Source organism: Grampus griseus (assembly GCF_964374135.1).
Source record: "Grampus griseus genome assembly, chromosome: 21".
Classification (NCBI taxonomy): Eukaryota; Metazoa; Chordata; class Mammalia; order Artiodactyla; family Delphinidae; genus Grampus; species Grampus griseus.
The window spans coordinates 14,070,537-14,128,118 of NC_139015.1; the positions used below are offsets into that span (position 1 = coordinate 14,070,537).

A 57,582-nucleotide genomic window follows, 5' to 3' on the forward strand; every position below is an offset into this window, starting at 1 on the left:
ACTGCTTTCAAGGCTGGGATTTGCAAGAGGAGGAGCTTTTCTGTAAGCCTTCTTGACAGTATCTGCCTACTTAAAGAAAATCCTGTGCATAGAGGGAAGTGGTTAGTAATGAAAGCATAGAAATATCTAAAGTTAGAGAGCTGAAGACAGGTGGGTGAATCCCGCACTGTTCATGTAGGGTTGCTCTTCCAAGGTGGAGGAGGGTGATTTGCTCCTCTGGTTACTGCCCTCTGTATATGGAATATATATCATATATATGACTCACTCCCCTTGCTTTGATTCTGTGCTCACCTAACAATCTTCCAACTTAATTTGACCTCAACAGGAATTCCTCCCCTAGGGAAAGAGCAGAGGACAACACTGCAGTTATTAGTTACCACATTTGAGTTGGGGCTTACGCATCAGTATTTTTGAGTCATGTTGGTGGGGCTCCATCCTAAGAGGCTGGTCAGCTATGAAGGTCCTGGGCCTGTAAAATCAGGAACCCTGAGACATGGCAGCAGACAAGGGCTGCTCCCAAGGAACTGGGTGAGCTGAACCAAGCTTCACTCAGCAATGACCCTTTTTGCTGCCTGTCCATTCAAGTTAAATTACATATGTTCGGAATCAATCAGTTGATTAGCAGCTTAAACCTGAACTCTCATACTCCAGAAATGATCTGAATACATGTTTTTATTAACCTTCCCTCCTATCAGAGAGCTGGCCATGGTTCCTTTGGTCTTGTCAGATTGGGTAAGTCCCAGATCTTTTGGAATCAGGGTTATCGTTCCCAGGTTTATGGTCAAATTCCTCACCATCAGCCCAGAGTTCTGCGCATCTGGTGAAGCTCTAAGGGTGATGGAGAAATTGGAGAGTGTTCCTTTAAGGCACGGATCAAGGAGGGGACCAGGTGTCCGTTGTAGACGCAGCCCCAGGCTGCAGTCTAGGGCCCAATTAGCAGTGAGCTAAGCAGGGTTTTTGTTTAGCTTAGCAACGGCCTGCGCGGTCCCGGGGGCCCGTCGGGGTATCTGCGGCGGGCGGAGGCCCGGGCCTCTATCCTCAGCTCGCGGTGGCGCTGGCAGCTGCAGAAGTCGCCTCCGTGGGCTCCCGGACCCCTGGCCCTCGGGGTCTCGCAGCACTAGGGCAGAGAAGGGACTGCTCCCCGCGTCGGGGAAGGTCCGGCCGAGCGGGGCCGAGCGCCCGGCGGGGATCCTCCGCGTGGAGAGAGCACCAGAGGCTCCCGGGGTGCGCGGCTTGAGGGGACCCCACGACCCCCGTCCCCGCCCCGGGCCGCCTCGTCGCCATCCCTACGGGCGGCGGTGGATGGAGCCCCGCAGCCCGGCTCCCCGCGGGTTTGAGGTTCGGGCAGCAGCCAGGACAGCATTTCCAAGGCCAGGACATGAAGGTCGCTGTGTTGGACCTTGGGTCTCTCTTTGCCAAAATCTTCAAGACCTCTACGGCGCCCGCGGCGGTTCCCTCGCCGGTCGCCTCCTCCAGCCACTCGCGAGGCGCAGCCACCGCAGGGCCGGCGGGCATCGGGGCGGGCACCTGGCTTGGCACGGCCCCGCCCTTGACCCTCTTTCCAGCCCTGGCGCCCGACTCCCGCTCCGGTTCGCGGGGAGCACCAGCCCTGCAGCAGCTGACACCCGCCCCGCTCCGTCCTCTGCTCGCCGCCTCCCACCCCCGGGTCTCGGTCGCGAGCCGCACGGCAGAAGCGGGAGGGACGCCCCTCTGGCTGCCCAGTAGCCCGAGAGCAGCCAAAGTCCGGTCCTCGCCCCCGCCCCTGCCCGCGGCCCCCTCCAGCGGCGTCTGCGGCGCAGCCGGCTCCCCAGCCCCCCAGGTGGCCGTGGCGCGGCCGCCCCCAGGCCCTGGCGGGGTCTTGGCGGCGCTGCCGTCCATCGGGGGCTCCGCGGGCAGCGGCAGTGTGACCGCGAGCGCACGGAACCCTCGCCCGCCCGGCCCCGGGGAGCGAGAGCCCGGCGCTCGGGTGCCCCCCGGGCCTGGCCCCAAGACCCTGTTCTTCACCCTGCCGGACCTCGGCGAAGAGTGGGCCTCGGACAGCGACTCGGAGGACGGCCGAGAAGCGTGAGTAACGGCTGGGGCCAGGCAGGTCCTTCTTGGGTTGGGACCCCTGCGCCTCCACCTGTCACACCCACCTTGCCAGGCGCCCGTTACAAAACTGCACTATTTGCAGTAACTTCCACTAAGTGCCCTGGGTACGTCCCTGCACTTTTCTTGGATCCTTATTCCTCGGCTTTCTTTTCTTTTCAAACAGAGGCTGTGACAGGCTTTTGATCAACTTTCTCGGAGGTAATCCTCTGCTGTTCACTAGCAGAGAGGGAGGGAAGATGAAGCGGGACTTGAAGGAGAGGAGGACAAAGTTTTGTTTCTTTTCTAGCTGAAGTTTTGACTCAGGTCATTTGATAGCCAGGTTTCCTTAAGGACTTTGAAAGGAGCCTTTCTCTAATGCAGGATACGGCGGACGTGCAGGGTACCCAATACCTACACTGGCGGCTATAATTTTAAGAAATGGTGAGACACACGGCGCCTCCCTCCTTTTCAAGGATCAGCCCCAATTCTCATCCTAAGTGGGATTTTTTGTGTGTGAGACATCGAGTTGATTTACATATGTATAACATCATCTGACTCAATGGATTTGTATCATATAGCCTAGAGCTCCTGTGTTACTGCCATGGGGCCCTGAGGTACTCCGGAAACGCTGACTGACTTTGTGGGAGCCATCTCAATGGGAATTAGGGGACACGTCCCTCAACACACCGACATACACACACACACACTCACATACTACCCTTTCACCACCAGGAGCAGTGATGAAAACATCCCTCTTGTAAAATGTGGATTTTAGAACAAAGGCACATTTTATTTTTTTAATGAGAAGATATAGCTCCTCTTAGTGGGTATAAAAATGTTCAGCCTTCTTGAATTTCACAAAAGGATAGTGAAATGTTCAAAGGCAAACCAGAAAGTCCCGTTCACAGATGGAGATTTCTGTATTGTAATCTAGCAAAGGAAGAATGGTCAGGGAAGAATGGTCAGGCCTGTTAGCAGAGAAGCTCTCTTCTCCCCCCAAAAATGGACAGGAAAACTTTTGCATTAAGACTGATTCTAACTCAGTCAAAATTTAAATAACTATTTTCACAAAACTGCGTGACGTTCATCTCAGTGCTAAAATAAGTTAAAGAGTAAGTTGTTCCTTTTCATTTAAAATATTATATTATGAAATAGATGAATCAACTGATTTTTTTTTTCCCCTAAGGAAAATCAGTTGCATTTGGATAAGTGGCTAGAATACATATGTCTAAGGAATTAGGCCTTTGTTATTGGCTACTGGTCCTTAACATTTATGCAATTAATGTTTTATGAGCAAATAGATATACACACTGACCTTAAACTCTAGTCTTAGTGTTTTTTTCCAACAGGCACTGAAACATTCAGCATGGCCAGTGGAAAGCACTGGTGTTGATTTCCGTTCTTAAACATCTTAAACCATGTTTGCATTGTCCAAAAATGCTTAATGGATACTTTTTGAATAACACTGTATTTGGCACTATTTACAGTATGCTAATCTACATTAGCAAAGATATCCAATTGTACCGAAAGGGCAGACATTGAATTTTACACAATTGCTTTGAGGAATAATAGGTACAGATACCTGTGTTCAAGGATCTTCCTAATTATGTGCCTTTGTTCTCTCCATGGGATGTCTGACAGCCCTTCAAGTACATTAGTTTTGTATTTTTTTTACATATGCAAATAGTCGTGTTCCCTTCCTTCCATACCTCCTTTCTTTTTTTAATCATGAAGTTAACAAACGGATAAGGGAAAAGAAGAAAGAAAGGAATTTTTCCTTCAGTCTTATAGACCTTTTGCATCTTGAAGTTTATTTTTTTCACTCCCGGATTTCTGGGGTGGCTCTCTATAACACTGAATAAACAAACATGCTTCAGCACTGGATTTAAATTTTACAACTACTACCTTATCTGTCAGTTTGCAGCTGCTAGGTATTAGCCTGCCGCTAAACTAGCAGTTAGCGGCTGCTAGTTATTAGCCTGCCTGATTAATAACAAAATCGTGTACTTGGTTTTCTCAAGCCCAGGGATGCAGAGAGTGGAAGATGGTTAAAGTAAGAATAAGAGAGGGAGGGGGGAAAAGCACAGCTAGAGAGAATGTGGATAGGTGTAAAACAAGTGCAAGCAAATCTTGAGAAACATGAATCTAATTTGAAGACCACCACACTCATTTACAAAGAAAAGTCCTCATTCACAGTTTCTATTTTTTGGAAGAAAACCCATGTATTTTACCTTTGACCTGATTCTGTCCTTGGGCTTTGTTAAAACGAAAAATAGTGAAATTACTTTGAGTGGGGACATACGCAAACTTTCAATTCAGAGCCTTTTCATTTTTCACCAAGGTGCTATGTAATAGCATGAGTTTTGATTTTTGATTCATGGATTAAATAAATGACTGGCCCACAGAAGAGGGGTTTGCCCTTTTCAGTCCACAAGACATACTGGTGGCCACATTTGAACCAGAGGCCGAGATACTGAGTGGCCTTATTTACCTCTCTACTGCACCCCCCAGATGTGCGATTCAGCACTTTCATCCTCACCTTCACCTCCCTGTGTCTTTCACATGTAACGCCGTCCCTCATTCACACTGGTTTCTGGTCTCCCCAGCCCTCTTTCCTACCTCCTTTTGCATTTCCGGTTTGAACTACACAGTTATCACCTTGTAAAAGGGCTTTTCGTTTGTTCTGCAAATAGAAGAATTTCTAACAGTAGATAAGGCAGATAGATGGAGAATTGCTGTGTATGAAGGTTGGTAGAGTTAAACTTCACATGGTCAGGAAGTATTTCTATCTTTTTTAAATTATCGCTGATAACAGAGAGTCATTGCTCTTTTGAGTGACTGAGTTTTCTTGTTAAAGTCACATAAGTGTGGAAATATCATAGTTGGTGCCTGCAGGACTTGTTAACTTGACTGCCAATGAAATGAATGCAGGGACTTCTCTGAGAATAACCAGTAGCATCACAAATCAAATCGTACATAGCCAGTACTTTGTATAGCTCTTGCGCATTCCTACCCAGTGATCGTATTATATATATGCACAGCATATCTTTTTTTAAATGATAAACTCTTTGTCCTGTGACACTTAACACACACCCACAAAAGGCATTTAATAAATACTTATTAAAAGAATAAATGGAAATATTTTCATCACAAAATCCACTTTCATGGGTTCCTAACCTTATAAAAATCAAGAGGAAATTTAAATGTCCTTCTTTAAGAAATTGTCTTGGGCCTTCCTGTTTCATTGTCTTGGAGTTTTCCCAGAGTTAGTAATGCTTCCTGCTGGGAGTTTGCATTTCCACAGGGATGAATGGTGAGCTCAGTAGACAATTGTCATATGACTGTTACTTTCTATTACAGTCATATGACCATCAATTTCATTAAAAATAGTAATGAACTTGACTTGGTCGTTCATGTCTAGCATTTGCTTAAACCCAAGAAAAGAATTTTGTTCTTAATGTCATACAGTAGGTTTTTAAGCTTTAAATTATCTTCTTTACTTTGTTATTATATTTGAAGTCTCAAAAATTGAATTTGAGCTATTATGTTCTGCTGTGTATTTAAAAAACACATTCTGAATTTTTTCTAATGTGATAGGTAACGTGTGTACTTGATATGTTAGCAGTTACCAGTTAGTTACCTGTTACCAATCCGTGATAAGTACAGAAAGTGAGGATAAGTCTTTAGAAAAGTTTATAGCAATTGACAGAGTAACTTTATGTCTGTTGACTGATAACAAACTTTTGGATTTGTATTTTGTGTATCTTTTTTTCCATTTTACTTCCTAGTAATTTATTTTCATTACACTTAAAAAATTATAACATCCACAGTTTATAGGAAATTTTTTTTTTTTTTTTTTTTTGCGGTACGTGGGCCTCTCACTGTTGTGGCCTTTCCCGCTGCGGAGCACAGGCTCCGGACGCGCAGGCTCAGCGGCCATGGCTCACAGGCCCAGCCACTCCGCGTCATGTGGAATCTTCCCGGACCGGGGCATGATCGCGTGTCCCCTGCATTGGCAGGCGGACTCTCAACCACTGCGCCACCAGGGAAGCCCCATAATATTATTCTTTACTTTTTTTTTTTTCCTGTCAGGTCTCCTTTCATATAAATAGTATTAGCAGGTATGTGTTTATTTTAGGTACCATCAGTTTTCCTGATTCACACACACACATACACACCCTACATATATATACATATGTATGTATCATTAATTTCAGAATTTATAACCACTTACCACTTTAAAGCTGATGATTTGTAAACATGGTGAGGACCCTAGTATCCGTAGTTCAAGAAATGGATCATTGTTTTGCTGTTGGTAGTTGGTTTCTTATTATCATCTTAGGGTTGTCCATTAAGAGTCAGATTCAAAATAAATAAACTGGATTTTTCACTATTAAATGTAATAGGCATGGTTTACCTCTGTAAATGCTGAGCTGGAGGAATAGGTGGGCTTCTTTGTACCTATTCAGATTTAGAAGGCCTTAGATCTCAAAGGAGAATGGATGCCCACAGCAGGCTGGACTGTGTTCCAGCGTCCCCTTTATTCATTGTAATTATTAAGAATCTCTTACTGGGAAAAGGCACGCGACAGGTGGTGTCTGCCCTTGGACATGTTACTTTGAAAATGTGTATTACTTCAGCCAACTCACCCGTATTTCTCTCAGTTTATGAAAATGGTGGCTTGGCCATTTTGCTATCTCACGGCATAGAATCTGGTGACTCTAGTCCTGGTATTATTGTATGACTTCAAGATTGAAACAAGCACATATTAATAAACCAAAACACAGGTGTACTCTCCGGTTTGTAGAAAAGTTATTGGACTGTATAGATAAAGCATCTGTTTGAAGATGGGAGAGACAGGACGGCATCGGAAGCAAATCTTCGATGCCTAAGTAGACCTAGAGTTCCTGTTAATCAGATTAGCATCTTGCATTTAACAGGCTGAGACTTGAATTTTTTTTAAACCTCCCTCTACTTCCCTGCCCTCCCCCCCGCCACGCCCAACTAGGAATCCTTCGATGGGAGGGTGGGGGTAGGTGAAATTGTCTGTATTTCTCCGGTTCATTCAAATTCTATTTAAATGGATTAAGGACAGCAAACACCTGTCTGGGTAGCCCCGGGGAAGGGGTAGGAAGGCCAGACCGGTGCGCACTGGAGGCCCAGAGAGGGCAGTGGGGCCGGCGGGTGCCCAGAGGCCTAGTGGCCCGTGGTCAAAGCTCAGGACACTGGGTTATAAAATGTGGCCCCTGGCAGCGGGAAGGGGGCACGGCGTGCTTTTCCGGAGGTCGGGATCCGGGGAGAGTGGGACGCGGACCGAGGGCAGAGGGCGGCGGGTGGGAGTGGGGGGCGCCGGCAGGCTCCGGAAGAGGGGACGCCGCGGGGAACCTCCGACGCCGCGGGGAACCTCCGACTGGCCCAGCCCGACCCCAGCAAGGGGCGCGGCGGCCAGCGGAGGAGGAGGAGGGAAGGGCGTGGGCCGGGAGGCGTGGCGTTGCCGCGCCGCGCCGCGCCGGAATCTGGCGCTTTCGGGGCCGAGGGAGCCGGGGCAGGGGAAGCAGCGCCGGGCGAGCGGGGAACACCACGCCCATGGACCGCGCAGCCCGGGCTGGGAGCCCCCCTGGCCGCGCCGCTCGAGACTCGCGGTTCCCGGCGGTGCCGCGGCCGCACGTGCAGGGCTAGCGGGCGGGGCGCAGGGCTGGGCGGCCGGGGAGCCCGGGCCCCGGGGGCGCGGGGGCGTCGCCTGCAGGGGGCCGGCTCGGGGTGGCAGCGCCGGGCGGCGCCCAGGCCTAGGGGCTCTGGGCCTGGCCCGCGGGACGCGAGCCCAGACCTGGGGCTGATGGTGATTGGGTGAGTCCTGATCTGGGAAGGGCGGGGAGGGGGGGGATGAGCTTGCCTTCGTGTCACCTTTTTGTGCCACAAGCGTGATTTTTATCTGCTTGCAAAGTCAGAGTCCATCTGGTCTGTTTCCCTGCATCCATTCCTGAAATCTCGTGCTGACGCCATCAGGCCCTCCGGAGCGTTCGTGGCGTCTGAGATGACATCTCTTCAGTCCCAAGAGCCGGGAGCCTCGGTTGCTTCTAGAATGAGCTTGTATAAGTCAGGGCTTACCATCCTGCGTTCCAACCCATTCAGAATGCAGTACTCATTTCAGACAATCTTTTTAAGCAGAAATATAAATTTTGAAAGCTGCCATCACTGTTTAATAATTGAATTTCATTTTTAAAGTAAATTTATTTATCTACTTATTTTTGGATGCGTTGGGTTTTCATTGCTGCGCAGGCTTTCTCTAGTTGCTTCGGGGCTGTGCAGTGTGCAAGCTTCTCATTGCGGTGGCTTCTCTTGTTATGGAGCGCAGGCTCTAGGCACGTGGGCTTCAGTAGTTGTGTCATGCGGGCTCAGGAGTTGTGGTGCACAGGCTTAGTTGCTCCGCGGCATGTGGGCTATTCCCAGACCAGGGCTCGAACCCTTGTCCCCTGTACTGGCAGGTGGATTCTTAACCACTGCGCCACCAGGGAAGTCCCTAATAATTGAGTTTCTATAGGGCAAAGTGGCAGAGGTTTGTGGGTTATCAAGAGGCAACTTTTAAAAAGTAAAAGTAGATAATCTAGTAATTTCTTTGACAACTGGAATGGAGTGACTCGGGGAGATTGAGACTGAGCTTTAATTTAACTTTGATGCACCAACAAATTAGTGCAATATAGTTTGGTGGTTGCACTTCAGTCTACCCTAAAACCCAGATCCTGTTCTGAAATGAACAGCCTTTAACCTTCCGACTACTAGCATTTTATCATCTCTAAAATGTAAGCCGTATGGACAGGAACTAGTGTAAAACTGTTATGTCTACGTATTATGTAATAAAAGCTTATTAGACATCCCAGCACTTTCAAGTTTTAAGATATTTATAAGACACATACTGTAAATTGTGTATACTTTCCTAGACTCTATAGATTACATGAGTTGATAGTTACAGGGAATTAAAGATGTTCAATATTATGCCTGAAATAACTCTACAATGCATGGTTAGAGGACAGAGAAACCACAAGATTCAAAACAAAACGTAAAAAGAAAAAAGGCAAGTTCTATACATTCTGTTCTTCATTCACAATGTCAGTAATGTGGTTCCTGGAGAGACATGGAGATCAGATGGCCTGGGTCCTGGAACCAGCTGCAGCCCTATCTATCTGCTTTGTGACCTTGGAGAGTCATTGAGTTTACTGGGCTCAAATTCCTCTTCAGAATTCCTCTGAACTTTGTGGTCAAACGTATATGTTATTAAGCTGAACTCTGACGTTTAAGACATTCCACAGAAGTATAGGGACTTCGAAGGAGAGGAGGCAGGGAAGAGCCCAGGAGAAAAGAGCTGGAGAAACGGTGTGGAGGCAGCTGGTGTTTTCAGGCATCTGTTTTATGGTAATCCGTCCCCTACCCAGCATCCCTGAGTCTTGAAGACCTCCTGTCCTCAGCTACACCTTGAAGTGCGTAGGAATGCTGATCTGCGCAAGGATATGCTACAATGTCAAGAGAGGAATTCCTTCCTCCATTTTGTAAACAGCTTTCTTCTTAGTTTGAAAAGTCACCCCTTTTCCCCCTTAGAAAATGGCGAATTTTCTGAAGGAAGAAATTATTGTTCATTGAAAACAAAACAAACTGGCCTGAGTCTGATTAGTGAATTTAGCTTTCCAGTTGCACAAAAGGCAGAGGAGAAGCTCAAAGAAAGAAAGGTGGATGTGAGTGGATTAGACACTCCATAAAAAGTCATTTTGGGAGAGATCTGCTACGCTAAGAGCTGTGGATCTTCCTTCTTCATAAAGGATGAAAAATTCTCCGGCAACATCTTGGATGTGGAGGATATTTTCATGTCCAGTCACAATGTCATCTTTTGTATTAAGCAGGAACATTCTGAGTAATTAGAGGGCCAAAGCACGCTCTTTGTTTGAGGTACTAATTTAGTCTTTGCCTAGTGATTCTTCCAACAAACAGAGAGCATCTCTAGGTGTCAGGCAGTATTTTAAGTGCTACAGATAGAAGACAATAAAGTATCAGGAACATCCCAATAAAAAACTAAAGTCCCAAGAGAGATAGGAAATGCCGGGAGAGGTGAAAAAAACCCAAGAAAATGGTGTTTTCATCGTGTGGCATATGCCAGCAATAATAGCAGTGAAAGCAACCTGATTTACCCGGCTTGATTACGTAAACACTTTACAGACTTCATCTAATTTAAGTCTCACAACAACTGGAGAAGTAACTTCTCAAGCACACAGCCTGTCAGTGGCAGAGCAAGATTCTAATCCATGTTATTATTCTATGGATATTACAAAAGAACAGTATTTTATCTAATTCACCACCCTGAGGTTTAAAATTCTTTCTCAATAACAAGCAAATTAACTCATATACCAGTATATAGTTTGTAACATTCAAAGCAGATCTATTTGATGTAATTTTTTGTTGATTGCCTCTTTTAATGTCATAAGCATTTTTATGTTTATCTAGAGTTATAGAGTCACGTGGAAATGACTGAATAGGGCTAGAGGTAAAGCAATTTATTGGCATAAAAGCTTGTCCTGTGTTCTTTTCTCTGCTACCCTTTCTTTAACAGCTTTATTCTCAGGATTGCTTGGTGTACTTATGACTGTTGAGCACTAAAGAGAGGAAAAAAATCCAATAATTCTGTTATTCTCTCTTGTAAAGATATCTATATGATCGCTCACCTCTGTTTATAGTAATTAATTTGTTTTAAAAATTATCTTTTTTGTAGAGTACTGTAGGTATACAACTAAGGACAGAACTGATTCTCTGATTAATATTTTTTTAAAACTATTTACATAGAGAAATATAAATGATGAAAATTAGGTACCATTTAATTGAAAGCAAAAGCAAACTTTTTAAATGAGTGGTGTCCCTGTTAGAAATATTGAAAGTTGACATTTTTTCCCCAAATGACTATCATATCTTAAGTTAATATAAAATATAAGTTATTTGTATGGGAAAATATTATTTCTATAAAAGAACAGAACTTGTTTACTGTTAAACGTTAGGAAGGTATTTAACTAGAGGGAAGTAAATGTTTTAAAAAGTTCAATGAAAGGACATTTTAATGATTAACACTAACTGGGCTATACAAGCCAGGTTTAATGCCTTATTTAAAATTGAGAGATTTCTTCTGTTTTAGTTTTCCATTACTCTTAATATTTTAAAACTCTCTACAAATCAGGCTACAAACCAAGCTAGAATGCCAAACTAAAGTGAGTTATTGTTTGTGTGTTTCAGTCATTTCTTTTATTTCTTTATGTGTTTAGTGATTCAAACAAAGTTGATATATTTCGGAATTAATAAGGAATTATCGAGTTTTTTTCGTGCAAGGCTGGTTGGCTTTTGCAAGCTCCAGGGCACCTGGTCAAGGGATATGCGGGACCTGAAATCTAGCTCATGTTTCCACTGCCGAGTTTTGGAGTGAGGCTCCACCTAGGTTTGGAGCAACTTTTATCAGTCTGGCTGAGTCACAAGAAGTTGTTTTTTTCCCAGTTTACATAACAGTTCATGTAGGTTAATAACAACCTTGATTCTAAGAAAAATAAAAATGGTAGGGAACTAGGCTCAGTGTCTTGAGGTGTGTGTGGGGCGTGTGTGTGCACACACATGTGTGTTTAGGGGGACATGGTAGGAGGAGAGGGGCAACTTTCTACAAAAGGAAATTTTAAATGTCTTAATGAATACACTTATTACATTACAGATACTTTTCATATTTTATTTTATTTTTTCAGAAGAGGACTGCCAGAAGGATCTGGAAAGCAGAGTTTTCCTGTGAAAAGCAAAGATCCTTTACCTACACATTTTACAAGAAATGTACAGAAAGCCATTGATAAATATACCCGGTAAGAATTAGTCTGTTAAATGTGTCTGATTGCAGAATGAAAATGTGCCCATAGTGAATATGGGAAACAAAGTCACTGATGGGCCATGAATTTCCACAAGTAAAATTAGCAGGTTTATTTTTAGCCAACTGAAATGTTGCACTGTATAAATCTTTTAAAGTCAGTGTGCTGTGAAAATTAACCAATATATTTAAATAAAGAAAGAGGAAGTAGGCACAAGGTCAAGCCACTTCCCAGTATGACCTCTTCTCAGTAAATGTTATTTATGTTACATTTCTTCCTACAGTGAATCCGTGTCATCATTTTCATCAAATGGAAACCCCATGCCCACAGAAGCTCCCAACTCCTGGTCTGGGTCTGGGACACAGAGTTCAACCACAGGCTTATCAACCGAGAGGAGCTCCATTTACTCTTGGAGAGATGATGTATGTCTCACAAAATTCTGGATAATCCCATGGTTATAACTTATAATGATGACTTGCTTTCTTATTTAAAAAAAAATCTTTTTACCAATTTTAAAAGCATTACCTAGTCCACACATACATATACATAAATATAAAAGCACTTACATGTCACACATGAAAACTGAAATTACAGAAACTCTAAGTAAAAATTGCCCATAATCACATAGTCCAGAGTCTTAGATGTTGTTAATTTTGTTTTTTCCACCTCCCAACCCTCCCCCTCAGGTTGTTATATATGATTTCTTGTATAATACCTATGGCTGGAGATTCAGGAGAGACTGACAGTTAGGGGCTTGAGTAAGAGAAAAATTGGGGGAAAATAAAAGCCGTAAAGAAGAATCACCATGATTAGGGAATTTCCCCTGAATATTCTAGAATATTCTAAGCCAGATGTTTTACTTTGAACGCTAGCTGGAAGATGTTAACTGTAACCCTTTAGGGCGACTCCGCTGGGTGGGACTTGAAGTCTGCAGCCCAGGCTCATGTTCAGATCTCTGTGATTGCATGGTGGCCGACCTCTTATACCCTCAAGAGTCGGTGAGAATTCGCAGACACAGGCTTTGGTGAGGCCCCTGTGGCTGTGGACGAGTCCCCAGGCGAGCTCCTTGGATGTTCTAAGTCCTGCCTCTTTCTTGTTTGTGTTCTGGTTTTCATTTACTTATTTAAAGGCCGCTCTTGCCCGCATGGCGCGCGGGGGTCTGCTCCCAGGGATGGTTTTTTTTTTTTTTTTTGCGTTACGCGGGCCTCTCACTGCTGTGGCCTCTCCTGCTGCGGAGCAGAGGCTCCGGACGCGCAGGCTCAGCGGCCATGGCTCATGGGCCCAGCTGCTCTGCGGCATGTGGGATCTTCCCAGACCGGGGCACGAACCCGTGTCCCCCGCATCGGCAGGCGGACTCTCAACCACTGCGCCACCAGGGAAGCCCCAGGGATGGTTTTGTAGCAGCGATTGTGCAAGGGGCCAGAGGGAGAGGGCCGTGCTGCGGGGGGAGACTGAAGGGGAGCCAGCTGTGAGTCAGGCCCTTTCAGACAGGATGGGACTCTGTCACTTGGGATGAACAGCCTGCACCCTCACGCCCGCGCCCTGCCGCCCTGGCTCTTCGGTCAAAAGTGTGCCGACGGGAAGATGGCTGAGGACCATTGCTTTATGAAGCAATACGGTCCAAATTCTGGGATTCCTTTGGTACAAATTTTCAGGTAATTATCCATAGAGAGTCTTATGCCTTCCATGTGTAGAATTTATTCCAGCCCCTAGACAGTAAATTTTGCTTTGAATCTAAAAACATTCATTTACTTTTTGATAGGTAATATTTGCAAAAGCAACAAAATACAAAAGACCGAAAAATGAAAATAAGCCCTCTTCCACACTCCAGCCACCCAGTCCCCTCGTAGGAGGCAAATACTCTTCTGAGTTTTCTCCTTATTTTCATTTTAAAAGGGGTAATTCAACTCCCCTGCAGTCTGGGAATCTAGTTTGTTATCAGTTGGGGGGAAGAAGTAACATGGAAAATATCGAATTTTTGCTGTGAAAATCTATGAAAAGTCTGAAAATCAACCTAAATTGACCATTTTGCATCAGGTATGTCAGGCTGAATACGCACTTGGTCGCTCTGAGTTGTGGGTTAGATTTCAGGTTCACCTGCCACCCTCCAACCCCCGGGGAGAAAACTGAACAGGGCTCTCGCCCTGCAGCCCCCGGTACAGTGTTGGCTCTTCCAATTGTAGTTATGTTCATTTTTTCCTCACTGGCTGTGGAGACGGTAGGTCTGTTACTTCTCCATCATGGAGAATATATGGAAAGGCTGGAGGGTTTTCTCACTGATCGTTCACTGTGGCCATAGCCCAAGAACCTCTTAAGGCCACACAAGAAAAACGAATGCTCTGGCCCCGCCCTAATAACCACATCTCTTAGGACACCTAAGGTGGGTTTCTTTTTCTGTTTCCTTGATTAAAAGAAAGTGAATGGCCCTTTCTACGAAATAATTTTCCTTTTCATTAGAAAAAAAAGTTTGTAATTTGCAGATGTACTTAGGTGTCTCATGCCCAGCTACATGAGGGACACATGTCTGTGTGCATATATGTGTGCATGTGTAAGTGCTTAGATATATAGTGTGTGTGTCTGTCATTATCCATGTCTGTGTCAATATGTATGTTCATACCTGAAACTATGTCTATGTACAATCTTGAATAGGTCTCATAACTCTAGTTATGAGAATTTCTAGTACTAGAAATTATCTCTATTTAACAGTTAAGGAAACTGAGTCTCAAAGTGGGATGGAATTTTTCAGAAGAGTAAAAATTGGAGCCCTGGTATGTCTGGGAGGGCTCCCTCCTATATAAATTTGTAAGTATCATTGATTCTGAAGCCCGTATTTACAACTTCTGGTCTTGTAACTAAACGTGCATTTCTGTTTTAGGAGTTTGACAAAGCCAGTGCACAGAAAGTACAGCAGTTATTCTGGGAGGTCGAGGAAATGTTATTTGAAGGGAAAGTAAGCCCTCACACCCAGAATCTACAGGCTGAATGCAGTGAGTGGGCAAGAAGGTCCCTCCATCTGAGGTAAGGGGATTGTTCACAGTAATTCTCCAGAATGTGTTTGGGAACCGCTCACTCTTGACCTGTTCAATAAGTTGGGTATATTTTGAGTAAAAGCACTTGTCAAAATATGTATCTGGAACTCATGTCCTTTACTGAGAAATCACGCCTTTGCAATGGTGTCTGTGGAAATCTGGAGACATTGCGATACTCAAGTGCATTTTAATTTGTGAGAAGCAAATGTAGCTCATCCCCAGAAAGGCATTGCACGCATCACAAATGCGAGAATGGAAGAAGGGCAGGAGTTATCCTTTACCTTCACACGCACTAGTCTGTGAGCAACATGTATCTGCCCTTGAGAGCAGTGCACAGGGCGGGGTTGGGCAGGGGAGGTGAACAGAGTGATTATTTGCTGAGTGATTGGATAGGTGAATCTGACCATCTCACCAAGATTCCTTATGTAGGAAGGATCATCTATTTTTTTTATATCAAAGATGAAAGATGTAGATGAGTAAAAAGGGAAGATGTTCTTCCTTCAGTTACTCAGCCAAACCTACTTAGAGGGAAAAAAAATAATCCACGTCAGTTATCTGAAGTTCCTCTATATTATATCTGGGGAGAATAAATTAGAACACTTGTACAAATGTTGATAGGTTTTCTGGTTACCTCAACTAAGTAACTTTTTAAAAATCTTGACTAAATAGGTTTTTATTTTTCCTCTCCAGTCCTTTGTAAGCCCCTGCCTTAGTGTGCACTAGATATTAATGATGGATACGGACTTTTCTAGGCATCATGGTGCACTTGCCTGAAATCCAGGAGCTCAGATCTGTTTCTTTCAGTGTTGTCTTACATAAGATAAAAATGAAGGAGGAGAGGGTAGAAAAAAGAAAAGATGACAAGGACTGTAAGCCTAGTGTATATATTTACATATTTTTCTGCATTATGTATATATCAGTTAACATTTGTAGAGAGCTTCTGTGTGCCCAGCATTACCCTAGTTGTCTGAATCTGGTTACATTATCTATCAGCTACTCGTTAGTCCTACAAGGGCACTATTATTCTACTTTGCATACAAAATCGAACTGATGAAATCAGTGGCTCAGGGAGCCTGAAAACTTTGCCTCAGGTCCCTTCATCAATGGCAAGAACTGTCTGTCCTCTTCCCTCAAAGCCTGTGGTTTTCCTGTGATCCCGTTACACTGCTCATGTACTAATATCTACCTTATCACTTCATACACGCTCCTTCAAAATACTATAGGGAAGTCCATTACCCAACTTTTAAAATTGCAAAACATCTTTCCCTTTCCAATCAAAAATATTAGTTTCCTTTTTTTTCACTTGCAGAGTATTAGGAAGACAGCTTGTCCTGCCCACTGATGAAGGGGTCCAGCATTTTCAGGGCAGTAAACCTGCTTCTGCCATCCACAGACCCTTCTCTGACGACTGTGAACCCAGCAGCAACGTCAGAGAGTATGTTGCTAGAAGTTACTTTTGAAAAGTATTTTAAATTGCATTTTAGTTATACTTTTTCATGTCTATCTGAGCCATGAGCCTTGGCTCCAACAATTTGGAAGATTGTTGATTTCAATGAAGGGCAGGTACAGAGCGTTTTTTTTTTTTACCCAAGATGCTTCTGATTTGCAGTTGATGATGGTGATGGTATGTGTGTGTGTAATACAAATATCAAGGGAGTTAACTTTTAAACTGTTTCAAAGACTCTGAAAGGCAGCCTAGATGCAAAATCAAAAACTGCTTTATTGTGATGGATCCTAAGCCACAGGGCAGTAACAGAATAAATAAAGCTCTATTCGTTTTCTTTTGCTCACTAACAGATTTTGGTAAATCCCTCTATGCCATTCACACATATTCGGGACTGTGCCATGATATCCCTTCATTACAGCAAAGAGGATACAAGCTTGTAGAATAATTTAGACTTTTAAGAAGCCCTTAAAAATTTGAATGATGTCTGAGCCAAAATGTTGCTTTTAAGTGTATGACTTTTGTCAAATGTAATATTTAGTGATTTTTAAAATTTGGGACTCTGTGGCTTTATGGATAATTTAAAGACCCACCACGATCACGTAGACATTGTATTGTTGACGTTCTGCAAACCCTCACGGAGAATCTGATTTTCCCCATAGGCTGTGCATCTCTGGCTCTCAAATAGTCCCGGCGGCACTCTCAGCCCTCACTCTGCCAGGTCCTGTTGGCACAGGGATTGCGGACCTCACGGCATGTTCATCCCTGGAAGAAGAGGTTTATGATGTGGATGGGAAGATTGAAGAGTATTTCGCTTTTGACAGAAAAGAAGAGTAAATAGAATTTTATTTGATATTGACTTAGTACAATAATATTTATTGGGCATGTATTTTGATTATATGCTCATTTAGTGTTTTGTGCATTTTTCACTTATCCAAAAGATTTTCCATCCTTTTGAGAGTAACGTGCTCCCCAAAGCTTTTAGATTCCTGGCAGGATGTAGATATGCTAGAGCAGCGTTTCCCTTTCTTACTGACAACGTGGCTCAGACAGAAAACAAGAATCGTGTTCAGCATGTTGTAGAAAGTGGAAAGGCAACTAGCGGCCTTTGTCCCCTGGGGCTCCAGGTGCCCTATACCTGGCCACCCATGGGGGCAAAGGGGAAAGTCCAGTCTTTGCACTAAATGCCTATTTGGTTCTTAGACAAAAGCTATCAGTATTGCATAATAAACATTTGCCTCCTGATTGAAAGCTGATACATTAAAAAATAGCAAAGTGCTGTTTAAAAAAGAATGTTGGGTTTATTTATATATGTACGATGTATATATATGCGTGCATGTTGGATAGATAGATAGGTGGCATTATTTGAACTTCAACCTTTGATACTTTAGTGATGAAAATGGGTTTTGTCCTTAGTGACGAGGACTGTCTTGAACAAAACCCAGCTCAGCACCACAGGACGTGGCATAAGCACGGACTTCCTCCTGTTTCCCCACATGACTGTGTCAGAGATGCGGTGGCTGCAGAAGTGTTTGATCACATCTGGACAGCTGTGGTGGAAATACTGGAAAAGCTGACTAGAAAAAACTGGGAAGTTACACTCACAGGTACTTAATTTGTACTTAATAAGTTGACCTAATGAAAAGAAAAAATAATTCCTGTTCCTCAGCTTTCTGCCCCACGAGTTTGGCCAAATCTAGGACCTGACTGGGGTGAGAAGGGAAGTTGGGTTTTCTGCCTTTATTCACAAGTGAGCTTTAATCACTTCATAAAGGACATTCTCGTTTTTTGAGCTACAAAAATGAGGTAGAGGCATTCCTGAAAAAAACACAGAAATACACAAGAAAGAAGCTACAAGTCACTTTTTAAATTCTGGCTTAAAAAAATTACCTAACTGGGGCTTCCCTGGTGACGCAGTGGTTGAGAGTCCGCCTGCTGATGCAGGGGACACGGGTTCGTGCCCCGGTCCGGGAAGATCCCACATGCCGCGGAGCGGCTGGGCCCGTGCGCCATGGCCGCTAAGCCTGCGCGTCTGGAGCCTGTGCTCCGCAACGGGAGAGGCCACAACAGTGAGAGGCCCGCGTACCGCAAAAAAAAAAAAAAAAAAAAAATTACCTAACTAATGTCTAATAATGGGATATTGTTTTTTAACTATAGATGACATTATTTATAAAATAAAATGTAAACAAAGCTAATTTATTAATCACTTCATTTACCTGTATAAAATGTTCTCTAAACTACTTGAAACTGAGCAGAAACAAATTATGGAAATTTCAGTGGTGGACAGTAGTGACTAGTATTAACCAATTTGTATAATAGGGAAATAATCATTAAATATTAATAATTAAATTTTACTTAATTAAATTTACTTAATTAAATGTTACTTTTCCCAATCAAGGGGATTAATTGGGATATTATAAAGTACCAGGAATCCTCCTTGCCCCAGTGTATAATCCCGATTTTTCTATGTCCCACTGCAATGACAGTCATTTCATTAGATGCTCTTGGAAAGTGTCAGCCCATTGCTCTGTGGGGTCTGTCCTCTCTATAGGAAGGTTCAGCAGCCACAGCAGACTCATGGTATCTCAAGAACAGATATTCTCTTTGAACAGGGGATTTTAAGTACATGTATTTGATAGTATTTTTCTTAATAATATTGATTTTTCTTTGGCACAGAAGGAAAAAAACAGAAAGAAAAATCGAAAGTAGCTGAGACTAAATCTCCACCTATGGTCGTTTCCTGTATTAATGTTGATGTGTCCAGTGTTCCCCCGTCCAGAAGTTCTGAAACTCGAAGTGTATCCCTGGCTTCTCATCTTAACCCACCTCAGGTAGATGCTTTTCCACTCTCTCTTTCCTTCAATCTTTATATCTCTGGCCTCAGTTTGTCAAGAGTGCCATTCTATTAAATTCTGTTATCAAGATATTTGGGTCTGTTGGCCAATAAGACTAAAATTTAAAAATAATTATTTCATGGGGTTGAATAGAATCACCAGATTCTTTGATAGAGTAGGGACACTCAGATTTGAGACTTTCCACCTGCTTTGAACTGTAGAGCTGTTTCCATATTTTTGAAGAAAAAAAATGCTTTCCCCCAATAGTTCTAGCCAATTTGAAGGTTACAGATGTTCTCCTGTCCTCCCACCAAAGTGATAAAAGACTCAATCAATGAGTATAGGTTGGGTTCATTCAACATTGAGTTTGTATTAAGTGAACTGTATTAGGTGTTTTAAGGAGATGTAGAGATGAACACAGCATATTCCCTGACCTAGTAAAAGTGAAGAGTATGATACAGGTCAGATGCAAAGTCTTCTGTGAGCATTGTGCAAAAGAGTTGTAGGAGAAGCAGGGAGAAAATGACTTATTCTGCCTGGAGTGAGGCTTTATCTTTTTTGGTTGGAGGTGAAATTTGAACAGAAACATGAAGAAATGGGTAGGCTTTCCTGGATAGGAATTCTGAGTGGGTCAATTCAGACCCACATGGAGGAGTGAGGGAGGGGAACAGTGATTGGACTGAGGCTTAGAGGATGAGATACTGGGACAAGCAGAGTCACTGTGGCAAGACCAGGGCGTTTGGAATCAAGAGACCTATGAGGGGAATTATCTTGGACATGTTTAACTTTTCTAAACTTCAGTTTCTTTATCTATAGAACGAGGGTAATAATATGTTGTGAAACGGATTGTTGTGAGGATAAAACCATATAAATATGTGAGAGCTCCTAACACAGGTATATACTGGGAACTCAATAAATTTTTCTTGAATTGTGTCCCTATTCAAAGATCTAGTGGAGGGGCTTCCTTGGTGGCACAGTGGTTAAGAATCCGCCTGCCAATGCAGGGGACACAGGTTCGAGCCCTGGTCCGGGAAGATCCCACACACCATGGAGCAACTAAGCCCATGCGCCACAACTACTGAGCCTGTGCTCTAGAGCTCGCGAGCCACAACTACTGAGCCTGTGAGCCACAACTACTGAAGCCCGTGCTCCTAGAGCCTGTGCTCTGCAACAAGAGAAGCCACCACAATGGGAAGGCCATGCACCACAACAAAGAGTAGCCCCCCCGCTGCAACTAGAGAAAGCCCATGCGCAGCAACGAATACCCAACGCAGGCAAACATAAAATCAATAAATAAAATAATTAAAAAGAAAAAAAATGATCTCGTGGAAGGTGAGGCTGGAAAGGATGAGCTTGCTTATGGGAGCCCTTCAGGAGTGCTAAGGAGTTTGGACTTTATGTTTGCACAGCCCGTCTGCTGTGGGGAAGCAGAAAAAAGATAAGACAGGATTCCTGGTCCGTACAAGTTAGTTGGAGGGAGTCAAGCCATACCAAACAATACCCCCCCCCCCCCCCCCCCACACACGATATGTTTAGAGTGGATGAGAGTTTGAGCTTTGGATATAGACTACAACTTTGGAGTCCAATGTCACAAGCTATTGACTCTGTGATCTTGAATCTGCCCCTTTCTTTCAAAGCCTGTTCCATTATCTACGGGATCTATGAAATAGGAGGCCATGAGAATTAAAGGAGATAAGACATTTAGTACAGTGTGTGGCACAGAGCAGACTGTTAGCTTTGATTATTATAATCAGATGCTAATTATAGATCATATCATATTTTATTGTATTATAATTAGATGTCTTTTAGCTCATTAGTGCTGTGGGGCTCAGAGGGAAAGTAGCATACCCTCACAAAGTAGAGTAATACATGAACTAAATCCTAAATGACAGGCAAGATTTATTAAGCTGAAAAAGAAAAGGGAGGATGACAAGGCAGAGACAAAAGTATGCACCCAGCATAGGAGCAATAGGGCCCAAGGTTCACGGAGCAGTGGATTGAAACAGAAATATCTCATAGGGTTGTTTTACCCTCTAGTTTAAGGGCTTACAATTAGTCTTTGTTCGTGCTGTTCAAAAGAAACTTTTGGAATTGCTACCAGTTTAATGAACTTTTTGGTCTCTTTAAACTGCTCTGACAGGCTCAACAGTATTGCTCACTTTTCATATTGAAGTATGAATCACATAAAGGAACAGTTGATGAGAACCTAGAAGAGAACATTTAACTATCAGGCAATATAAATACACTTGAAAAATACGGAGATTTTAAAACCTAAGGATTTATTTTAACAGATATTTTGTTGTGTTTACAGTTTTTTATAGTTTTTTAAAATGCTTTTTACGGCTATTTTGTTGTTTGCATTTGGATAAAAGTTAAAAGAAAGTGAATGGGCAACAAAGTTTAAAGTAAAAGTAAAGTACTAGTAGAGTTTATTTTGAAATAGTCAAAGCATTTTAGTGATAATCACAATAGGTCTTACTTTATTCCTCTAACATTTACTTTTATATATATTCAACATGAGGAAAATGTGATTGGGGTGCCACATTTTTCTCGAACTATAATTCTAGTTTCAGAAATCGTGTTTGCCTGAAGCTATATATTATTTTAAATCCTAGTTGGTCATATTACGGGATGGAATAGGAAATTAATAATTACTTAGCCCTGACTTCATGCTTTCACCAAGGTTATCGAATTGAATTCTCCTAATAACTCTATGAAGTAGGAATCATTATCCCCCAGAGTAAAGATTAGGAGGTTAAAAATCTTTCCAAGATGACCAAGCAGGGGGCATTAAGAACTGGGATTCAAATGCAAGCCTGTCAGACTCTGGTCTCAGGTTTTCCCAGGCTCTGGAGCTGGTCCGGGAAGCTCACTGGGGTGAGCTGTGAAGGGTTGGGTCGGAGGAGAGGTGCCAGACAAGCTGACCAGTGGGAGCTGGGACACCTTTTCTTTGCTTCTCCAGACTCTCTGTCCACCCTCTTCACTCTGGTGAAGGTGAACACACAGCAAATGAACAGAGGGCTCCCTGCCCTGCAGCTTTTGGGAGCCAGAGCACGGAGGAGAACGAGGCCTGGCTTGTTTCCTCCTGGCCCTTCTACCAGGTCACAGTGGGTTGGTGGCATTTCTCCATCAGCTACCCGGTCCAGATTCCAGAAGCCTCTCCCTCACTTCTTGCTGCTCCGAGCCTAGGTGTGGTAATGTGTCCCTACTGTTAACAAGCCTTGGGGAATTGCTCATTCCTTATTCATTTCTCTTCACACGTCTTTAGAAAGTATGGTCCCTTTATTAAATGCACCTCAAGTTAGCCAGTTTGAGGCTGCCCTTTGTTTCCTGTGGGCTCCTGACAGGCATCCGTAATTGCAACGGCTCTGGGTGCTGTTTAATTTTTATTCTTTTCACTTTCCTCAGATTCATCGCTTCTCCAATAATTTTTATAGTGACTTGAATGGTGTGATGACAATTCAAGCAAAACCACTTCAGCAGAGACCTACTTATTTTGCAGATAGAACACAGTACGTATAAAAAATAATCACCCAGCCTCTTCCCTGCGCTGGACACACTCGACCACTAAAGACCACTGAGGACGAGATGATAAGAATTGCATTTAATCCCATGCTCCAGGTGTGTCTGAGCACATAACAGCCAATGCATAAGAATGAAAACAGCCTGTTCTAATGACAACCACAAAACAATTCCTGTTAGGTTGGGGCCGATAAGAAAAGGGGACTGTAGCTGTGAATTCTTAATCTTGTGGGCTATACGGTTTGATTACAAACAGTGAGAGACTTAAAACAATGAGATCTCTTCCCCCTGTCGATGATCCTTCACTGAAATTAAAATTGAACTGGAAATGCTGGTCTGTCCATTCATTCAACAAATAGGACTAAATTCTACGTGCCAGGCTGTGTTCTAGACAAAGCCTAGTAATGAGCAAATGCATAGAGCTTACATGTGAGTAATGAACTTGACTTCCCTCCCCCAGGAGTGAGCAAGAGGACAGATCACTGGGTTCAGGGGCCGGTGCTCTTGCCTCGGCCCAGCACCGTCTGGCAAGGATCTTGGAGGCTCGCGGACTACAGACTTCTGCAAAGAAAACACCGGCATACAGGAGGCTGCCTTCTCTTACCTCAGAATCACAGAGAATAAAAATCCCCAGCGTGTACAGTGATGAAGTTCTTAGGGGAACGAAACTGTAAGTCTTGTTTCTCTGGTGGTAAAACAAAGGTCACGGAGGACAGAGATGCTTGTCAATTAGGGTTTATGGTTTATTCTGGACAAAGCATCCCGTCAAATCTTACGTGGACAGTTTTCTAAGTAGCTCATTATTTGGATATTTAACATGAATTTGTTCCAGTAGTATACTTACTACTAGATACTAGCTATTAGCTAGATACTAGAATATAAAGTCAGGTCGTGTACCTACAGCACAGGCAGCTAAGTGCAATGAAACTCCTGATGGAGAGGGTCTTAGATGGGTTTCAATGGCTGAATCTGTAAAACTAATCATTAGCTAATGCTTTTATATATACACAATTAATACTTTCATTGTGAGGTGTAAAAACTGATGTACATAAGATGCGGTTAAAATAAAAGGGACATATACCCATTAGTTTTTATTTATCTTGAAGGGCGAGTTTCATTCTGTGTAGGGAATTTCAGAAAATCTTTTGACCTTAGGAATCAACATCAAATCATTGCCTTATTAGAAAGGAATTTGTCTCTTCCTTTATTGTAGAATTACGAAGGAGCTTTCCAGTTTTCTCACTCACTCAAGTGTGAGGCAATACTTGTGTTAACAACAGCCAGTGTTTGTTGACTGCTTTCATGTTCCCAGCACTAGCTAAATGAATCACATTTATCTTATTTGTGACCTACCACAAACCTTTGAGTTGGTACTCACATTATCCCAAATCTAAGATGAGGAAACAGAGGCTGAAAGGAGTCGAATAACTGGCCAAAGATCACTCCCCCACAGTGCTGCCTGGCTTTGGAGACCAGCCCCTGGACCACCGGGCCACCAGGCTTCCTGCAGCACGGGAGGGAGTTATTACAGGGACCGCATCTAGGTCCCCCTGCGGGGGGGATGTGTAAGCAGCTGCCAGTGCTTAACGAGTGACTAGACTCCTTCGAGATGCACTCCACAGCACCCTTTACAGCTTTATGATAAGTCAGCGTTTCTTTCACTAGTCGGAAGTGCTCTTTCCAGCTTTATTGAGTCTGCTCTGTTAATTCTTTCAAGATCTCACTCCCTCCTCCATGTCACTTTGGGCACCTGGGACCCTCTTCGTCATCCTCTGCCGTGTCAATAGCACATTACTGGCTCTTTCCTCTTCCTCCCAGCCCACCCAGCCTCCACTGTCAGGCTTTCATCAAAAACCTTTTCTATTTTTTACTGAAATAAATTCAGACACCTCCAACTGTACATTCCCTTCCTGTTTTGTCCTGGCCTCTCCCTATTTGTAGATCCATGTCTTTCAACATTTTTAAAATTATTGCCATGCTAAAAAGCCCTTTTAGCGTATCTTTTCTAATTCCTCCCCCACCTGTGAAAGTTTAATATAGTGTAGAGTTTTGTACTTTTTTTTTTTTTTTGCGGTACATGGACCTGTCACTGTTGTGGCCTCTCCCGTTGCAGAGCACACGCTCCAGATGCGCAGGCCCAGTGGCCATGGCTCACGGGCCTAGCCACTCCACAGCATGTGGGATATTCCTGGACCGGGGCACGAACCCGTGTCCCCTGCATTGGCAGGCAGATTCTCAACCACTGCACCACCAGGGAAGCCCTATCAGACATTTTTGAAAGCATGATTTTAATGACTAAAATATAATTATGTGGGTATATAATAATTTACTGTGTTGCCCTATTACTGAAAATTTTCATTTCTTCTATATTTTCACTATTATATTGTACAGTGAACGTTATCTTACATAAATCTTAGTAAGGATGTCTTTAAACTGTTTCCTGGTGGTAAGTCCTAGAAGTAAAGCTACCAGGTCAAAGGTTATGGATATTTTTAAGGCTCTTGAAATATTTTTCCAAAGTTCTTCTAAGAATGGTTCTACCAATTTATAGACCCACTAGCAATCCACAAGACTATTTCCTTGCAGCCTGTAAACTTTAGTTAGTATGTATATTTTAAAACTTGATGAATCAAAAATTGTCATATTTTAATTTTCATGAATTTATTATTAATAAATAAATGAATTAGAATCTGTTTCTAGAATATCCATCTCTATTGTGCACAAATTAGACAATTTAATTTTTCAGTGTTAATATGTGGTAGGGAAGGTCTTTTATCATCATTACTCTTCCTTTGTTGAACTTACCCATGTTGACAAATTTTACAATCTGGTTGTCAAATTTAAAAAAAAAGTATCACATTGGACCTCATAGCATTAAATCTATTAAAAATGTAGGAATAATTGACACTTAGTTTTCCCATCAGAGAACATATTTTGCCTTTTATGACCTTACATAAAGTTTTGTGGTTTTCCTCATCTAGGCCCTGCACATTGAGAATTAATTTTATCCTTCATTGATTGCTCTATTCCCTAAATTTCTACAGTGCTTGTATTCAGAACCAGACACCGTAGCACTATATTATATCAACTGCATTGCATTGTAATCTAATGACTTGATTTGTTTTCAGTACTTTGTAATCTTCTTAAGGAGAGGAACTAGATATTCAAAAACTTCCGTGTTCTGCGCAGGGGCTAGCACAGCTGAGCACTCAGTAAATACAGGCTCACAGTCCTTACTAAACACAGAGGTGACTGGGGCTGGGACTCAGTCCCCTGCCCATCTTGTAGAAACTCAGCTCATCCTACTTGGCGTTTCCTTTGGGAGGCAGGTTGTGATTAATAGCTTCGCGGTAAGGTCTGTTTGTCTCTGTACCTGGGTGCTCAGGTCATGTTGTTGTGTTTACAGGCAAACTGGCGTGGACCACACGGCCTCCCCACCAGTTCAGACCTCAAGGAGCAGGTTGCCACCAATAGGCTCAGAGACTGGGGAGCAGAATATGGCAGTTCCCGGATGGCGTCCTGTTTCTGTAAGACAGATTTCTTAATATTTAAGTGCACCATTTACATTGTTGCAAAACAAACAAACATAATTTGGACACTTCCACATGAACACGGTAGCATAAAATGTCTCCATGATCTGTTTCTTGAAAGTAACTGGCTTGTGAGAATTTATAGGAGGTGGGAGGATTAATTCAATATTTTGTGAAATAAAAACACGGCCCGAACTAAATCAGAAAGTCCAGGTGTCAAGGCCATATCTGACGGTCAGGATGGTGTAGCGAAGAAAATAGCATGAAGATTACGTCAGGGGACAGGCAGATCTGTGTTTGAATCCTGCCACACAAACTCTTCATATGATTTGCTTCCAATTAGTCTCCCTGAGCCTTAATTTTCTCACTTATAAAAGGGCAATAATGATTCCTACCTCAAAGAATTGTTATAAGGATTAAATGAATTTATAGATGTTAAATAATGCCTGGCATAGATTAAGAACACAGTAACATACCCTGCCATTTTTCCCAGCTCTCATTTTTACAGTTAATCTTTGCCATGTTCAATGGAATGTAGGCATAATGTCTTCTTCACCCAGGCTCAACTCAGCCAAGCGACCACAGAAAGTCTGGGGAAGGTATGCTGCTGATAGAATGCCTAACCAGGTTTCCCCCAGATTTATAATGACTGCTCACTTCACTCCAATACAAGTAACTTGGGTCTATTTTATAAAACACAGAAGACCCCCAAGTGTGAGAACATAAAGCCTAGGGAGAGAAAAAACAGCTGAGGCAGGGCTTTCTCTCGCATTCCTTCTGCCTCCCTGAATATAACAGTAAAACTCATTCTCAGAAGGCAAGAGTTGCAAAGCTTTAATATTTAACTTTAGAATATTGTGGCTTAGAGTGGAATCCTAAAAGCAGTCAAATACCACATTTAAAAAAAGTCAGATGCTTCACAAATGCAGAAGAACATTTCTATCATAGTTTAATATTAAGAATTTTATGCCGTTAAGGTTTTTAATCCATATTTACTTATTAAGGCCCTACCACTTTACCGGGTTAAAAACTACAATTACATAATTAAATTGATAGGTGTGTTTAGTGGACCTTATACTTAGCAATATCTAAATAAAAGTTTTCAAATAAGCGAGTGAATGAATGATAAACGAGCGACTGATTGAAGCATATATAGATTTTCTTTTGTCTTTTTAAGGATTGCATTTATTTTAAACAAGAGCATATCATCCTTCATTTAGCTCAGAGGAAGGCATCCACAAAAACATGTGTTGAGCACAGTACCTGTCCGTGTAGAAAGATCACCCCTTCAAGAAAGATCTCTGGCCACGGAACAGTTTTCAAGCCCAGCACATCCCATACATTTTGGGTCGGTTCTCTGTTAACCATAACTTTCGTTTTTAAAAATATTTGAAACGATAAAACTCATCCCTCATTTTATTTTTCTTCTAACAGTCAGATACACCCCGAAAAGGTTCATTGACACTGAGGGAATTTGCTGGTCACACATGGACAGGTCAAGGTTTTTTCACAGGTCGGTGTTCTCCATATACAAATAAAATGATGTAATACGTGAAGTTTCAAGTTTTGGAAAGAGAAATTGGAGATTATCGACCTTGAGAGGACAATTTTGACCAAGAGTTTGTCATCTATGGCTATATCTCAGGAATCTCCATAAAGGGCAAAACTGCAAAGACAAGCACTTCTCTGCTGTTGGTTAAAAAAACAAAAAGTAACTGAGTAAACCTGAAGATCGAAGTGGTTTTGGTAAGCAATTCATGAATCAATTGGGCAGCATCTCATGTGGCAAACAGATATTCTGAGGAGCTGCAGGGCATGGACGGCTTTTATAAAAGGAAGGCAGGACAGGGAAAGGAGATCATCAGCAAGGAAAAAAGGAAAGTTCATTGGAGGAAGGTAAAAGCTCAAGTGATGATAGCTTGTTTTTGGCTGACCTGCCGGGTTTTCCATTGGCTGGGCTTGTTGCTGGGCAAGAAGGAAGTCTTCCTTCCTCCTGCTGGGGCAGGAATGTAGCTGCGCTTCCTGTTTGGGAGAGCAAGGTAGTCTCTTCCTGTTGGGGTCAGTCAGTTACTGATGTCTTCCTGGTGGGGTAAAGGTGAGTGGTGGGCAGGGCATGAGAGCTCCCACTACTGGCTTTCCAACCCCAACTTTGGCTGCGGTTTCCTTTTATTAATTTGCACAGTCTTAAAGGAGAAAATGCCCAAAGTTTCCTAATAATTTAGAGCCTCACCCTCATAAAAAAGAAAATGCTGTCTTGAGTCTTACGAGAAATCAGTGTCTCTCTCTGCTGTAGAGTTTCCATGTTTTTCTTCTGAATGAAACTCTATTTTCAGATTCTCTTTGAAGATCTCATTATAAAAATGCTTCACAAAATTAATACAAATCTTCTAGTTATTTTATGATGTAGAGTTTTACAGATAAATACTTATTCTCAGGTAGTATGCCATTTAAAGAATCAAGTTTCTAGACTGAATTCAGGCCTATGATGTTTTAATTTTCAAAACCGTTACCAACATTTTTGTTCAAGGAGGCAACGTAGCATCGTCATGAGGTGTGCCACTCTGAAATCAAATGCCTCGTTTCCATCCTGACTCGAGCACCTACTAGCTGAGCACTTTAGGAGAGCCTCAACTGCTCCGGGCCTCAGTTCTTTTATAACAGACTAGATGGAGAAAACAATTATTGGAAAAATGTATGGAAAGGACCTAGCTAGATGCCAAGCATACACTGTTTGCTCAAAAAATATGAATCATTTGTATTATAGATAATCTCAAATGTAGAGGATAATTTGCTGTTTTAAGGGAAATAATAATATAACTTTAAAATAAATCTAGTATAATTCAAGCACTGGGACAACTCAGGTTTATCACTGTTTATGTCAGCCCTTCTATAGTTCTATAGCATAGTGATGTCAAAATTTCTCTATTCTTTTGAGATTTTTCTCCTATGCTCATAGCTCTAAGCTGCTGTGTCTTTTTGTTGCTTTTTGCCTTGTGCATTCCCCAGGAGTATTCTCTGTCATTTTCAATGACAATAGTTCTTTCTCTAAAAGGCAGCCATGGTATGTGAGAGAGAGAACAGTGACGGTTGATAAATATGATTCTGCGGATGGCAATAGACAGTGGCTAAGGAGTTTCGGAGATGTTGACTGCAGCGTGCTAAGTGGAGATGCCAAATAGTTTGTTGGGCGTACAGTACTAGAGGTTAGGAGAGGAAACTGGGCTCTGAATTTGTTTAAAATCTGCACTCTTAATTTTTCACCAAATACTAAGTCACTGTATTCTCTTATGAATAACTTTGTGACAACTGTCATTATTGCTGGTTGGAGGCCTTTTTTATGTCTATAGAAGTGATTGAGGGTACATAAGAGAGATGTTCCTATATTTCTAAAGATTTATTTTCTTCTTCTCTGACAGGCTTGTGGTCTCTTGCTTACCTTTGCTTCCAGGTCCAAAAGCGCAGGGGCTATTAACTTATCAGCATTATTCCTGTAGCAGAAAAAAAAAAAGGAAAGGAGAAGCTGAGGGACCAAGAGTGGGAAGGACTTCTTAAGGTAGCTGACAGAGTTCTCTGGGGGAACTCACGGCCAGGACCAAGGCCCAGTGGAGGGGAAGCACCCCTCTTTCTTCTCAGCACCCAGCGTGGCAGTTTTTCCAGATGACTATTTCCTGATTTGTGTACAAGTGACATTGAGTTTTTTTTTTTTTCGTTTTAAAAAATATCATCTGCATGGAACATATAACACGATCCTTTTGGGACCTGGGATTTGTAACATTTTAATGAGAATTTTGCTTGGTGTTTCAGGTTCACAATTTCCACCTAAATCTTTTCAGAGGACAACTTTGACTTTCAGAAAGAGATTCCAAGTGGCGTGTTGATGTGACTTCACCAGGACTGCAACACCTGCTGAAGCATTCAAAGCCTTGGTACACCATTTATCACTTGAAAACTAGAAGAAGTATTGTTATATATCTGTCTGACAGTCTGAGATGTTCGACTGCCTGAGAGAAATGCAAACAAATAAACAACTTAATTTTGAACACTTTTTGCTGTAAAGAGAATACAAGTCAAACCCACCAACCTTCTTCATTATCGGAAGCATTCCAGTAAAGGTTCTTTAGGCTTTGCTCAGAAGAATCTAATATGTGTTTATAATTCATCCTTTTATTAATTATACACAGACACACACATGCTTAGTGCGTGTATTCACACACTACTTCGTATATGAAAGTATATTATCTAGGAATATGCCATTTTATCTAGGAGTATGTAACTTTATGTCTTTTGAGATTTTTTGTCTCATTCTATTATTAATTCCATCAAAGTCCTAGTCACTAATAGATATTACTCCCTCCTTTAGAAAACAGCAAAGTCACCTTTGGTACAATATGACAGGTTGACTAATGTTCAGATTGTTCTAGTCATTGTGCTGACTTTCTTATACCTTTTTAAAAAAGCACTTTAGGGGCTTCCCTGGTGGCTGGTGCAGTGGTCGGGAGTCCGCCTGCCGATGCAGGGGACGCGGGTTCGTGCCCCGGTCTGGGGGCCCGTGAGCCATGGCCGCTGAGCCTGCGCGTCTGGAGCCTGTGCTCTGCAACGGGAGAGGCCACAACAGTGAGAGGCCCGCGTACCACAAAAAATAAAAAATAAAAAAATAAAAAATAGAAGTACAGTGGTCTAGACTCATACCTTATAAACATTTTCTATTGGAAAATAAAGTACTAGTTTGGAGATAACATAAAGTCTTGGCTTTACCACTCACTTAAAAAAAAACAACAGCCTGCTCATGCATATATTTTAACACCTGTATTGAAGATAATACAGATAATAATCTAGAGTTTATTAAATAATGCTTAAATCAAGGATGGTGTAGGGCAGTGTTTTCATAATAATCTACTTTGATAAATGAGTCTCATCTTAGAATTTCCCTAACAAAGTTTGAAAACGGCAAATCAAATTACTCCTGAGATCAATTTTTAAACTAAGGTTAGTGACTATATTAATTAAAATGTCAGTTTATCCAAAACCAAGAAGAAATGAAGAAATTTAAAAATAATATAAAAACATGTAAAATACCATAGAAAACTACTAGATTGTATGAATTTAATACTAAAGGAAGTATCCATAGAGTTGTTATTCTGAACTAGAATGGGATTTCTATACCAATTAAGAGATACATTTTTATAATATAAATCATTTGCATATTATATTTTTATTGTCATTGTTTTCTTATGACTACAGATCATGGTTAGGATGTTTAATTCTTTAATTTTTAATAAAAAGTGTTGAGTTTTCAAAAATTCATTACATTTATAAAATCTTTAGATTCCCAATTTTCAATATAATTTGTGTAAATATTTCTCTATTCTGCAGTGTCTAATACACAGGTTACTCATTCATTTATTTCCAACTCCATAGCAAACTTTTCCCTGTGAATTCAAAATACATATCCATACATGTTTGTGAGGGTTTTACCTCATTTTTGAGTACACCAATTTAATCTTCGTTTCAGAAAATGGCATTCCTGTGCGGCAATCATACTTGATATTTATCAAGCACCTCCTTTGTATAAGATTCTGTTCTAAGCATTGGGCTGAACAAGACAAAGTTTTGCCCTAATAGAACTTATACTCCAGTGGAGCGCACAGACTATAAACAAATCAATAGAAACGTAAGGTGAGCTAACAATCAGTGCTATGAAGAAATATAAAATAAGGCCATGTGACAGCGGAAAGAGTTGCAACTTTAGATAGGACAGTCAGGGGAGGCTTTATTGCAGAGGTAGTCTTTGAGCAAAGACTCAAAGCAAATGAGAAAAGAAGCCATGTAGAAATGGAAAAAAGAATTCTAGACAGAGGAAAAAACACACAGCCCAAAACAGGAGCATACCTGGAGGTTTGAAGAGCAGCAGAGAGGCCAGTGGGACGTGGGATGGGATTAGCAAGGGGGTAAATAATAAAGAATGAGATCAGCAAAGTAATAGGAGCTGAGGGTTTAAGATGCTTTCTGGCCTTGGAAGTTGTAAATTATCCGAAATGGGGAGCCACTGGAAAGTTTTGAGGACCAAGTGATGAGATGATGTTTCAGATCAGATGGTAGTGGTGCAGCTGGGGAGGAGTCAGGGACCTTGGGTGTGTTCTCAAATTTGAGCCAATAGGATTTGCCATTGGACTGGATGAGCAGGGTAATAAAAAATCCAGATTGCCTCGAAAGCTCTGGCTTAACACTTGGAAAGATGGTGTTGGCCTTTCCCGAAATCAGAAAAAGTTCAAGAGGAGCAGATTTGGAGGCATGTTGAGACATGTTTGTTTGAGATGCCTGAAGTGGAGATGTTGAGGTGTTTGGATATCTGTCCCTGGGGTTTAGAGAGGAGGTAGAGACTGGGCTGTGTGTGTGTGTGTGTATATATATATATGGTATTTAAGTACTGAAATGGATGAGATAACCAAGAAAGTGAGAACTTAGAAGCAGGGAAAAAAGAGTTCTGAGCCCCGGGCATCTTAACATCTGGAGGTACGGGATGTGAAGAGAAACTAGTAAAGCAGACAGAATAACTGGTGAGGGAGAAAAAAATCAAGATAATATGGAGTCAAAGTCAAATGGGGGCGGCGGGGTTCAAGGAAGTGATAAGGACTCAAACATGTTGAATGCTGTTGATAAGTCAATTTAGATAAGGTCTGAGAAATGACTTAAAGATTTAGCTACATGGGAGATATTGGTGATCTTGACAAGATATGTGCTAGAAGAATGGACAACACAAAAGTCTGAAGAGGCTTCAGGAGAGAATAAGAGGAGGAATTGAAGACAGTAGGAATTTACACTGATCATTTGATGTGTGTGAGTATATAGATAACATAGTTCTATATCCAGTGAGAATTTATTTTTTTAATCTAAATTAGGTACCTTTTTCATACTGGGAATTATTCCAAGTGAGATAAAATTTAAGGAAATCAGTGTTAACATGTACAAAGGCCTTCTGTAGTTTATAACACATTGTGGCCCACGACTTTAACTTTCAGAAGCACTTATTTGAAGCTGGGGAGAGTAGCAAAGACCTTCCAAGTGGGAAGGGATTCGTCCTTTACTGTAGAATGAATCTTCAGGAGAGAAAGTAAGTTCACACCTTCCTACTCAGTTGGATTAGTTCCATGAAGCTGACAATGAATGTGGTTACAGAGGCAGACAGATTGTCTTCACCCTGGCACAGCACTGTTTCCTACACAGAGCATCCTTACCTTTTACGGTGGACCTTCTATGATGCAGCACTGTGTACGCTGCTACCAGGAGAGAAGGATGCATTTCTTGCAGGCCTGGCCATCTGACTGGTTTCCTCTGAAATGTAAATATTCCAAGGCAGTATGAGAAGGGTCCCATCTGGTAACAAGAAAACCACAGGAAAGATGAAAGGGAACAAAGGGACAAGGCTTTTCTTTTGTTGACCCTTAAAAAAAACCTTCAGTGTCCTGTTCCTCACCCACAAATTGCCTTCAAAATAAAACTAAACGGTGTACGCCTGGCAGTCAAGGTTTATTTCAGCTCGCTCCATGCCACCCATCAACATCATCTCGCTCTAGGCACTCTGAGCTACCTTGTGCTCCAAGCAGGGGCCCCTACACCGTCTCCTGAACCCCTCATACCCTTCCCTGACCTGGGGCACTTCTCTCGTGCTGCCTGGAGCATTCACTCCCCCCACCCCATCCCTCCCTCTTTCTCGACTTCCTGAGGTCTGCAGTTGTAGGTTATACTCCTTGTTTTGTCCACAGGGATTAGCAGAGAGTCAGATATAGACAAATCTTGTACTTTTATAGCTTTAATTGGCCTTGTGGCTCAGCCTCAGTCCTTTAGAGAGAAGGAAATGAGAGCCCAGAAGATATACTGAAAGATATTACACAGATATATTTTTTTGAAGTGTTAAAGTAATTCAACAATATGGAAGTGAATAACATAAAAAGTGTAAGTTCTCCATTCCCACGCAGTCGAGTTGATCATTATTTTTCTTTCCAGGTATTAATCTAGCTGCAGAGAAAAAAAATTCTCCCAAAGAGGGCATTACATTATATACTTTGTTCTGCAACTTGTTTATTATTTTTTTCCACTTAATATTTCATGAACGTCTTTCTGTGTCGGTATATATAGATGACTTGAAGAAATTCAGTTGGAGAAAAGTCTTAGTATGTTTTTCTCTACATCAAAGAGGCTCTGCAGGTGGCTGCAAGTAAAGCTAATCCAATTAAGCAAAATAAAAATACAGGGTATTCTCAATATTCCAGCTTCCTTGGCACTTTTCCTATAGCTTAGGGACGTGCTGCTAGGAGAGGGACCCTCCATCCCAGCGCCTTTGTGAAGAAGGATCAAGTGTACACAAGGGAACCAGAGTCAGGATTGGGTACCTGGAGAAAAGAGAGAATTTGGTAGTTAGGGAAACCAGCCCCTGGGCAGAAGTGGAGCATCCTCCTCACTGTCCTTACCTTTTCCCTCCGCAGGCTCAGAGGTTTGTCTCCTTTCCCTTTTGAGAGCACTCCATAACTACTGTCTCCTTATCGAAACCTCCCCTCCCAGCATCACTTACCTCCACCGCTTTCAGAGAACGCGACCTCCATCCTCTCCCACCCGCCCTTGCCTTGTTCTCTTGGAGTGCTACCTTTTCTTGTTCCCGAAAATATTTTGAAAAATATTTGGATCACAACAACCTTACTCAACTCCCCTGTGTCGCAATCAGCCATCCGATGCAGACTGATAACTGGTGCCCCTAAGGTCGTGTCCCTAAGGCTACTCTGGATCAGAGTAGGTAGCTGCCCGAATGACCCCGATGCGGATGCCAGGATGCAACCCACCTCCGGGCGGGTAGGCAGCCAGTCCCAGCGGAGTGGACCACTGGCAGATGTGCAAGGAAATGAGCTTAGGTACCCAGCCGGGAAAAAACGAGCTCCAGAGGCTGAGTTTCAAACCAGATACGTCTTTGTTTCCATTTTAAAATATCCTGCGCACTCTAGCCTGAGTTGTCCCGTTCCCAGCAGAGGGGGTCCTATAAGCCAAAGCTCAGCCCCCTCTGGCCCCGGAGCGCCTCTCCATCACTAAGCTGCCTTCCATTTCACCTTCAGCATCCTCCCCGCTCCACCCACTAACGTGCCACCATTTACATCAGCGCAGCCCACAATGCTCGTTTCCCGGACTTTCGTTTTCTGCTCGAAGCAAACAAAAGAGGCCGGTTACGTCGGCTTGGGCCCCCGCGGTGCCTGATCTAGGAGCCTCGGAGACTCCAACCTTGTCGCGAGAAGCAGGGCTGCCCCCGCTTCAGGGCGGCCAGGCCTGTGCCCACCTCCGGCCGGACGGGGAAGTGAGCGGGGCCGGCGACGCCCCCTTCTGCTCCCGGAGCGCCGCCCGACTTTCCAGAGGCCAGGAAACTCCGCCCGGGGCCGGCGCCCTTGACCTCCCGGGGCTGCACCGCGCCCGCCGCCCCGAGCATCCCGCCCCGCGGTCCCCGCAGCCTCAGTCCAGATGCAGAGCGGCCCGCAGGCGCGATGCTGGCGCTGTGGCTGCTGAGCTTCGGGCAGAGGTTGCTGCTCTGGGGCGGGTTGTGCGCGGTCTCCCTGGCGGGCGCCATCCTCACCCTGCACCTCCTGCGGATGGTGGCGAGCTACGCGTGGACATGGCAGCAGATGCGTGCGGTCCCAACCTTGGAGGGCGCCTACCCCTTCGTGGGACACGCGCTGATGTTAAAGCCAGACGCGAGAGGTAAGGGACCGCGCCCAGGCCGGCCAAGTCCCCGTCCCAGGGATGGGGGCTCCCGACCTGCGCCGCGCCGTCGGCCTTCTTACAGCCTGGACACCAGGGCTTGAGGTGCTGACTCTGGGAGACAGGATTTGTCACCCGCTGGAGGATGGAGTCCCAGTTCTATCCAGTTTCCTTGTGACACCTGGCAAAATTGCTAGTGCCCTCCGTTCCCAACTAACTTTTTCTTTGTGTACAGCGTAGGTTGCAGCATCTCTGAGCTTTTGTCCTGAATTTTTGCTTCTTCTCTTCCCACCTCCTACCTGCTCCTACCTCAGAGCACTGCAATCTTTGCTTCTGTCTTGGCTGTTAAAGCCTTAAAGGCAGAAACTTCCCTGAACAAGGCAAATCCTTAGAATTTAGAAATCTCTCTCTCCCTCTCTCTCTCTCTCTCTCCCTCTCTCTCTCTCTGGAATATTTAACATAATTCTCTTTGGAATTACTTTCTGAGTGAAGAGAATGACAGTGTACTGTCTTTTATAAAGGGACTTTTTGATCCGTCATACAAGTACTAGATTTTGGCAACAGGTAAACTTTTGCTCCATTTCCAGCTTTGCAACCAAGTTGATGGATTTGGGGAAGCTGTTTGAAACTCTCTAAGTTAGAGGGGTTTTGTTTGTTTGTTTACCATTTACTTGTAAATGTATTACAGAGTAATTTTAAGGATGAAATTTAATGCATGTGGTATCTAGATCACTGTCTAGAACTTGGTTAGACTAAGTTAAAGTTGTCAATCAACCATTTATTGAAGCCCTGCTTTGTGCCCAGCATTTAGCTCAGCAAAACTGGGGATATCAGAATATTCTGAGAAATATTCCCTGTTCTCAGCACCTTTGTCTCTTATACAGGAGGCTGTGCCTTTCATTTTGTGGCTACTGTCCAAATTCTGCCCTCAGTAATTCCACCTGGAGTATTGCAGTTGCTTTCCCATGAGCCCTTTGAACTCTAATCTCTTGCTTTTGCATCTATGTCAGCACCCGTCTTCCTCAGCTGCCACCTGCTATTGGACCTGATATCTTCAAACCACAAATTCAGACTTCCCTGTCTCCTCTGTCAGACCAGACCAAGGCAGGCAGTATATTAGCACGAAGCCAGATATTTTGATACTGTTGACCTGACCCAGCTCTTTTCATGGCAATGTTACCAACTGTCTTGACCAGAAGACATTTTGAAGAAGTGCGGTAATATGGTTAAGGTGGTGCATTCTGGGGTCTGACTGCCTTGGGTACAAAGCCAGATTCCACCATTTACCAGCTCGGTGATATATTGGGCAAGTTGCTTAACTGTGCACAACTTCCTCAATTGTTTAATGACAGTAATAACAGCGTCCCTCCCCATATAACTGTGGTGAGGCACAAAAGACATAATACACCTGAAACCCTGAGCACTAGATCTGACATACAATAAACTGCCATAGCAAGTAAATATGACATAATGAATGTTAATTATTTTAAGATTATTATTATTAGGTTTGGCGTGCAAACACTTAAAAAAATCAAGACTATTGATTTAATTTTATATGCAGTGGACATCCCCAGCCTTAGCCCTTCTCCAACTTTGAACAACTTGCCCTGAAGCTCAGGGGTGGGTGAAGCTTAAGGATGGAAGAGGACCAGGGATGGACTGAGCACGAGCACATTTTTTGACATGGAAAAAGAGCTGAAGAGCTTCATGGTTCTGTTTTTTATGCCATACCAGTTTTTCCCCTTGCCCAAATTCCCACGTTAAAAAAAAAGAAACCCTGTCAAAATCTCAAGCATCATATTAGTAGCCTCACAGTGAGTTTGGGATGAATCCCACTGTTGTCAATCAGGCATTCCCATTGCCCAGGAGAAGCCCTGGATACCCATATGCCTCCCAACTAGCCTTCCCCTCCACAAAATTGGAAAGGAAGAAGTAAAACTGTTACTCTTTGCAGATAACATGATATTATAGAAAACCCTAAAGATTCCAGCAAAAAAAAATTATTAGAGCTAATAAACTACTTCAGTAAAGGTGCAGGATATAAAATCAATATATAAAAATCAGCTGTGTTTCTATACACTAATAATGAACTATCAGAAAGAGAAATTAAGAAAACAATCCCATTTACAATTGCATCAAAAAGAATAAAATACCTAGGAATAAATTTAACCAAGGAAGTAAAAAAGGTGTACACTGAAAACTATGAGACATTGCTGAAATAAATTGAGTAAGAGACACAAATAAATGGAAAGATATTCCATGTTCATGGATTGGAAGAATTAATATTGTTAAAATTTCCATACTATCCAGAGCAATTCTCAGATTCAATGCAATCCCTATCAAGCTCTCAATGACATTTGCCACAGAAATAGAATAGTACCAAATTTTGTATGGAATACAAATGATCTCAAATAGCTAAAGCAATTCTGAGAAAGAACAAAACTGAAGGCATCACACTTCCTGATTTCAAGATATATTACAAAGCCATAGTAATCAAAACAGTATGGTATTGGCATAAATGCAGACACATAGATCAATGGAACAGAATAGAAACCCAGAAATAAACAGATGGTGGTCAATTAATTTAGCACAAAGGATCCAAGAACACATAATGGGGAAAGGACAGATTCTCAATAAATGGTTTTGGGAAAACTAGACAGACACTTGCAAAAGAATAAAACTGGACCACTATCTTACACCATGCATGATAATAACTCAAAATTGATTAAAGACTTAAGTGTAAGACCTGAAGCCGTATACCTCATAGAAGAAAACATAAGTGGTAAGCTCCTTGATTTTTTGGATTTGACACCAAAAGCAAAGGCAACAAAAGCAAAAATAAACAATTGAGACTACATCAAATTAAAAAGCTTCTGCACAGCAAATAAAACCATTAAGAAAATGAAAAGGAAACCTACAAAATGGGATATATGATTTGCAAATCATATATCTAATAAGGGGTTAATATCCAAAATATATAAAGAACTCATACAAGTCAACAGCAAAAAACCCTGAACAATCTCATTTAAAAATGGGCAGAGGGTCTGAATAGACATTTTCCCAAAGAAGGCATACAGATGACCAACAGATACATGAAAATGTGCTCAACATCACTACTCGTCAGGGAAATGCAAACAAAAACCACAATAGGACTTCACCCCACACTTTTTAGAATGGCTATAATCAAAAAGACAAGAAGTAACACATTTTGGCAAGAGAGAAGGGAACTCTTGAGCACTGTTGGTGAAAATGTAAATTGCTGCAGCCACTGTGGAAAACAGTATGGGGATTCCTCAAAACATTAAAACATTAAAAACTGAACTACCGTATGATCCCTCAGTTTCACTTCCAGGTATATATACGAAGAAAATGAAAACATTAACTTGAAAAGATACATGCACGCCATGTACACTACAGTATTATTTACAGTAGCAAAGACATGGAAGCAACCTAAGTGTCCATCACTGGATGAATGGATAAAGAAAATGTGGTACACACACACACACACACAGAGGAATATTATTCAGTCATAAAAAAGAAGGAAATATTGCCATTTGTGAAAACGTGGATGAACCTTGAGGGCATAATGCTCAATGAAATAAGTCAGACAAAGCAAGGCAAGTATTTTGTGATCTCACTTCTGTGTGGAATCTAAAACAACAACAACAAATATCTCTCTGGGAGATATTAAGTGACTTGTCCAAAGTAAAACAAAAACAAAAACCCCAAGGAACCAAAAGACACAATAAGGAACTTATTACAAAATTTTTGTCTTTTAAAAACTTTTTATTGGAGTATAGTTGATTTACAATGTTGTGTTAATTTCATGTGTACAGCAAAGTGGATCAGTTATACATATACATATACCCACTCTTTTTTAGATTCTTTTCCCATATAGGCCATTGCAGAGTACTAAGTAGAGTTCCCTGTGCTGTATCCTTATTAGACAAAATTCTTGTCTTGATTAAATTTAAGATTAAATATTTTCTCCCAGATTTTTTTCAGCAGATGATTCAGTACACTGAAGAATACCGACACCTGCCACTGGTGAAACTCTGGCTCGGGCCCGTACCTCTGGTGTTCCTTTATAACGCAGAAAATGTGGAGGTGAGTATGTGGCAGATGTGATCAATATTCCACTGTCTGTCTGATGGTGTGGGAATCTCATTAGATGTGGTCATCCTCCGGATTCACCTGCCTCTCCCCTCTCCCCTCAAGAAATGACTCTGCTTGGTTCCTAGTTTGTGGGAGGAACCAGGAATCATCTTGGACATTTTCCTTCCTTTCAACTCCATTTAGTCCTCAAGACTGAATGACAATTATACGTTCAAAACTCTAATTACATTTCTTTGAGGCACAGGAATGAAAATGAATCACAGAGAAATAACAATTATGAAATCTTGCTTTAAAAATTAGTTGTGTTCTAGGCAGGTGTTCTTATAACTGAAATTGTTTTGATGTCTATATCCCTCAATTTTTTTTTTCTCTTTTAAAGGTAATTTTAACTAGTTCAAAGCACATTGACAAATCCTATATGTACAAGTTCCTAGAACCGTGGCTTGGCCTAGGACTTCTTACAAGGTACCTCAGTGGAAATTTGTAAAGCTGTCTTGTAGAAACAGTTATTTCTATGGGTAATTTGTTATTTCAGGAACTGACACAAGGTATTCTTCCAATAGCAAGATTGAGGTATTGGGAATTATGGGAGAAGCTGGAAGGAAAGGTCCAGCTAACAATGGGCCTTTGACAGATAGGGTGTGTGGTAATCTCCAGCCACTATATTCAATAATGATAATCACTAGTGTTCCAAAAAAAATGAGGAGGTACTGATGTATAAATGGAGTAAAGCCAAGGATAGTTTGCAGAAGGGAAATCTTGAAAATATAATGAAAAAGGCAGTCACCCTCGGAGAAGTGTATCGAACACAGTAGCCTCACTTCTTGAGTTGGCACCCAGAAACAGGACTCCATCCTCTGAGAAAGGGCCTAGCAAGAGAAAGGCAGGACCCTGGTGGGGACTTTGGAGAATTCAAAGATAGTAGAGATGAAAGAAAATCATGGAGCAGTGGATCATCTGAGGACTAAGATGTTGATAGAGGGGAGAAAAATTCTAATTTTTAGAAACTCAGAGCTTAGAAATTTAGAACAATTCTTAAATGTTTCCATTTTTAATGAATACTCTTCTAAACATTAGTAATATAGAACAGTATTCAAAATATTCACATTCTGTAACTATACATGAGTCTTTGTCATTCTGACCAAAGCATTTGAGAATCTGTAGATTAAGCTGTTTCAAGAGAACTTGATGATGACTATATTTATATTTTATTTGTTTCAGGTGTTGCTTCTTTTTTCTTTGTAACCGTGTATTTTATTTCTAGTACTGGAAACAGGTGGCGCTCTAGGAGAAAAATGTTAACACCCACTTTCCATTTTACAATTCTGGAAGATTTCTTAGATGTTATGAATGAACAAGCAAATATATTGGTTAATAAGCTTGAAAAACATGTTGACCAGGAAGCATTTAACTGCTTTTTTTACATCACTCTTTGTGCCTTAGATATAATCTGTGGTAAGTCTCACTGATTTATTTTTCAAGTTAGGATGTAATGATAAAGTGGCACAAATAGAAAATAACAGTCCATAGGGCGGGGCGGGGCAGGGGAGAAAGGACATTGGGTTCTTCCGGAAGGTCCTATTGCTAAATTAGCCACCTGAGAAGCAGCAGCCATTCATAGGACTTTGGACAAATGGTCACTGAGCCAACATGACCAGAAGGTCCGAGGGAAGGAAGGGCAGGAACTGGGAGTAAGAGAAGCAGTAAGAGAAGCAGGAACTGGGAGTAAGAGAAGTGGGAAAAGAACAATTCTACAATATATATGGACAGAACAGGACATAACGTCTTTTTTCAAGTGTCTGCCACTGGAAAATGTAGCCAAGATATGTGCATGAATTGAATGGTTGCTTCTCACTATATTTTACAGAAACAGCTATGGGGAAGAACATTGGTGCTCAAAGCAACGATGATTCCGAGTATGTTCAAGCAGTTTATAGGTAAATGAAGTCCTAATTATTTCTAAAATTGTTATCGGGAATTCCCTGGCAGTCCAGTGGTTAGGACTCTGCGCTTTCACTGTTGAGGACCCAGGTTCTATCCCTGGCCAGGGAACTAAGGTCCCGCAAGCTGCGTGGTGTGGCCCAAAAAAATAAAATAAAATTGTTATTGATCAGGGCTTTAAAAAATTCTTGCTAATAATTTCTGTCTGTACTGTAGCTTTTTCATCGTTTCAAAGTGAAACATTATACTAAAAGTTAACCTAACCATTTAAGCATATCTTTCAACAGTACAGGAATGGTTATGACACATCCAGATTATGCAGTAATTTTAAATGACTATTTTATAATATATCGAGAGATTACATTATGATGCTAAGTGATAAAAGAAGGACATAAATTTTTTGGTAGTTTGATAACCACTAGGTATAAAAAAATTATTCATAGAAAAAGCTAGGAGATACTATACCAAAATGTTAGCTGCGGTTATTATTGTGTGTGTGCTCTCTTTCTTATTGTGTTTTGGTTTTGTTGTGATTCATTCTCCTTTCCTATATTTTCTGCACTGAGTATGTATTATTTTTTAATTGAAATAATCAACTTTACTTTTAAAATTGCTTGTGATTATTTCCGCTATTAAGAGGCAGGGCCAGGATTTGATTCAATGTATCCTATCTTTAAGTCCACGGCTCATTTCACTTCATCTTAACAACTACTTGTTGAGCATCTATAATCTGCCATTCACTGCACAAGGTACTGACTAGTTTTATATGGGCACATGAAACAGAACAGCAGGGGAGACAGGCATTGAAGCAAATGAATATAAACTTATAAATTATAATAATTGCTTAGAAAGAAAGGATCAAGTTGATATGAGAGGAAAACAGGGATGTGTTTTACAGATTGCGTGGTCAGGAAAGGTCTTCTCTGAGGAATTGACATCTAAGCTGGTCATGAAGGAGGAAGATCGTGTAGAGGTCTTTCTGCTTCTCACTGGGAATAATGAAGGTGGTGCTCGTGACAGCTATGTGACGGATGGGCATTTAACGAGCACTTTTCTGTGGAAGAGGGCAACCCGTAGTTTACTGGCACTACGGAGGAGTGAGAAAGCAAATGAGTGGACACTATAAAGAGGCAGATTTCATATCAGCTTGTGCTACAAGAGCCACAGGCAGCCTGGGGTGGTCAAGAACTCTCCCTGGAGAAAAAGAAGCAGAGATCAGATGACCATTTAGTAAGGATGTTTTATAACAGATTCTTCATTCCTCTAAAGGACCCATTAAATGTTTAAGCTTCACTGGATGTGTAATACCCCATGCCTTCATTGTTGAGTGTAAAGCCTGGATCTTAGTAGCCTCTAAGACGAATCATTATCATCCCTACATATTACCCACATTGAGAGCGGGCATCAATTAGGTGCTCAAGAAATACACATTTTCAGTGTATCAGCTGATGTGTTTTTATCCTATTTATAGGATGAGTGATTCAATACATCAAAGAATGAAGATGCCCTGGCTCTGGCTTGACCTTTTGTTCTTTATATTTAGAGATGGATGGGAACACAAAAGGAGCCTAAAAATCCTACATAATTTTACCAAAAATGTAAGCCCTTGATTTTTTTAATTGTGATAAAGTATACACAACATAAAATTTACCATTAACTGCACTCCCAGTGTTCTGAAACCATCACCACTCTCCATTTCTAGATCTTTTATATGTCCAAGATTTTTATGCTGTGTTAACATACCCTGGAGCCTGTGTCTCATAAAATAAAAGTTGAATAATAATGGAAAGAAGGAGACAGTGTGATTACATTTTAATTATGTACTCACCAAATATTAATTAAACACTTGTTAGGTGCCAAACACTGTACCAAGTGTTAAAAACATAGTAATAAGTAAGATATGTATGTCCCCTGAAAGAGGTTAGTCTAGTAGAGCAGGTTGTCTATTAAAAAAAATTACAAAATGTGATATGAACTATAAATATTTATTAACAAACAGGGCGCTATGTTGAATGAATAAAGAGGAGGGGATCCATGTCATGAGAGTCTTAGGGAAAATGTTTGGATTAGGCGGTAGCTTTCAAAGGCAAAGGGCATTTATAGCAGTATCTCAACTTGGAAAAGATTAAAATTAAGTAGATGTCACTATTTTACTTCCAATTAAAAAATAACAAGGAGATAGTGATATTGTTTCAGATATAAGATGTCAGTCTTGTGTTAAACATGTGCTTTTGACAAAGCAATATTTAATTGAAAATATACATCAAATTATGATTTAAATGTACTGATAAAAGTACCAATTTAAATATATTCTCTCTTTGCTGTCAGTTTCGGTTTAAACTATATCGGCATTTCTTCCTTACAGTGAGGTACAGCCTGTCACCAACAGATCATGTGGTTCCCAGTCAGGAAATGGATGAATGAGGTGTTGGATTGAGGTGGCCACAGTGGAGGACAGAGTTATCTCCATTACTGGGCAGTAGGAGAATGACCACATTTTTCCTCAAATTACATGCATTACTATCAATATCAATAATGAATGAATTCCAAATTGGATGGACAATATTATTTATTTAATAAATATTGAAAGTTGCATACTGAGTGCCAGGCCCTAGGGGGTTCCCCCAAGAATGAAAGGAGATACGGTGTTTTGTCCTCAAAGCACTTAGGATCTATTCATTCAAATCACTTAGTAGTAGGTTTGGTCAATTGCCTGATAGGAGAAGAAAGTTGAAATGTATAGCCAAATTAAGTTTATGGGCTTTAATTCTTTTATTCATTCAGCAAAGATCTAAGGAACATCCTTAAAATGCCAGACAGTGTTCTAAGGGTTGGAATTATATCAATGAACAAAGACAAATTTGCTGCCACATGGATGGTACATTCATGCATTATATTATATAGCAAGTATACTATAATGTCAGGTGTAAGTGAAATGGAAAAAAAAATAAAGTAAGGCTAGGAAGATAGTGAGTGCTAGGGACCAGGTTAGCAGTGATCCGGGAAGGTCTTTCTGATGGTGTGAGAAGGGGTCAAGACCTTAAAAGGAGGGAGGGAGTCAGCCACACTGGCACCTGAAGAAAGAGAAATCTAGGCAGCAGGAACAGTGAGCACATAGGCTGAACTGACTGCTCAACCTGCTGTTTCTTGTCCCCGATGCAAGCTGTAATGAGAGCAATCCATTATTAGTCTATTATATAATGATTGCATTCTCCCACCACCTAAACTTTTTCTCATTAGCTCATCCAAATCTCTAGGGCACCACCTAGGGGACTACTAACTCTATTCCCGTGTTAGAAAGATGGCAGAAATAGCCCTTGAATATTCTGAATTTGTCTGACATTAAATTTGTTTTTAAAAGTCTTATCAAATAATGCCCTAAAATGTTAACAGGAAGCTTTACTATATTTTCCACGAGAGCCTAAGTTATTGTTGAGTTAGAACAGGAAAGGTTTCATGGAAAAAAAATCCATGAAAGAAGCTAGTATATTTTCATAAGAAAATATATTATGAGGCTACATCAAATTCCAAACAAGAGCATATGATTGTTTAACTCATACAGGTCATCACTGAACGGGCCAATGAAATGAAGAGACATGAAGAAGGTAGAAGTAATGACAAGGACTCTCCTCCACGCAATAATAAACGCAGGGGTTTTCTCGACTTGCTTTTAAATGTGACTGATGACCAAGGGAACAAGCTGAGTTATGAAGAGATTCGAGAAGAAGTTGACACCTTTATGTTTGAGGTATTTTATCTCATCACGTTATTTTCGGGTATCATTAAACAAATTGCAGTTATTTTCTAGAATCTTTAGCATCATTTTTAAAAGTTTATTCAAGTTTTAAAGTAGCTTCATATAACTGAGGATGAGTCGCTACATTATAATTAGAAATTACAAAATGTAAGAACCTGATTAAGTACCAGATCAGCTTTCTTCTTCAGAAAAAGCCTTTGACTCGTGTTGAGTATAGCGCTAGACACATTGTTTTCTCAGGAAAACCTAAAACCCATTGGATTTTTCCAAGTAGAAAAGAAGTCAGAAATTGCTTTCCCTATATTGCTTCATGCTTTTTAAAAATTTCTGAAACCCACACGTCTGTCTTTTCACTACCTCCTTTTTGAAGTTCTAGCAAATGAGTGCTTAGCTCTTGCTTTGAGCTGCCCAAACTAGAGAAGATAGCAAGAGCCCTCCGACAGAGAATTTAACTAGATTGTGATTCTAAAGGGATTTCTGACCTTCAAATAATGAAAAGAAAGATGCAGTTTTTACAAAAGGTAATTCTAGCATTATTAAATATTACAAAGAGTGAATCTCTCAGTGTGTGGATTGCCAAATAAAGATGAAGAAATGGTTTTAAAAAGCTCCCTGTGGTAATATCCTGGAAGTGGAGGAAAGTGAAGGGCATGGGTGGCTTTGGATGGCTCAGTACATGCCAGCCATGGACGGTGTGAGCAGCCCTGCTTGCAGGCACCTGGGTACAGTGTGCCTCTGGGTACAGTGTGCCTCTGGGTACAGCGTACCTCTGGGTATACTGCCAGATCGCACATTCTCCCGGGGGCACAGTATAGGAAAGCAAGCTGTGTCAAGGGTCCCTAGACCCGAGTTCTCATTCTGGCTCCATGCTGACTAGCCTTATGAGATGGTGCCAATCATCTCAGATTTCTGTCACAGCTTCCCTGTGTATAAAATAGAGAGATGGATTAGATCAGTGGTTTTAAACTTCTTTTTTAAGCAGAGTGCTTCACTGAAAAGAAATTTTATGCAGAAAATGGACATCTAAATTAGCTAAAATGTGGAGCAGTGTTAAGCTGGGGTCTCTGGGGCCAAATCCCACCTCTAACCTGTACTAGAGGTGGGACCTCGGGTAACTCATGGAGCCTCTCTGGGCTTTGGTGTCCTCACTGTTATAGCACGGGCCTCGCAGGATAATTATAAGGATTAGATGAATGATTTTTTAAAGCGCACGAAGAATCTTGCCCGGAGCATGGGAAGGGTGTGGTGGATATTGGCTATTATCATTTGAAGTTAAAGTGGAGAGACCATCTCACATCTCTGCCCTGCATACACACGCACACACACACGCCCACATACACTCTCATGCACACGTGCACACACACATCCTTCTCCTACCAAAAACCTCTCACTTTCATGAAAACAACCAGAATAATGATCCGTTTCTTACAGCTCTAACACTGTTTGAAATTCTAAGTTCTTTCTTCTTTGCATCAAATAGGAGACACACCTCGTATGATTATAATATGGTGACCTCCTCCATAGAGAGGTTGCAGGTTATTACGACCACACCTTTCCTGCCCCAGGTGCTGGCCACTGGATACTAAGGTTCCTGCCCCTGCCCTGTCCCACTTCTATAAACTGTGTGCTTTGTGCTTTGCTTAATCCTGCTTTCCTCGGGTAGCAGACGCGTGGAAGCAGGAAGTTCAGCCGACATCTCTTACACATTGGGATCAGGCTTCCGCCTATAAATTCAAGCGAAGTTATTAAGAATTCTTTAGCAAGAGCACTTCCTCCTGTGACTGGTAAACAACTGAGTGAAATGGGTCAGATCTGGTCCACAGCTCAGGGTAGTCTCTGTGAAGGAACAGCAAGCCTGAGAAGAGGCAATGGCACCAATATCAGAGACTCGGAAAATATGTATTTTATAAAATTGCAGAATAAACCTCAAACAATTCAACTTCGAAGCTGTTTTATGAAGCAAATGCTTTGGAGATTTCTGCCCAGAAAAAGAAAAATTATAACCATCACTTTTGTTGCATGGGGAAAATGGAAAAGTAAGAACTTCCATAGAGGAAACAATTTGTTTTTGGTTTAGTTCCCCTAAAAGTCTTATTCATAGAGTTATAATATTATTATTGATTTTCCAAACTTTTTTTTTTCTGCAGAACTCCTGTAAAAAAAAATTCTTCGTCTGTTCTTAATCTCTAAAATGTAAATATCTGTATCAGGTATTTCACAGAGTCTTTCTAAAGGAAAATTGAATTAGTTTCTGCAAAGTACTTAGTATTTTGCCTGAAGCTCAGCAAGTATTACGGGAGGCTATTTATCAACTTCCTGACATGCAGGATGTTACTCAGAACCACACACAGACACCCTGGCGTCCAGGGCTGACAGGTAAAGCCTACCTTACAAATGCTAGAAGGTGGAGGAGTACAGATCTGGTAAACTGGCTCATAAAAGTCAGGCTTTTTCCCCTTAAAAACAGTCAAGAGCACCTAGTTCCCTTGGAAGGCCCCCTTATTAGCACAGCCTAGCCACTTCTCACCACATATGCATAATTCTTCTCAATTATGAGAAGAATAACCATTATGATACTTTTCAGATTTAATCATCTACAGCAGATCATTTATAAGTTGACTCAGAGGTTCTGTTCCTATTTCCCTTTGGACGGTGTACTTACAGCCTTCCTTTCATTCCTCAGAGCATCACAATTACCTTTTTATACCATGTATTACTGGAAAAGATTCCTCTTGGTAATCTCCCATCCCTCACAGTGATTCAGGGAGTTGATTGATGGCTTTTGGAGCTCGAAGGACCTTAGAGTGTTGAAATATCTATCTAAGCATGAACCTTACCTTTGAAGGGATTGTTTTATTTGTTTGTTTCTCACCAAGGTGAAATACTGTACCGAATTAATTTATTCTGTTTGGAATCGCAGTGCAGCTGTCAAATCCAGAGACAATTCCAAATAGAGTTCTCTCTTCTAATCTTCGCAATACTACTCCACTATTTTTTCCTTACATTTGTAGGGTCACGATACGACCGCAGCTGCAATAAACTTGTCCTTATATCTATTGGGTTCGTATCCAGAAGTCCAGCAAAAAGTGGACAACGAACTGGAGGAAGTGTTTGGTATGTTTTGTCCCTTCACTGGTTACACTGTGGGTACCATGTCCATGGAAGCAAGTGCCGTTCCTGCTCATGAAGCATAAACAGCAGGACCAATGTTTATTGCATAAACAGCAATAAGCAGGAAGCCTCCCCTATGGGATCGCTTCCAGTCCCAGTCTTCTTAGCAAAGCCTTATTCATCACTTACAGAATACAGGCATTTGCTAATTGCATGGCATGTGACTGCACTGGGCTAGATGCTGGGGATGCACAGATAAATGTTACTGTCCTCAAGCATCTCACTGCTTAATAGATGAAAGCAGACATATCTACATAAAGCACTGAGTCATGGGGTCAAGGAAAACTGTTTCATACAGCATTGCGTCTGGCCACGAATGAGAGAGAAGATGCATTAAGCCGGTAGGACAAACTTTTCTATGACACAACCAGCAGTCCGCAGGTAAGCTGTCCTAGGCTGATGCCAGCAGTGATGTCACTGGAGTCCCAGCACCCCAAAAGGAAACTCTGTCCCATTAATCAGCCCCTGGCAACTGCTAAGTTACTGTCTGTCTCTATGGATTTACTACCTGTTCTGAATACTTCCTATAAATGGAATCCCACAACATGTGACCGTTGGTGTCTGGTTTCTTTTACTGAGCATATCTCATTTTATTTTGATTATGGGTAATACTAGAAACTCTACTTTAGCTGTAGGTATTTAACATGTTTTGATGCATGTATTCTTCAATGTCCCATCCCCCAAGCTCAAATAATCCTTTCCTTGTTTATCTCATGTATTTACTTAAACCAGGGAGATCTGATTGTCCTCCTACCTTAGATGACCTGAAGAAACTTAAATATCTGGAATGTGTTGTTAAAGAGAGCCTTCGCCTTTTTCCTTCTGTTCCTTTCTTTGCCCGTAATCTTAACGAAGACTGTGAAGTTGGTAAGAATTCTATAATTTGAATAGGAGGGAGAGTGGATTATTTTAATGTCTGTCTTGCTCCACACTCATGGCCTATTGACTACTTCTTGACAGCGGGTTACAAAATCGTGAAAGGCTCTCAAGTAATCATCATGCCCTATGCACTGCACAGAGATCCAAGGTACTTCCCCAATCCTGAGGAGTTCAAGCCAGAACGGTTCTTTCCCGAGAATTCGAACGGACGTCATTCATACGCATATGTGCCCTTCTCTGCTGGACCCCGAAACTGTATAGGTTTGTATCCATCAGAACTTGTTTGACCTTTCAGGCCTGCAGAGTAGGGGGTTTCACACAAAAATTTCTTGAGATGTAGCAGCCCACAGGCAACTGTCTTTTTAAAAAACTGGCTTCCTCTTCCCTCCACTTTACTATACATTACTGTTTTAAAATGTGACTGTCATAAAGTGTATTAGTTTGCTAGGGCAGCCATAACATGGTACCACACACTGGGTGGCTTAAACACAGGAATTTATTTCCTCCCAAATCTGAAGCTAGAAGTCCAAGATCGAGGTATCAGCAGGACTGGTAATAAATACCTGCTTAGCTTGTAAGTGATCTTCTTCTCCCTGTCTCCCCACATGGTCTTTCCTCTGTGTGTGTCTGTGTCCTAATCTCTTCTTTTTATAGGGACCACCAGTCAGATTGGATTAGGGTCCACCCATCTGATTATTTTATTTTATTTTTGACCATTTTAATTTAATTACTTCTTTAAAGTTCCCATCTCCAAATAGTCATATTCTGAGATACTGAGGTTTAGGACTTCAACCTATGAATTTGGGGGGACACAATTTAGCCCATAACATAAAGCATAAATAGTTTCATGGTAGAGTTTGAAAATGTTGTAGCTTTTAGATTAAAATAGAACACACTTCATATGGTACAAAACCTATTTATAACAATTAGTTATATTTAGCTTAATTTCTGTGTTTGTTGATTTTAAGAACTGCATTTTGCAAAACCAAAACACAAAATGCTTACCACAAGGCCAGATGAAGTGCTTAAGCAAAGTGAATGCATGTCACCATGCATTATAAACACTTTCAGCTTCAGAATCTCTAGCATTTTATCGTTTATGTAAATGCAGACATTTGTAAATTAAGGCCAGATTTAAATGGATGAATCTGACGCTTATTTAGTACCTCTCAAGTAAATTAAATTAAGTTAAAGGCCCAAATAAGAAATCAGTCGAGAGTGGTGATTCTCATGCTTAAACGAGCCCAGGATTCATCTCAGGTTTTGCTAAAATACAAATACCTGGCCCACTTCAGCTGTTCAGATGCACTGGGTGGGAACAGGAAGGGCACTCAAGAATCTTCATGTTTTACAAGCACCCCAAGTGATTCTGATTCTCCCAGGGCCCACTGCGAAAATATAAAATTGCTTGCTTCCTCTAACTGGACTTGTGATTTCTCACATTTGAGATACATCTATCATTAAAGTGTTGCTATTTACATTAATTTGAAGGTCAAAAGTTTGCCATGATGGAAGAAAAGACCATTCTTTCCTGCATCCTGAGGCATTTTTGGGTAGAATCCACCCAAAAAAGAGAAGAACTTGGTCTGGCAGGAGAACTGATTCTTCGTCCAAGTAACGGCATCTGGATCAAGTTGAAGAGGAGAAACACAAATGAATCCTAACTATACTACTGGGCTGCTCTCTTACCACAAAAAGGTCTTTCTTTAAAGGAAGCTTTGCATTTACAATTTGTAGATCATGAACTCAATATTCTTAATCCCTAAACCTAATTTTTTTCTTGTCCCCATTTACCTTGGGGTCAAGTCTACCAAAGCGTGAGTTTTCATATCTCCATCACCATCATAGCTCTGACCCCTGGTCTTGATCCCAAAAGTAAACTGATGACTGTACCCAAATAAACACATAAAACCTTCTCAGCAGAGGGATCCACAGGCCAATCCAATTTCAATCAACGGACCCAAAGGATATAATTTAATTGAAGTTCCAGAATATTTTTAAGGTATTCTTGTAGACTCAGGAACATATACATGCATGTATATATATACATTTGTTTGAAAAGGGTGAGTAATTAAGTACTTAGACATAAGGAGCTTAAGTTTCAAGAATTATATCAGTGGCATCAATTATGAGAAGAATAACAATTATGATACTTTTCAGATTTAATCATCTACAGCAGATCATTTATAAGTTGACTCAGAGGTTCTGTTCCTATTTCCCTTTGGACGGTGTACTTACAGCCTTCCTTTCATTCCTCAGAGCATCACAATTACCTTTTTATACCATGTATTACTGGAAAAGATTCCTCTTGGTAATCTCCCGTCCCTCACAGTGATTCAGGGAGTTGGTTTATGGCTTTTGGAGCTCAAAGGACCTTAGAGTTTATCAAGTTATGCCGGGGGCTCTCCCTATCCACGAATTCTGAATCCATGGATTTAACGAATGGCTGATCGAAAATATTTGAAAAAGAATTCCAGAAAGTTCCAAAAAGCAAAGCTATTTACATAGCATTTACATTGTATTAAGTATTATAAGTAATCTAGAGATGATTTAAAGTATACAGTTGGAGGTTCAAGATGGCGGAGTAGAAGGATGTGCGCTCACTCCCTCTTGCGAGAGCACCGGAATCACAACTAATTGCTGAACGGTCATTGACAGGAAGACACTGGAACTCACCAAAAAAGATACCCCACATGCAAAGACAAAGGAGAAGCCCCAGTGAGAGGGTAGGAGGGGCACAATCACAATAAAATCAAATTCCATAACCGCTGGGTGGGTGACTCACAAACTGGAGAACAATTATACCACAGAAGTCCACCCACTGCAGTGAAGGTTCTGAGACCTGCACCAGGCTTCCCAATCTGGGGGTACAGCAACGGGAGGAGGAATTCCCAGATAATCAGACCTTGAAGGCTAGTGGGATTTGACTGCAGGACTTCAACAGGAGTGGGGGAAACAGAGACTCCACTCTTGGAGGGCACACACAAAGTAGTGTGCACATTAGGACCCAGGGGAAGGAGCAGTGACCCCATAGGAGACTGAACCAGATCTACCTGCTAGTGTTGGAGGGTCTCCTGCAGAGGTGGGGGATGGCTGTGGCTCACCAAGGGACAAGGACACTGGCAGCAGAAGTTCTGGGAAGTACTCCTTGGCATGAGCCCCCCAGAGTCCACCATTAGCCCACCAAAGGGCCTGCAGGCTCGAGTGCTGGGTCACCTCAGGCCAAACAAACAACAGGGAGAGAACTCAGCCCCACCCAACAGATTAAAGTTTTACTGAGCTCTGCCCACCAGAGCAGCAGCCAGCTCTACCCACCACCAGTCCCTCCCACCAGGAAGCTTGCACAAGCCTCTTAGTTAGTCTTATCCACCAGAGGGCAGACAGCAGAAACAAGAAGAACTACAATCCTGCAGCCTGTGGAACAAAAACCACATTCACAGAAAGACAGACAAAATGAAAAGGCAGAGGGCTATGTATGAGATGAAGGAACAAGATAAAACCCCAGAAAAACAATTAAATGAAGTGAAGACAGGGAACCTTCCAGAAAAAGAATTCAGAATAATGATAGTGAAAATGATCCAGGACCTCGGAAAAAGAATGGAGGCAAAGATCCAGAAGATGCAAGAAATATTTAACAAACACCTAGAAGAATTAAGGAACAAACAAACAGAGATGAACAATATAATAACCGAAATGAAAAATACACTACAAGGAATCAATAGCAGAATAACTGAGGCAGAAGAACAGAGAAGTGACCTGGAAGACAGAATGGTGGAATTCACTGCCATGGAACAGAATAAAGAAAAAAGACTGAAAAGAAATGAAGACAGCCTAAGAGACCTTTGGGACAACATTAAATGCACCAACATTTGCATTATAGGGGTCCCAGAAGGAGAAGAGGGAGAGAAAGGACCCAAGAAAATATTTGAAGAGATTATAGTCAAAAACTATAACCACCCAAGAGATAACCACCCAAGTCCAGGAAGCACAGAGAGTCCCAGGAAGGATAAACCCAAGGAGAAACATGGTGAGATACATAGTAATCAAACTGACAAGAATTAAAGACAAAGAAAAATGATTGAAAGCAACAAGAGAAAAATGACAAATAAAATAGAAGGGAACTCCCGTAAGGTTAACAGCTGATTTCTCAGCAGAAACCCTACAAGCCAGAAGGGAGTGGCATGATATATTTAAAGTGACATACAATGGAGAAAAGACATTCTCTTCAGTAAGTGTTGCTAGGAAAACTGGACAGCTACATCTAAAAGAATGAAATTAGAATGCTCCCTAACACCATACACAAAAATAAACTCAAAATGGATTAAAGACCTAAATGTAAGACCGGACACTATAAAACTCCTAGAGAAAAACATAGGAAGAACACTCTCTGACATAAATCACAGCAAAATCTTTTTTGACCCACCTCCTAGAGTAATAGAAATAAAACCAAAAATAAACAAGTAGGGGGTTTCCCTGGTGGCACAGTGGTTAAGAATCCGCCTGCCAATGCAGGGAACACAGGTTCGAGCCCTGGTCTGGGAAAACCCCACATGCCGTGGAGCAACTAAGCCCACATGCCACAACTACCGAGCCCGCATGCCATAACTACTGAAGCCCGTGCACCTAGAGCCCATGCTCCTCAACAAGAGAAGCCACTGCAATGAGAAGCCCGTACACCACAATGAAGAGTAAGCCCCGCTCGCTGCAACTAGAGAAAGCCCACGCACAGCAACAAAGACCCAACGCAGCCAAAAATAAATAAATTAAATTTATTAAAAACAAACAAAAAAAACCCAGATGGGACCTAATGAAACAAAAGCTTTTGTACAGCAAAGGAAACTATAAACAAGACGAAAAGACAACCCTCAGAATGGAAGAAAATACTTGCAAATGAATTAACGGACAATGGATTAATCTCCAGAATATATAGACACCTCATTTAGCTCAATATTAAAAAAACTAACAACCCAATCCAAAAATGGGCAGAAGACCTAAATAGACATTTCTCCAAAGAGGACATACAGATGGCCAAGAAGCACGTGAAAAGCTGCTCAACAGCACTAATCATTAGAGAAATGCAAATCAAAACTACAATGAGGTATCACCTCACACCAGTTAGAATGGGCATCATCAGAAAATCTACAAACGACAAATGCTGGAGAGGGAGGGTGTGGAGAAAAGGGAACCCTCTTGCACTGCTGGTGGGAATGTAAATTGATACAGCCACTATGGAGAACAGTATGGAGGTTCCTTAAAAAACTAAAAATAGAATTACCATATGACCCAGCAATCCCACTACTGGGCATATACCCAGAGAAAACCATAATTCAAAAAGACACATGCACCCCAATGTTCATTGCAGCACTATTTACAATAGCCAGGTCATGGAAGCAACCTAAATGCCCACCGACAAATGAATGGATAAAGAAGATGTGGCACATATATACAATGGAATATTACTCAGCCATAAAAAGGAATGAAATTCAGTCATTTGTAGTGATGTGGGTGGATCTAGAGACTATCATACAGAGTGAAGTTAGAGAGAGAAAAACAAATATCGTATATTAACACATGTATGTGGAACCTAGAAAAATGGTACAGATGAACCAGTTTACAGGGCAGAAATTGAGACACAGATGTAGAGAACAAACGTATGGACACCAAGGGGGGAAAGTGGCGGGTGGGGGTGGGGGTGGTGTGACGAATTGGGCAATTGGGATTAACATGTATACACTGATGTGTATAAAATGGATAACTAATGAGAACCTACTGTATAATAAAATAAAATAAAATTCAAAAAAGAGTAAACTCATTCAAAAACAAACAAAAAACGGATATTGACAAATACAGCTCTGATTCTAAGGACCCTGTATTTTGTTTATTCTGATGTGAAATCCTCCATTGTTTTCTTATTTCTTTAAGAAAATATTATCTCCTAATAAAAAGAAAATATGTTCATTATGTAAGATTTATTTGGAAATTAGAGATGAAAAAATAGAAATCACCCATAAAATCACCCTATGGAGATAGTAGTAATATCTCGGTATATCTATTTCTAGTGTTGTCCTATACCTAAATATAAATACATATTTACAAAATTAAGAAAAAAAATAAAGTATACAGTTGGATGTGTGTATCCATATGCAAATACTACACCGTTTTATATAAGGGACTTAAGCATCCATGGATTGGTGTCTGCGGGAGGTCCTGGAACCAATCACTTGTGGATACCCAGGGATGACTGCACTCCCTTTTATTAGAAGGGAATGAATTCAGTGGAAATGTACGTTTCTTCCCAAATTTAGGCCACTAGTGGGTGATAAGGTTGGCAACAGAGGTCTTTAAATCTCTCCACTCCCATTATGGTGACACTTCTACAATATGCTCTTGCTTTATGGAACTCATGTCTCGATACGTCATTAGAACACAGATGTTCTGCCTCTGATTTTGGCATATTTCTTCTAGAATTCTTTCACGGTTAAAGGAAAAGAGAAGCCATTCATCTATATTAGGTAACCCAGTCATGTCTCACTTAGTATTGGACTTTCAGTAAATTCAATCCTCCAGAACATACCTGTCAAGCTGATAACTGACGCCCACTCCCTGAATTTTAATGCCATGGACAATGTCTCTAGTCCCTCACTCAGTGACTTTTTAAAACTTCATTTAATAAGTAATTTTAATAAAATTGTTTTTTCAGTTTTTCCAAGGCCATAGCTGATAGAAATGACAAATTAAGAGGATGGAAGATGTATTCTTCAATGGATATCAAATAAAAAGCTTACAAAAGCAAAGCCACCTGGGAAACACCATAGGCTGCAGCCCACTTTAATATCCAAAAGACGCCAGTGTAGACCACCCAGCCCCTAAGCTGGTCGGAAAAGTTAGGAACATATGTGATGCAAGTAGAAAAGAGTCCCATCCTATGGTTAACCTTCTTATCTAGAAAGTGGATATACGTAGAAAATCTTGTTCCCAGATGACCTTGGATAATTGGAGTTTTATTTGTGGAAATCAGTCTTATTTATCAATTTTATGCACTTACGTTTAAACCTTTGTGTTTGTTTGTTTGTTTGAAGTGACCCTACATTAAATGTGAAATTCAATGTAAAGTAAAATATTGCTACATGTTACCTTTTGGACTAAAATCTTCATTTAGCCCCAGAATAATCTGTTACTCATATTTTTAATTGGAAATTCTCCAAAACCATGTCAGAGTTGGAAATGAGAAATTATATCATCTTCTGTAGTATGGAAATGCAGGTGCTGATTTTTTTTAATTAAAGGATGATCAAATATCCATTTATATCCCCATTACCTGTCTTACTTCTACTCAAAAGAGGTATCTCAAGAAAAATAAATTTTAAACATGGGTGCTACATTTTATTCTAAGAATTGATGTCAGTTTGAAATATGAATGATTTTAAAGGATAAGTTAGTGGATGACTGATTCATAATGTATTTAAAGTAAAAGTACTTTTGAGTTGATGTCATTAGTGTCACTCAGGCTTTCTAACAAAATGATCCTCACGCTGTTATCACAGACTGATTTAGAGTTTCCCATACTCTGAAGAATAAACTAGAGGAGAAATAGAAATACCAGAACGTTTTGCTTAGCTGATAGCAAAAAGTAAAATCTCTTAGGGCTACCTGGGAGTCAGCAAAAACCATAAGCATCA

At 41.4% G+C, this 57,582-nt stretch overlaps 2 protein-coding genes and 1 long non-coding RNA gene across 6 annotated transcripts; 2 read left to right on the forward strand and 1 right to left on the reverse strand.

Annotated features, from left to right (window-relative positions):
• The first annotated feature begins 1,161 nt into the window (after window positions 1–1,161).
• Window positions 1,162–31,496, forward strand: FAM149A (family with sequence similarity 149 member A). Of its 2 annotated transcripts, XM_082680387.1 has the most exons (13): window positions 1,162–2,064; window positions 11,832–11,942; window positions 12,229–12,367; window positions 14,821–14,963; window positions 16,284–16,409; window positions 17,081–17,251; window positions 17,835–18,025; window positions 19,095–19,249; window positions 22,661–22,764; window positions 23,235–23,444; window positions 26,181–26,301; window positions 27,739–27,817; window positions 30,109–31,496. In XM_082680387.1, exons 1-13 carry the CDS (start codon window positions 1,379–1,381, stop codon window positions 30,180–30,182), a joined length of 2,310 nt encoding a protein of 769 aa, XP_082536513.1. In that variant the 5' UTR covers window positions 1,162–1,378; the 3' UTR covers window positions 30,183–31,496. The 2 variants fall into 2 exon arrangements, with proteins under 2 accessions (XP_082536513.1, XP_082536514.1); XM_082680388.1 differs by lacking the exon at window positions 27,739–27,817 and having other exon boundaries at window positions 30,109–31,495.
• Window positions 30,760–35,605, reverse strand: LOC309839043. 2 transcript variants are annotated; one of them, XR_014298447.1, is made up of 3 exons: window positions 35,445–35,605; window positions 33,540–33,636; window positions 30,760–30,895 (listed from the first exon to the last, which is right to left on the reverse strand). It is a non-coding gene; the product is annotated as an uncharacterized lncRNA (long non-coding RNA). The 2 variants fall into 2 exon arrangements; XR_014298448.1 differs by lacking the exon at window positions 35,445–35,605 and adding an exon at window positions 34,874–34,951.
• Window positions 35,606–35,776: 171 nt separating this feature from the next.
• CYP4V2 (cytochrome P450 family 4 subfamily V member 2) lies at window positions 35,777–51,831 on the forward strand. 2 transcript variants are annotated; one of them, XM_082680399.1, is made up of 11 exons: window positions 35,777–36,039; window positions 40,034–40,146; window positions 40,535–40,620; window positions 41,420–41,610; window positions 42,023–42,092; window positions 43,568–43,694; window positions 45,659–45,844; window positions 48,865–48,967; window positions 49,757–49,891; window positions 49,985–50,164; window positions 51,395–51,831. In XM_082680399.1, exons 1-11 carry the CDS (start codon window positions 35,826–35,828, stop codon window positions 51,565–51,567), a joined length of 1,578 nt encoding a protein of 525 aa, XP_082536525.1. In that variant the 5' UTR covers window positions 35,777–35,825; the 3' UTR covers window positions 51,568–51,831. The 2 variants fall into 2 exon arrangements, with proteins under 2 accessions (XP_082536525.1, XP_082536526.1); XM_082680400.1 differs by having other exon boundaries at window positions 43,640–43,694.
• The last annotated feature ends 5,751 nt before the right edge of the window (window positions 51,832–57,582 follow it).

Bases quoted from the DNA above. Each gene is read 5' to 3' on its own strand.
- CYP4V2 (XM_082680399.1), top strand. From the start codon at position 35,826: ATGCTGGCGCTGTGGCTGCTGAGCTTCGGGCAGAGGTTGCTGCTCTGG. The intron at 36,040-40,033 runs GTAAGGGACCGC...ATTTTCTCCCAG, and splicing joins GTTAAAGCCAGACGCGAGAG to ATTTTTTTCAGCAGATGATT. The intron at 42,093-43,567 runs GTAAATGAAGTC...TCCTATTTATAG, and splicing joins TATGTTCAAGCAGTTTATAG to GATGAGTGATTCAATACATC.
- FAM149A (XM_082680387.1), top strand. From the start codon at position 1,379: ATGAAGGTCGCTGTGTTGGACCTTGGGTCTCTCTTTGCCAAAATCTTC. The intron at 12,368-14,820 runs GTATGTCTCACA...TTTCTGTTTTAG, and splicing joins TTTACTCTTGGAGAGATGAT to GAGTTTGACAAAGCCAGTGC. The intron at 19,250-22,660 runs GTAGATGCTTTT...CACTTTCCTCAG, and splicing joins CTCATCTTAACCCACCTCAG to ATTCATCGCTTCTCCAATAA.